Source organism: Mustela putorius, unplaced genomic scaffold (genome assembly GCF_011764305.1).
Source record: "Mustela putorius furo isolate JIRA1106 unplaced genomic scaffold, ASM1176430v1.1 tig00000867_pilon_pilon_pilon, whole genome shotgun sequence".
NCBI classification, from domain to species: Eukaryota; Metazoa; Chordata; class Mammalia; order Carnivora; family Mustelidae; genus Mustela; species Mustela putorius.
The window spans coordinates 3,580,367-3,642,087 of record NW_025421501.1 but is presented as its reverse complement, the minus strand read 5'-3'; the positions used below and the strand labels follow the sequence as shown (position 1 = coordinate 3,642,087).

The following is a 61,721-nucleotide window of genomic DNA, read 5'->3' as shown; positions in this document are numbered from 1 at the left end:
TACCCAGGGACAACCAGCTGACTCCACCATCGAAAGGGAGGCTGGATGAAGAGGCAGAGTGCTACTGGTATGCCAGGCACTTTACATATACGTATCTTATCTTATCCCAACCTGAGTAGAGGCTGTTATTATCCCTGACACCTCAAGAAGCTTGAAGAGTTAAGCAACTTGCCTACGGACATACAGTGACCCTTGGCAGAGCTGCAGTTGAAAACTCTTTTCCGTATATACTGGTCTGGCTGGAAAATCAGGAGAGGGTGGGTTCTAGGAGCTGTTGGAAGGAAATCTTTCAACAAAGGAGGGCTTGGTCAACAATGTCAGAGGCCGACAGGCCAAGCAGGATATGGGCTGAAGTGTCTGCTTGGATTTGGCAGCAAGGACACTGTTGGTAAACCTGACAAGGGCATTTAGGAGAACTGGCGGTGGGGGCTGGCAGCCAGCTGCAGAGGTTGGGATGCAGAGGGAAGTATAGAAGTGTAGGTCTTTCCGGAATGGGGACAGGAAGGTAGAGCAGGAAGAGCTGCAGAGGAACAAGGGCCAGGAGGAGGCAGAAGAGAGGAGCAAATGCAGGTATTGGAGAGGAGAGGCAGCCTCTGCTAGCTAGGAGGCTTCTGGGCCAGATAGAAGGGTTGGCTACAAAGGAGGAATCCTTTGATCATTCAGGAAGGAAGGGGGCAGGAGGTGCAAAAGCAGGTAGGACTGGAGAACAAAGGGAGGGAAAAAGGAGTTCCCTTCTTGTAAAATCTAAAGGGTGATTCTTAGCTGGGGAAGAAGGTAGAAAGTCAAGGGCCTGAAGGACAGGGAGAGGCCTGGCCTGTGCCGTCCAATATCATTTCTTACTGCCACTAGCCATGTGTGGTGATTTAAATTAATTAAAAGTAAATAAAATTAAAAATTCAGTTCCTTGGTTTCACTAGCCGCGTTTTCAACATTTAGTGGCCACCTGTGGCTAGTGACTACTATTTTGGAAAGCACAGATAGAGAATGTTTCCATCACTGCTGTTGGAGAGCACTGGTCTAAATGGAATTTGGTGATGGGGGGTGGGGGTCCCAGAGACCCTGACTGGGCACAGGTCCAGACTGCAGGTCTTGCCCACTGCAGGGCCCCTGGGGAATCCTTCCACATTATCTCCATTCAAGACCTTCCTCCCCTCTCTGGGATTCCCTCAAGTCTCTCTCCGGGAGCAGCCAGCCCCGTTCTTATTCCTGCTTTCCTGAGGCCACTCCAGAGAATATCTGCTTGTCTGAGTGCCAGGCCTCTCAAAGCTGTGTTAGGGGTACATGGAGGACCAGAAGGAGCTCCAGTGTTTGGGTACAGTGGCCCATGGACAGAGGTGAGCTGACCTCCAACACTGACCCTGCTGGGCTCAGGGCCTAAGTGTCGACTCACCACACTGTCTAACAAGAGATCCAGAGGACCTCACAGATCTCTCAGCTCAACCCTGCATTCCACAGATGGGGACGCCTAGTTTCAGACAGGGAAAAGTACAGAAGGCGTTAAGTCTGTCCTCATTCCTTTTATTGTACACCACCTCTCACTTTCCCCAGACCTTGTGTTCAGACAGAATTGGTCAGGCCTTGGGTGCTGAGGCTGGGCCATAAGCAGGGGGCGCACACCAGGGGGTGGCCAGGGCTCCACCCCAACCCGAGGTAGCTGAGTGAGGATTCATGGCTAGAAGGGACTGTCCCGGCTTGACACACTTAGGGAGAAGCCTAGCTCTGTGGAGGTGCTGTTGCGTGGACCATGTGTCTGTACTTGAGGGCATAGGTCTGTCCAGATGGCTGTGTTTGCAGGGCCCTAGCTGTTCAAAGCCAGAGTGTGGATGGGAGGGGGTTGTGCATGTAGATGAGAGTGTACATAGGGTGTGTACAGGAAACACCATGTGGCTTGGAAGTACACCACACACCTACTCAAAGCCTGCATCTGCCAGGTCAGGCAGGCCCAGGCAAAATCTGATACCCAATCGGGAGCAGTTCTTAAACTTTAGCCTTTACAATGGCCTGGGGAGTTTGCTATCCTTGCATCTCCGTGGCCAGCCCTAGAAATGCTGGTTCGGGAGATCTGAGGTCGGCCCAGGTGCCTGCAATGTTGACAAGCTCCCTAGGAAAATCTGGGACCAGTAAGAAACAGGGCTCAAGCAGAGCCATCCAATAGAACTTTCTGCAATATTCTATGTGGTCCAATATGGCAGCTATTAGGCACATGTATCTATTTAGCAGTTGTAATGTGGCTGGCTAGTTTTAGGAACTGAATTTTTAAATTTTATTCAGTTTAAATTAATATAAATTTAAATGGTCATCTCATCGTGACTAGTGTCTGCCATATGGGAAAGCATGAACCTAGAGACACGAGGCAGTGCAGTGCTTGAGGGCCCAGAGCGAGAAGCACACAGCTCTGATAGAGGAGTGTGAGAGGAGGCCTGCCCAACCCCAGGCTCTCTAGACCAGGAGTGGCTGAGGCTGGAGCAAAGCTCCCTTGTGGCTTGTGGAGTTGGGGCCAGAGCCCAGACTCGAACAGGTCCCTCCCAGTGTCCCCACTGAGCTGACAAGACCCTAGTGCCTGCCTGGCTAAGAGGGCAGAGAGCTCCTGCAGAGACCATTCTGTCCTGGTTGGGACCCCACCAGGGCCCCTGCCTGAAGCCTCATGCTGTGTCCAGTCAGGAGTCAGGGGGTAAGGGTCAGGATGTCTTCATGTTCTCCTGCAGGCTCAGGGTGGAGCTGGTGGCTGCGGGGTCGCGCTCGCCCTGTGTAAGCATTGGAAGGAACAAAAAGTCAGCCTCAGAGAAGCAGTTGGCCCCCCAACACGGACATGTGGACCTAAGGCCTCAGAAAGGCCCCAATCAGGGAAATCTCTTACCGCCCCTGACCCCATGTCCTCTGCATACTTGAACTTCTTCTGCTTGTAGTAGTGCCTTTTGGGCAGGATGTGGAGCAGCAACAGGTCACAGAGAACCGTGGCCTGAGGGCAAGGAAGGGGCAGATAGAGCATGGGAATCTTGGGGGCAGGGACAGAACCCTCCATGTCCCACTTCAATCCTTTCTGGCTGGGGGGCCTGGCTCGACCCTGCTCTATCTAGACCTCATATTCTAGAAGGGGGGATGAGGCATTGCATGTCCCTTGGGAGATCAAGACCACCCCCTCCCACTTCGGTCCTGCCCCAGCTCTGGGCCTCAGTTTCTTCAGACATACTGTGGGTCTGGGGTGGTGGGCTGGGCTCAGTAAGGATGTGGTAGCTGCCACTGAGATGTGGAAGGGGAGGGACTGACCTTAGTACAATGACCCTGTGACCCTAGCACTTACCACCCCAAAGATGCCAATGCCAGAGCCAATGGTTGTCATTGTGGGGATGATGTCAAACTTTCCAGCCTGGTGGCAGGGTCCAGGGAAAGAAGGATTAACAGTCAGAAGAAGCCAGGTAGAAAAGGCCTTCCTCAGAAACCCCAAGGCCAGACTTGGGTCAAGGAGCTCCCCCTTGCTACCCTCTACCCCCACCATTAGCCAGCTCCACAGCCTGCTCCGCACAGCTCTGGCTCTATGTGGGGTCTCAGCTGCTGGTTAGAAGTCCTTGGTTTTGACCTTGGCTCTGCTTCCCTGGACAGAGGGAGGTAGTGGAGGAGGTGAGGTCACTGGCTGGAAAGACCTGCCCTCAGTGGTTATCATGCCCATTGGTTATCAGCAGTAAAACTGCTGAATGAAGCCCAGTCAACTTCCTGTTGTCTATAACCATGGACACCCAACAAGCACTCACGGGAACTAAAAACGTGTCTCTGGCTGTCCTTCACACTGGACGCTCACCTTGCCATTCACGAGAATGTCAAAGCGAATCCCAAACACCTTGAAGAGGTGGCGGTGGTTAGTCCCATTCTCCACAAAGTGCCTGGCAAACCTTGGGGGAAAGGGTGAGGTTGTGGAAGAAGGTGTGGAGAACAGTTTGGGGTCCAGTGTTCTTGGAGTCCAGCAGGAGCCCTCAGAGGTCCGTGAGGACAGTCCCATGCCCCCAACACCCCAGGCCTCATTCCAGGAATGCTGTATTCAATCCTCACCCTAACTCTTGATGGCAGTGATTTCCCCTGCCAGTCCTGGCCAGGGGGGCCTCAAAGGGTGGGGGCTCAGGGTGCCAAGGTCTTCTTCCCTGCAGGCTCCCTGCAGTGGGAGTTGCCCACTTTCCTCTGCTTTCTTCCCGGGGACACTTACTGGGCCTCAAGGGGTTCTGGGAGTACAAGACTCACATAAAAACCCTCAACCTTCTGGGAGCCCAAGGAAGGGTGGACCGGTGGGGTCCTGGCAGGCACCTGAAATTGAAGCCTGGAGAGAGGTTTTTGTCCTCATACAGTCCATGGAACTCGTAGATGGGTTTGCAGTGGTGCACATGCCAGTCCAGGTCACAGTTCCAGTCAATGGTGATGCCGACCACCCCGCCCTGCAGGGAAACCGGTGTTTAAAACCCAGGCTTCAGGATCAAGAAACTCCTGTCTTATGCTGGTGCCAGCAATCTCTTGAAGTGGGGAGCATTTTTTTGTTTGAGAAGAGACACTGAGAGGTCCTGTTGCCCTCTCTAGCCCCACCTCCCACCCATCACACTCTGACTTTCTGGTGGTATCTAGAATATACCAGGTTCTTTCTACCTCAGGGCCTTTGCATATACAGCTCCACGAGGCTGACCCTTTCTTATCCTTTGGTCACTTTCCCCAAGAGGCCTTCCCTAATGACTGCCTCTAGTCTAAAAACGTGTGCCTGGGGGCGCCTGGGTGGCTCAGTGGGTTAAGCCGCTGCCTTCGGCTCAGGTCATGATCTCAGGGTCCTGGGATCGAGTCCCGCATTGGGCTCTCTGCTCAGCAGGGAGCCTGCTTCCCTTCCTCTCTCTCTCTGCCTGCCTCTTTGCCTACTTGTGATGTCTCTCTGTCAAATAAATAAATAAATAAATAAATCTTTAAAAACGTGTGCCTGTTAGACCCTCTGTTTTCTCCTGGAACATTTGTCACTTTGAAATCATATATTCATTTTGTGTGATTCTTAACCCATCTCTTCTAAGACTATAAACTCTGTGAGAGTGGGGCTGTCTGTCTCATTTGTTGCTAACTCCTGAAAGTTACAGTGTGGAAGGCAAGTAAATAATGTTGAATTAAAGAGTGAGTCTGTAAAGACCTGGGTTAGGAAGAGAAAACTTGAGAAAGTGAAGCTTCTCTGAGCAAGGTGAGGATCGGGGACAGGTGGGGGTAGGCTGAGCAACCGGAGAGCTGGGAAGTGGTCAGAGCAGGAGAGGAGCTGGGCAACTAGGCAGGAGGTAGATATACAAGGATCTGTGGATGATAGTGAGGGGTGAGAAGTTCCTAGTACAGGTGGCAGGGAGATTTTAGGAACGGGGAAGTCTAACATTCAGCTTTCTGGTTGTGGAAGTGTTGCTCCAGTATAAACCGCCTCCAGGGTTTGGGAAACTGAGGCCAGAGGGCCAAACTTGTTTACATATTTTCTGTGGCTGCTTTTGCTCTCTAACAGCTGACTTGAATAAGGTTGGAACAGAGTCCATATGGCCTGCAAAACGGAAACCTCTGGCCCTTTAAAGAAAAACTTTGCTGATCCCTGTTTTAGATAAATGTGTTGTGAGCAAGTTTTGTGTGTATGTGTGATATCACAGAAAAGAAGCTGATTTCCACCCCTAAATAGGCAACGATAAGAAAAGGCTGATGATGATCACGTGAGAACACGTACCCAGAGTCACCACATGCCGGGCAGTACTGAAGCGCCATCCTATGCATGAACCCACTTGATCTTTGAGACAACCCCACAAGCCTGGTGCTATTATTATCCCCACTATGTAGGTGCAAAAGCTCAGACACACTCAAGGTAAGAGACTAACTAGTCTGAGACCACATTGTTCATTAGGAGCAGAGCCAGGATCTGAACCCAGTCAGACAGGTCTGTGCTCCTTACAAGGTACTGCTTCTCTTGGAACCCCAGGTGACTGTACAGATCCCAGATTCTGGAATTTTCTTTTTTTTTTTTTAAATATTTATTTATTTATTTGACAGAGAGAGAGAGAGAGAGAGATCACAAGTAGCCAGAGAGGCAGGCAGATAGAGAGGAAGGGAAGCAGGCTCCCCTAGAGCAGAGAGCCCGATGTGGGACTCGATCCCAGGACCCTGAGATCATGACCTGAGCCGAAGGCAGCGGCTTAACCTACTGAGCCACCCAGGTGCCCCAGATTCTGGAATTTTCAAGATTCCTGAGCAGGGCACAGGCCTTCTCAGGGCCATAGAGCATGGAATTCAAGCTGCCTTCATCCCATATTTAAAAAACAGTGTGACCTCAGCAAACATCCGGGTGAAAATGTCTGCCCATAACCATTCATTCTGGGCCCCTCCTCTGTGTCAGATCCATACCAACCAGGCTCTGCTGAGGACTCAGGCCTGACCCTCAGGACTCCCCCATATTAGGGACTAAATCCATATAGATACTCAGCCCATACCTGAGAGGCTTGAGAGGGCATTACCTGGGATGGAAAAGCCTTCTTTGACCTGCTGATTCCAGGACCTAGCCCTCCTCATTAACCTGGCACCGTACCTTCTCAGCCAGGGTGCTAAAATTCTGTCCTGACTCCTGTACCACATAGCCGAGCTTGAACACGGGGCACAGTGGGTGCGAGATCTTGTGATAGAGGCAGGTCTTCATGTAGGCCGCATCCACCTCTTCCACCAGGTTGCGCCTACATAGGGGTGGAGAACATCGGTAGCGGCAGGATGCCTGCGGGGTGGCGGGGGGATGGGGACCGCCATGTCCCAAAGCTCTGGAGATTCCTCACATGCTCCACAAACCCCCCTTCCACAGCCCTTGAGACTAAAGGTGGCCCACCCCAGGAGCCCGGCTCAGGCTTCTTCCCCCAAAGTGAAATCAGTCAAAGTGGAAGGTGACAGAGACAGTTGAGACTAGCTGGAGCAGCCTTGGAGGGGGGAGGTGGGTGCCTGTGTTTCTGCCCCCTTTTCCCACAAACCTGTTGACCTTGAAGCGTGGAAAGCTGATGCTGTTCTTGATGAAGAGTGTGAAGTTCTCGGCCTCTTGGAGAAGGGCAGGGCTGGAGGACCCCGTCCTCACTTACTCTCCTCTCCTCGGGAGTCCCCCATGTGCCCAACAGTGTTTGTCATGGGTATGGGGGTATGAGAACCCATGGGATCTCCCTGGTGCCCTGGAGTGGTGGCGGGGGTGGGGGGCCATGGATGTGCTGTAATGATGGACTCTCAGGTCCCTTGACCAGGGGCCAGAGGGATCATTGGCTTGGGCCATACAGATGGGGTAAGTGTGGGGCTGGAAGAAGGGAGAACAGATCCTTTCCAGAACACGGATCCAGATGCCCCTTTGTCTGGGCCGGGGAACCTGCTCCCAGCTACCCGGATGGATAAGGCATTACCGTGGGACGTTGTCATCCACCTCCACAGGACACCAGCCAAAGATCTCACATGTCCGCACAGTGTCATTGAAAGCCACACACTTGCCTGTGCGTATGCCTGGAGCAAAGGAGGAACCCATGGGTGTCCACTCCAAGCTGGGGACAGAGAGGAGGCCCCTCATCCCTGAGAGCCCCCAGTGATGGGACAGCAAAAGCCAGAAGCCTGAGGACAGAAATGTGGCTGGGTCTGGCACAGGGCAGGCCAAGGTTAGAACGGCAGGAAGGGAGAGAGCAGGAGGGACTTCCTGGTGGTGGAAGCCTGGAGCTGAACAGGGCTTGTGCAGGGGGACAGGAGGAGGCCAACCTTACCTTGGGCCTTCCTTTCTGCCTTCCCTGGAGTGCAGCCACTGTCTTCTGTGCATGTACCCCCTTCTGGGTGCTAGGGGAAGGGAGAGTGGCTGATCCCAGGCCTCTCAGTAGTGTCCTAAGGAGAGCCCCTCCCACCACCAGAGCCCTAGGGAAATCATGAGGCAGTGTTAGCTTTGGGGTGAACTTTGCTTCCAGCTTCCTTCCCCAGTACCCTCCCAGGACCCCTCTGGGCTCATGCCAAGCTATGCCAGTGTCACCTGGCAGGGACCAGAGACGTTAGGGCTTGTGTGGACTGGGTGGGCACCGTGGCTCAGCATCTTGCTTGACACACAGCTGGGAGGGAAGCATCACTATCAATAGCAGACTGTTACTTTGTGTGAATCGATGCCTAAAATTCCACCATAGCTTTGCCCTGAGAAAGCCTGTCTTCAGTGCCCAAGGCAATTTCCTCTTCCATGATATTTTCCCCTGTAAGGAGCAGGGAGAGGGGATGGATGGCGGTCCTCACCTCTGCACAGTAGCCTTGAGCCTGGTGGGGGGTCGCAATGAAATTGGTCATGATCACGAAGGAGCTGTCCCCCTGGAAATGAGGAGTAGGGGAGGGAAGCACAGAGCTCGAGTTGGGAGAACAGCCCCGAGAACACAAACACTGGCCCAACAAGCCCCTGGAATCCACCTGGTACCCAGCAGCCTCCATACCCCGTGACATCAGAATGGGTTGCTACTACAATCTATTTTTGCCCCTCATTGACAGTCAGGGAAGCTGAGGCCCAGAGGGAGAGGGGAGCTGCACTAATCCACTATGGAGATTGGACAGAGTCCAACCCCCACTCTGAGCCAGGCCCTGTGGGTGGAATGTATACCCCTGAGTAAGCTTACCTGGGCGGGGAAGACGTAGTCAGCTACATCCCAGACCTGGGGGCCCAGACCTGGAAGCTGCGTCACAGCCAGACCCTTGAGTTTCACAGACACGCTGCTGATGAGGCCACTTGAGGTCTGATAGCCCTTCTCGTAGACAAACACCCACCTGTGGGGTGTTTTGGGGGTTAAAGGAGTCAGAGCTGGGCCAGGCCACTCAAAGATGGCATGAGGTTATATGGGCTGCTGTCCTTTCTGGCACCAGCTAGACATTTCAAATATTTTCCCTTCCCCTCTCCAGATGAGTCTCTGAGCCATTCTCTGCTTCTAAAGCTACATCTGGGCTGGGGGCAGGAAAGCCTCACCTGCTTCCCCGGGCTGGCCTGTACCTAATGTTCCCCCCGTCTTTTTACTAGGAAATTACTAATTCCTGGAGAGGAGATCCACTGAAGGACTCTTTCAGATCCTTTTCCAAGAACAGGATTTGCTGAGGCCTAGAGACCAAGCTTCTTGGACCATAATCCTCAAGCCCAGAGTGTTCCTTCCTTCTTGAGATTCTTCCATTGAGAACTAGCAGAGCATGATGGCTGAAAACCTGGCCTTTGTTGCCCGAGAGGATGGATTGGAATCCCAGCTACACTACTCATGGGCTGCATGATTTTGGATAAGCTATTCAATCCCTCTCTGCCTCAGTTTCCTCATCTGTAAAATGAGAATAACAATAATAGTACTATTTGTACTTGCTGTGACTTACTGCATGTAAATCACTTAGAACGGGGACTGGCATGCAGTAAGCACTCCATAGAGATTAGCTAGGATTATCTCAGCCACGCTGGGAGCTCCTGACAAGGGGGACAGGAAGGAAACAGAGGGGGTAAGTGGCCCTCTGCATTATGTGGCCCCAGCTGAGGCCCTTGTGGAGTGTCTCAGGATGGAGGCCTCCCAGCTTTCTTTCTTTCTTTCTTTTTTCTTTTTAAAGATTTTATTTATTTACTTGACAGACAGAGATCACAAGTAGGCAGAGAGGCAGGCAGAGAGAGAGGGGGAAGCAGGCTCCCTGCTGAGCAGAGAGCCCGATGTGGGGCTCCATCCCAGGACCCTGGGGTCATGACCTGAGCCGAAGGCAGAGGCTTTAACCCACTGAGCCACCCTGGCGCCCCGCCTCCCAGCTTTCCTAGAAAATTCTGGCCTTTCCTTCCTAGCATGAAGAACCCCTGTTCCTTTGGGTTCTCCATTTTCTGTCTGGGAGAGTCAATGAAATTAACCTCCCTCCTAGCTTTGGGTGTAGGGAGGGTGGGGCACATTACCAAGATTTGCCAACCACTGTTCTATTGCCCCTAGCAACAGGGATAGGTCCAAAGATGGACACACAACCTGGGGAGTTTCAGCAATGAGGCTAGGATTTTTCTGGGAGTTATTGGGAAAGAATCCTTTCTATTAGGTAACTAAGCAAAATAGGCATAAGACCAAAACTATGGTTCGTCATCTTGCTATCTCACAGAGAGATAAGTCTAAGAATGAAGCCAACTTCGAGGAAAGTTAGGCCAGGAGATGGAAGAGGGCAGTCTCCTGACAATGGTTGAGGACCCGGATCTAGCCAAGCCTGACTCATGTTAAAAAAACAAACAAACAAACAAACAAACAAAAAAAACTACTTCTGGACTTTCCTGTTACACAAGCTTAGAAATTCCCTTCTTTATTTAAGGCAGTTTGGGTTTGGTTTTTGTTGTTTACAACTGAGAGTTCTGGGTATTTCCTTCAGGAAAGACTGTATGATGTCCACAATAGCCAAACTATGGAAAGAGCCTAGATGTCCATCAACAGATGAATGGATAAAGGAGATGTGAGATACACACACGTTCACACACACACACACACACACACACACACGAATACTATGCAGCCATCAAAAACTCTGAAATCCTGGGGATGCCTGGGTGGCTCAGTTGGTTAAGCAGCTGCCTCCGGCTCAGGTCATGATCCCAGCATCCTGGGATCGAGTCCCACATCGGGCTCCTTGCTCAGCGGGGAGCCTGCTTCTCCCTCTGCCTCTGCCTGCCATTCTGTCTGCCTGTGCTCGCTCGCTCTCCCTCTCTCTCTCTCTGACAAATAAATAAAATCTTTAAAAACAACAACAACAACAACAACACCCTGAAATCCTGCCATTTGCAATGATGTGGATGGAACTAGAGGGTATTATGCTAGGGGAAATAAGTCAATCAGAGAAAGACAATTATCATATGATCTCTCTGATATATGAGGAATTTGAAAGGCAGGGCAGGGGGGTGGTGCAGGGTAGGGAGGGAAAAGATGAAGCAAGATGGGATGGGGAAGGAAGGCCAACCATAAGACACTCTTAATCTCAGGAAATCTCAGGGTAGCTAGGGCGGTAGGGGGAGGGATGGGGTGTCTGGGTTATGGCCATTGGGGAGAGTATGTGCTATGGTGAGTGCTGTGAATTGTGTAAGCCTGATGATTCACAGACCTGTAGCCCTGAAGCAAATAATACATTAAATGTTAATTAAAAAAAAAAAAAAAGACTGAATGGAGATGCAGTGTGATTGTGTTTGAGTGTGTGTGTGACCATTTGTGGTACCCATCAGAGTGTGTAGCTCTGTATCTCTGGGGGAAATCTGTGGCTCTGACTGCCCAAGCAGAGTTCAAAGACCCTCTCCTGTGTCCCAGAGCTCAGGTCTCATTGCAGTTCTCTGGACATATTAATCTCAGAGTCAGTGCTAGGTCTCTGAGGGTGGTCTCCCAGCCCCAGGCTCCAGGAAGTCAGCCCACCCAAATTTTCCTCTTCCCTCCCATGGTCTCCACTTTATCTTCTCCAGGCTTCTCCCCCAGCTTGGCGCAGGAGGGGCCCTTCCCAAGCCTGAACATGGTCACTGCTGCCCCCTGCAGGTCCCAGATGGCACCAGGCAAGGCAGGACAAAGGCTTCCAGTCCTAAGTGATTCCAGCCTTATCATCAGGGAGACTGGGCGCATCACCTACCCCTACCCTCCTCAGCCTCTTTCCTCCAAGGAGGATCCTGACTCCATGCCCAAGCTCAGAGGAGCTTTTGGGGATTCTGGGGAGCTTCACCATGTTCTGAACCTCTCTATATAGTGGAGTAACCAAGAGTGTGGCCCCCTGTCTATATAGTGGAGTAACCAAGAGTGTAACCAAGAGTGTGGCCCCTAACAGAAGCCATGATTCAGGTATCAGCACTGCCACTCACCACCTGTGTGACTTTAGCCTCACCAGGCTAAAGGCTAAACCTCTCTGAGTCCTGGCTTTCTCAGTAAAACAGATGTGGGCACTTACCTCAAAAATGCTGCTTTTCATTCAATAAATATGAGCAAGACCCTCCTATGTACTGAGCTATGGGTTGGGTCGCAGGAAGAAAGCAAGTCTAAATGACTGGGGGATTTCCCATGAGTTCTCCTTAAGGAAATTAGCATCCAGTAGGCACATAATAAATAATCCTCTTATTTTCACTGTCTTGAGTCTGCAATTCCCCTTAATATGTTCACCTGTCCCCCCATCCCCCTGGCTTCTCAGCCCCAGATTTTTATCTCCACTTCTGCACTCTCCCTGGAGATCCCATTCCACACATTCATTTGGTGATTCAACAAGTATTTATTGATTGAGTCCTTATTATGTGCCAAGCAGTGTTCTGGGCACTAAAAATACAGAAGTGAACAAAGCCAACCAAAATTCTGCACTCAACAGTCTTAAATACATTTCTGTATGACACAATGTTTTGTGATACCCATTCCTTCTCCCTCCCTGGTCCCTCACCGTAGACATCATCACCCTCACCGCAGGTACCTCAAACTCAGCTCAAACCCTTGCAAAACAACCTGGCAATTCCTCAAGAAGTTAAATATGGAATTACCACTTGACTCAGCAAAATACCCAACAGAACTGAAAATACTTTCTTATAAAAACTTGTACACAAGTGTTCACAGAAACATTATACATAAGAAGCAAAACTGGAAACAACCCTAATCACTATCAACCAATGAACAGATAAATCAAATGTGACATATCTATACAATGAAATAGTATTCAGCCATATAAAGGAAGGAACTCCTGACACATGTTATAACAAACATAGGACTTTACTAATATTATGCCAAATGAAAGAAGCCAGACACGAAAGGCCACATATGATTTTATTTCTATGAGATATCCAGAGCGGGCCAAGCAGGCTGTAGAGAGAAAGAATGAGGAGTTATTGCTAAGGAGTACAGAGTCTCTTTCTGGGAGTAGTGACGCGTTGTGGACTAGATAGTGGTGATGGTGACACAACTTTGTGATTATACATACAAACAAGCACTGAACTGAATATTCCTAAAGGGTGAATGTTACAGCATTTCACTAATAACAACCTGAGTGCCTCATGTCCCCTGCAGAACTTGCCCCTCTGGTGCCCTCGTCTTGGAGGACGGCACTATGCCTGCCCCATCCTCCCCAAAGCCTCACACCCTCATTTCCTATTATCCCCACATTCTTTGTGGCCCTCTCTTGGCTTTCATCTAAGGACCAAAAGGGGTTTTTCTGTGAGAGGCTGAGACACAGAGGAGCTGAGGCAGATGCCAGGGCAACTGGTGTGGGGATGCGACGGTATGTTATGGCCGGTGGGGACACAAGGTGCAACCATGGGCAGGCGCTAACCAGACCAGGCAGATGCTACGGGGTACAGCAGCCTTGGGAAGAGGCAAGACCAGACTCCAGGCCCGGGAGGGATTGAGTTTAGAGCTGGGCCCCACACTGAGTGTTTGGAGATTAGTCTACATGTTGTCTACAGATAAATTAGGCTGACAATTCATGTTTAAACATTTTTTTAATGACTCACCAACCTCTAAATACCAAAAGGCTCCTTTTGCTCATAAATTCCAATTTCTCACTGCTCTTAAGAAGTCAAAAACTCTGGCTGTGCTGGGCCGTGAACTGCTGCAGCAATATTGGGCAGAAACGAAGCAGTGGGCACCCCCTCCACACACACACACCTCCCTGGTGTGGGGCTCACCAGGATGACTACTTCTGTTTTCCATGCTCACTGCTTCTGCCTTGGCATGGCGTTCTCCTGCCCTCCTGCTCCCTCCCCATCCTCTGCTTGCCCTGGGCCTTCCCCTGCTAGACATCCTTCTATGGCTCCCCAAAATCTGTAGGAGAAAGCTCATGTTTTTCAGCCTGGCATTCAGAGGCCTGAATCAGTGGCTGTACTCACTCTTCCACCACCTTTCCCTTGGGTCCTTTCATGCTCCACAGCCTAACCTTAGTGAATCTTTTACTGCTCTTTTCCTGCCCCAGAGCCTTTGATCGCTCTCGGATTTCCAGCAGGAGTACCTGGACCACGTAGACACATGACGAGACTCTACCTACCAACAAGGGTTTTTCATTTCCTTGGCCATAACAATCGGTTTTGTAGTAGGCATTTGGTCTGATCCCTGCCAGTAAGAATTAGATCTGGGAGTTTTGCTGGAAGTCTGGAAAAAGAGATAGTCTTATGCCCTAGAGATGGCTAAGCTGGTGAGATGTCAGGTTGCAGATGCTGGTGGTCATTTTGTCACTATGAGGACAGAGAGACTGCCTAAGAATGAAGCCCAGAAGATAGTAGAGCTGGGAAGAAGAGAAAATCCTGGCTAGCTTCTTTGGAGAACCCAAATGGGACCCACCTGAATTCCCCATCTCCCTGCAGAACTTGCTCTTCCTGTGCCCTCAGCATGGAGGAGCTGGCCAGGCCTGAAGCCTTTACTGATTTTTTTTTTTTTTTTTTTTTTTTTTTCAGTTGCATAAACCACTCGATAGCCCCACTCTTCTCTAGGAACCAAAGGAATACTGGATAACTCACCCTCCACGCCTCACTTGTCCTTTGGTCACCCTGTACCGCACCTCTGTTGCATGGATCCCGGCACAGCAATAGGCACAGAGAAGATGCTGTAGAAATGTCCCTGGATGTCTTTTTCTGATCAATAATTTGTATCTATCCTTATTCCTGATTGGTATGCTGAGGGACCCATTTAAACATCTCAGAAGCATGCAAACTCGAGAGCTCTGTGTGGAGGTAGATGAGGGAGGAGGGGGCAGTGGCAAAGAGAAAGCCAAGAGCAGGCTTGCCTGGCTTATAGCCCCCAGGCTTTTTTGCTCAAGGCTGGTTCCACCACACTGTTTTCTCTTCCAGGAAGGTTTACAGGCTCCATTTACCACGTAGCATTCACAAATCCCATTGGGACCCCCTGTATACCACAGCCAGAACTCTGTCCTCCCCAAACCAGAGCTCTCCAGGCAGGGATATATCCCAGTACACTCCTTGTTTGGGCCTGTTAGGTCATGGATGACAGCCCATGTATACTGCCTCTATACTGAGTTACAGAGAGCTCATCACCTCCCAGGAGACGGTTCTGACTGCAAATTAACCAATCTGAGACAAAAAGAGTGTGATCTTAGCTCAGACCACCAGGGCCTCAAGGCCCACTTGCTCTCTCCATTTGCCATGGACTCCCCAGAAGAGTGTGACTGATAGAGAACACAGCTTCAGTTTGCCTTCTCAGTGTCTGCTTGGGTTCTCAACATCAACCTCTCTGCCTCTTAGTAATTGGCCATCTCTCAGTCTCAGGACCTCTCTCTTCACCTGAGTGGTTGTATGTCAGTGTCTGTCCCTCTGTCTGGTTCTGTCTTTGTGTCTGCCCACCCTCCATCTTGTTGGTGCCTCTGTCTCTGGAATGCGGGAGTCTGGCTCTCCTCCCATTCTCGCCTTTGTACCCTGCAGCACCCACAGGACCAGACATTCAGACGGACGGGGCCTTGGGAAGAGGGCTAATTAAGGAAAGGCATCCCTCCTCAGAAACAAGCCTGTGTACAGCATCTTTAGAGGGTTCCCCCCAAACCTTGGTCCATGGAACAGTTGGGAAACTAAAACTCAGGAGAGTGAGACCAAGTCCAGGCCGGTTTCTGTCTGCAACTGAGCAGTCAGCAAAGCAGCGGGCAGAGGCCCCACAAGGATGCTAGAGACAGCAAGAGTTATAGTCAGAACAGAAAGTCTGGGCTTGAGGGTGGGGTTGTGAGGGGGTGGGTGTTGTGGGGGACCCTGCCTTCCGCTCTCCACTGTATGACTTGGGCATGTCAATGCTCCACTCCCAGGATGTTTCCCTTCCAGGCTATGAAGGCCAAATTTGGAGCCATGCAGCTGGATTCAAATCTGGTTCAGCCTCTTTCTGGTTGTGAGATCCAGACTAAATCACCCAGTGTCTCTGAGCCTCACCAACCCTGAGGAGGCCACATCCATGTGGAAACCGAGTAGACTATCCTTGGAGGGAGGAAAGCAAGGAGGGAGGAAGGCAGGTCTCTGTTACTGGAGGTATGTGTTCAGGACCGGATGTTGGCTTGCGGGATATGAGGAGTGGGGTGGGGGGGCTGTCACTTTCCCTCTCACAGTCTGTCACCAATGCACAAGAGGGCCCTGGCCCTGCTCCCACTGCTGACTTAAAGCAGAAATAAGGGGCAATAGGGCCACAGTGAGGACAATATTCTCCAGCCTCTTCTGGTGAAGCATGGGCTAGGCCTGGGCTGGCCTAGAAGGTCAGGAATGCAGCTAATGCTGAGCGTTTAGGCCCATCCTGTGCTTGGTATCAGAGCATCAGTGTCCCATTTTAACGTTCTCAGAGCCCTAGTGAGGTGGGAAAGGAGAAGGCAGTGCTGAGGACTGGGGGTCAAGAGGCCTCAGTTCTAGCTGGGACTTGCTATGTGACCACTACTCCTTTCTGGTCCTCAGTTTTCCTCACAAGCTCAAATGGCATTACAGATGTCAAATTGGTCTGTGAACGGGAGGGAAGCAGAGGCTGAAAAGTGGCACAGGGTTAGGTCCTGGTTTGGACTCCACCTGAACAGCTCTGAGGCCTTGGGGGCCGGACAGGGTAGAGGGAGAGATGTTTTGGATATCACAGGCCTTGGAGGGACCAGAATGATATGGTCACTGTCTGGCCTCCTAGTCAGCTCACGCTGGGCTCTAGTCCCACAGCAAAAATGGGGACATGGACAGGAGAGGGACAGGGCCCTCAGAATCCCACAGCACAGTGATTCTGCCGGGTGCCCCCAAACCCCCTCAGCAGGAGCTGAAACTCCTTCATTGGCCCTGGGAGCTCCAAGAACCCTCTGCTGTATCACCCTGAGTAGACATGATGCCCCCCCCGCCCCGCCGGGGCACCCACATCAGGTGCCCAATCACCTTAGCCACAAGACATACACATGTGGGTACTCAGACATAGGGAAACACCCAGCAGCCACCCCGTAGGCATGTGCCCAGACACAGAACACGTGCATCCACACAGAGCTCCAGGTATGACACACATCCTTACACACACCACCATGCACATGTGTGCTCACGGAAGCGCACATATGTGTAAGCCATGGTCAGGCCTGTCCTGGCTCCCAGGTTGGCCAGACTGCAGGGGAGCACTACCTTACTTCTTCTGCTTCTGCTCTCCTGGGACAGTGGGACAGGTCTCAAGATGCTTAGAAAGGAGCAGTCATCCCTGGGACCAGAACTGACCTCCAATCCCTGCCTGACAGGCCACCATTAAGGTACCAGATGTTCTGAATTTGGAAGTTTCTTTACGCTGGGGGTTTCAAGTATCTGAGGATGCCTCTAATTTAGGCAGGGCAGGTGGGAACAGGGCCTGTCCTATAAAATGGGGTTTGGCTTTGAAAATGGGGTGTGTCTCTGCCTGGCATGGCATGGAGGGTCAGAAGTAGAAGGAGTCTGGTTGTGGTTTGCTAGGGCCCTGGCCTCCGGCACCACTCACCACTTGAGAGACCTTAATAGTGAGTCAGTTCCTCAGGGCCCAACGGCTTTGCCTCTTGTTCACCATATGACCCAGGGCAGGACTTCCCCTCTCTGCCAAACTGTCCCCATCTTGACAGTGAGTTAGCAGGCTTTCATTCCTTCTGAGTAACCCTACAGTCTGTTAGGGAGGATGACAGCCAAGGAAGAGGAAGAGGCGCTCCTTGGGGTCATGGGAGCCTCCCAGAGCCTGGAGGAGAGGCCCAGGTTGGAAGCTGGTACAAGAAGCGTGGCAGGTAGGGGGCCCAGACTCACCCAATGACGTAGACCAGAACCACAAGCTGGATCAGGCGGAAGACGACGCCCACCTTCTTGTTGCGCACGAGCACCATTCGGGGAGTGTCATACTCAAAGAAAAAAGCAGCCAGTTCATCCTGGAGTCGCTGTGCCATGGTGGGCCAGGCTGGGGCCCGAGAACTGAGTCCTTTGCACAGCCTTTGCTCTTGAGGTGAGCCGGGTGTCAATGCCCACGTCTACAGTGGAAGCCCGGGGGGCTTCCTGGCCCCTTAGGAAGGGTAGGGCAGGATAGGGCAGCTGGGGCCAGAGGTCAGGAGTCAGGGGTCAGTTGAAGGCACTTGGCTTGAAAAATAGAATCCTTGGGTGATCAGAGCAGCTCTTGGCCCCTGGCAGGCAATGGACTGCGGGCCAGCAGCTTCTGTGGACAAATAAATTCCCAAAGATAGATGGGGGCGGGGCTGCTGGGGCCACCCAAGTCCAACCCCACAGCTCCTTCTGGCTCCGCCTGGGCCCTGCTGAGCCTCCGGAAAGAGGAGCTGTTGGCAGGAAACCACGGGCCACCCGTCACAAGGCAAAGATAAAGCTGCCAGCCCCCCATGAACCTGGGGGAACAGAACAAGGCCAGGACTTGGGTGGAGTGGCCTCAGGCTGAAGCCTTCGCCAAACCAGGGACCCATTCCGAAATCCAAACATCCTCCCCGTTCTACCTGTGTCCCCAGGTGGGGAGCTCAGTCTCTGGGGGGTTTGTGGCCAGGAGAGCAGAAGAGGAAGCAGGGCCATTTCTGGAAGTATCAGCTGTCTGATACTTCCAGTGCCTGCAGCAAGACCCCCACCTCTGTCCTTATAGCCCAGCTTCCGTCCACCTGTCCCTCTGAGTCCAAGCCTGGCCTTTGCCCAGTCAACCTTAGCATTGGCTGGCATCTCTACAGCTCCTCTCTTCTCTCCCATCATTTGTTCTGTCCCAGCCACATCTCCACCTCCCAAAAAACAAGCAGAAGGAGGCAAGTGCCTAGAAGATTCAGGGGCCACTTACTGCCACTGGGCTCCTGGGACAAAAGTGGGAAAGCCTGACATTGACATCAGACAGCCTCAGTTAATATCATTGGCTCTGCTGCTAGCTGCCTTCGAGGTCTTGGGTAACTTGCCTCACCAGTCTGAGCTTGCATCCTCATCTATGAAATGGGGATGATAACGGGATTCCCCTCCTTGGTAGAGGCCCCAAGGGGATGGGTCCCAACAACACTGAGGACAAAATCCTGAGGCTATTATTGATCTTAAGGTATAGACCCTCTGCAGACCCTGTCTTCAACCACAGCCCAGGGCATGAATGCAAGGGCCCCAGGGGACTGGGGGCCGGACAGAGGTATTACATTTGCTTTTGGAGCCCTAGAGCTGGAGGTCTCCCCTGACCCAATGCCTTATTTTGCAGATGAAGAAATGAACTCAGAGAGGAGAAATGAATCGCCCAAGCTCACTCTAAGCAGTACTAGAGGCCTCAACTTGAAGCAGGAAGGCCTCCCTTGTTGGCCATCAACCCTGCCAGGTGTTCTTGGGGCTTCCTCTGGAGATGGGAGATGGAGGCTGGGTGTCCCCTGGGGGTGTGGGTAACTCCCCTGCAGTCCAAGGTGCCTCACTATGAAGGCTGATAGGAATCTTCTTCCTGGCAAGCCTTTAACTGGGAAATTGCTCTAGGCAAGGAGCCAGGCTTTGGGGCTGGAAATCCCAGCCGCCTGTCTGAGTAGAGCTGCTTTCCTGGCAGCAAGGGCCTCCACAGAGGGCAAGCCCATGGCCCCTTCAGCACCCTAGACCAATCTCCCCACTCAAACAGATCAGCCTCATCAATCAGGCCCAACTGTCTGTCCAACATTACCTTCAAGAGGGGCAGGTCAGAACCATATCCTGGGCTTTCTAAAGAAAAAATCCAGAGATGCTAGGAGCCAGGCCTGTGGGTGTCATGTCCTCTTGGCCTGGTCTTGATCCCAGAAAAAAACGGCCTATTCCCTTTCCAGGTTGATCCCATGGCTCTTGGGATAGCAGGTCCCAGGACGTGAATTGCTCGCAATCAAGCATGGGGGTGGGTGCTAACGCTGTACAGGAGCTGTCTCTGTGTCCCCCTCCACCCATGATTCCTGAACATTCAGGAGGGTAACAGGCACTAGATGAGGTGGGCAGAGGGGAGGAAGGAGAGGAAAGGAAGTCAGACAGTCATTCTCCAATCTGCACCTGCCCTTTTCACATCATCACCATGATCTCATCCACCTCCTCCATCACCCCCTCTCCCCACTTCCAAGGAGCCAGGCTTCTGACAGATGGACTAATGGAAAGATGGCTTCCTTTGCCTGGCTAAATTTAGCAACCACTGGACCACAGAGGGGCCTGTGCCCATCCCAAAGGCCAGCCCAGGTCTTCAAGCAGTTCAGCACAAGGCTCCGATGGGTCTCCTTAGATACTCAGACACCCTTGCTTGGAAACACACACCTGTGTGTGCTCCTGTGCTCCTGTTAGAGCCTCAGTTCTGACCCTGACAGTTAGCAAACAGACTATCATGGGGGACTATCTCATTTGGGATGGTCATATCCAAAGCATGCCCAAAATAAAAAGAAATAAGAGCAATTATATTCATCTTCCCAATTATAAATCTCTTTTTTTGCTAATAACTTTGCCAGAGTACAACAGGCAGCTGCTAGGACCAATACCTCTTTCACTGATTCTAAAATACACCTTTCCATCCAGGCCTATGCTTTCCCTCCTTGCCCCAACTCTTGGCATCCCCAAGAACAGACATCTGTGATTATTCTAGGCATCGTCAGGGGGTGGTACAAAGATGAGCAGGGCCAGGGTCAGAGTTTACAGAGGACACAGTACTTTCATACTGAGCAGATTTCTTTTTTAAAACAGTCCCCCTGAAGTAGGTACTGGAACCCCCATTTTACAGATAGGGAAACTGAGGCTCTAGAAATTGAGTGGCTTGCCCAAATAGCTCCCATGTCTGCTTGTGGCTGGAAAGGAGGCTCCCCAAAGTCTGAGAGTTTGGCCAAGAGCCCACCCCAAGACTCCAGCACTTGAGAGCTGCTAGACCTGCCTTATAAGCCCAAAGGCCGAGTGGCCAGCTCCGGTAGTGGGCCAGACCTTGTAGGGAGACAAGGCAATGCTGCCAAGCCCTCAGACCCAGGACAGCCTTCTCTGCCTGGCTAAATTTAGCAGTTCTGTGGAGTGTGGAGGGGGCCTGTGTCCACCCTGGAGGCCAACCCAGGCCCTCAAGGGGGTTGGCACAGATTCCAGTGGGTCTCCTTAGCCATTCGGCATCCCAAGGTTGTGGGGATGACACCTCTGCTTACAGACTTCAGTCCAATTCCCCACGCTGGGCATGTCAGTGTCCCAGGGCTCACTCAGTGCCACTCAGCCCCTTAGATGCTGGCTAGAGTAGGGCCCTGGGTCAGCCTAACAGAGACTGTCAAAGGGAGGTTGTGGGAATGGGGATCTATAGGGAAGCTGCAGCAGAGGTCCTCGTGCTTTGTTTCTCCTCTTGCCTAGACCTTGCACAGCTCCTCCGGCCTTTTCTAACCATCCCCACCCCCAACTATGAGCTCCTTCTCCCCAGCATCTGAGCCATCATAACCCTCTGGTTCTTCTCCATCCTTTTGGGACATTTCCTCTTGGTCCCCGTCCTCTTCCTGTCCCTGGAATGTGGGGACTCCTTGGGGCTCATCCAGCTCCCTGCCCCTCAAACACTGAACACCCCTTGGGAGACTTGCCTCCTTGCCTCCTGAGGTTGCTGAAACCTCTAACACCCATGGCAGCCACATGCCCACCCCCCTCCTCTGGCTCCTACCTCTTTCTTTTCTTCTAAATCAAGCTGTATTGAGGTATAATTGATGTACAGTAAAATGTACCCATTGTAGACACACACTTTAATGAGTTTTGACAAATGCATATAACCCCTGGCATCATCATCTGTCACCCTAGAATGTTCGCACCTGCTGTTTCGCTGCCAATCCCTCCCCGACCCAGGCAATCACTGGTCTGTTTTGTCACTACAGATTTGCTTTGCCTTTTCTAGACATTCACAGAGGTGGAATTGCACAGTACGAGCTTCTTTAACTCAGCACAAGGGGTTAAGCTTCATCCACGCTGCGGCATAGAGCTGTAGTCTGCTCCTTTTGATTGCTGAGCAGTATTCTGTTGTGTGGGCATACCACAGCTTGCCCGTCTCCTGTTGATGGTTATTTTGGTTGTTTCCGGTTTGGGGCTATGATGAGTAAAACTCCCAGGGTTCAGCTCTTTGTGTGCGGATTAGGTCTTCATTTCCTAATTTTGCCCTTCCATTCCTCCCAGTGAGCCCCCAACAGAGTCTCTCCTACCCCTCTGTGGGGTACAGTGTGGGAGGCATGGGGAATAGCACAACAGGGGCCGATGGAGGGGGCAGGGTGAGGCCTTGGGCATTTTGGCAGCTGCCTCCCTGAGCCAGTGAGAAGTGTGCCAGGGCTTGCCCTGGAATTCCCTCTTGGGTGAGTGGCTGTGAGGTAGGAAACCTCTGTTTACCTTGGCTGCTCAATCTTGACCTGCGAGGCTCCATGCTGTGGACTGGCAGGGCTGCACTTGTGCAGGCTGGTTATGAGCTCCAGCAGCTGATGGGAGTAGCAAAGTTGGTCTGTCTCCTAGCCAACCCTCCAAACCCATCTCCGCTCCATGCTCTGACCGCCATGATGGAACCAGCTAGACAGTCAGGCTTTTAGAGACCTTTGGGGTCTTCATCTGTAGATGGGGCCCTCACCCCTGCCTGGCCCACCTAAAGGAGTCAGTCGGGTGCCCAGGGAGATGAGGCGTATGGAATGGTTTTGGGATCTGGGGGGCCTCCCGGATGGACTGTGCAGAAGGAAGAAGCCTTCTGCCCATCCTTGGCTCCTACTGTGAACTATGCACCAAATGTTGCCCTTCCCAGAAATAAACCCCAGGAGCTCCTGAAGGTGTGTTTTGTCTCTTCCAGACATAGCACCTAGGCAGCTGCACAGAACCCCCGTGCCCAGAAAGGCCCTGCATTTCGTTTTCATACTCTGCTGTCCCTGCTAGGAAACTCTTAATTGCTAAACAAGGGATCCACATTTTCATTTTGCACTGAGCCCCACAAATCACATAGTCAGTCCTGCCTCTGGATCTTTGGGCAGGGCCTGATTTCCCTTTGCAGGGCAGCTGGGCAGAAGATTAGATACAGAAACTTCATGAGTGAATCTACCCTCCAGAGGAAGGAGAGGAAGGAGACAGGGATATATCGCTATTCGTGCCACAGAGTCCCTGCTCCTAGAGAGTAGGGCTGCCTGAGTGAGTCAGGAATGAACACCAAGCAACCTCTCCAAGGTCCCTGGACAATCTGAGTTGAGGGAAGCCTTGGGGAGGTGTTCTTGAGCTGGGCCTAGGAGGGCAAGAAGTCAATGGCATCCTGGGGTTCAAAGAGGGCAAGTAAACAGAGAGAGAAACCTCAGGGAGAGATGTAGGACCTAGGGAATGGCCAGGGCTGGAGGCTCCTGATACTTTGGCTCTAGGCCTAGCCCTGCCCCAGGCCATCATGAACCCCTCCCAGCCTGTTTCCCCAGTGACGACATTTGAATCTTAACATGTGCAAAGGGCTTTGAACACATACACAAACTATCAAGTGCTGTCTCTGTGAGCAGAGTCGTGCATCTGCCCTTTGAGTGTGGGTCAGGAAATCAGTGCATCTCCTGGGTCTTGTCTTAGAAGACAGCAATCCCTGGCTGGCCATGTGGGAACCCCAGACCCTGGCTCCAGTTTCCTGATGTGAGTGGGTGTGGGTTGTGGGAACCCAGGTGAACACACAGGCGGATGGTGGAACCACTCTCTAGGAAAACAGAAGGTGACGGTCCTCTGTTGCCCCAGGCACTCAACCTTTATTTCTCTACTGGCTGCATGTCAACAGATGGGTACAGAGCCCTGCCATCCTCCCCCACTTCAAAGACTGCCTTCCCTCCAGCAGGAAAGAAACAGAGAATCTCTGTGGGCTGGTTCCCAGGGGAGGCTTGCCTAACCCTGCATCTCTTATGGCCTCTCTGGAGACTTGGAGGGCACAGGGGAGGGAGGAGAAGAAGAGGCCACGGTACTTGGAGCCCATTTGCCTGATTTTTGCCAAAGGGGCAAAAGCTGAGTTAGAAGAACATTTGGGTCCATCAAACACTTTTCCCATCATTTGACATGATGTGACAGGCATTCCTCCACCAAGGAGGGAGGGAAAGGAAGTGCCCTTGGGTAACTAGCCATTCTCATTGACATCCTTTCAACACGTGGGGATGTAGGGTTGGGGGCAAAGAGTGAGGCCAAGAGTCTAGGGCACTCAGAACCACCCAGCCATGCAGACTGTGGGATGGTGCACACAGGGCTGGGCTGAAAGGGCACAGTGATTAGGTACCCAAGGATGTCTGGGTTCTTAGGCACCAGGGACATGAAGGGCAAATCCGTCCTCTGCTAGGCAGACTAGGCAGCACCGAGAGAGACTTGGCATGTCTCTCATTTGCTTAGGACAGGAACTCTGAGTCTGGGAGTGCCCAGAGCAAGGCAGACAAGCCAGCTGTCTCCCGGGAAGGGGATCCTTGCCCAGCCCCCTTCCCCTACTACCATGTCCCTCTCTCTGACCCTTTAATCCCCTGTACAGATAAACAGTAAGAGGCTCAAGCCCTCATGAGCCCTCTGTTTGTGGAAACAGAGTGGAGGGGGGTTGTCTGCCCTTGCTGTGCACAGCTGGGCCCAGATGTTTCCCCCACTTCACTCGCTTACTGACCAGGCCCCAGACCAATCACTAAGCAAGAGGTCAGAGCTGGCAAGAACTCTGGGAGTCCTCCATCAGTGTAGAGGCACCAGTCACCAAGTAAATGACCAGCCTCCAAGCAAGAGGGTGCCTGCTCCAGAGTGTGCTCATGGATTTGGGGGTAGAGGGCTCTGCATGTCTGGACTGACTGCCAGCTCTGGCTTCTGGGCAGATCCTCCCCAACCCCCCACCCAGGCTGTAGCTCCTGGGCTAGAGCTTCATAGGTGAACTTCCCAGGAGAGTCCCAAAGACATGAATTCTAGAGCCCCCATGTGTATGGAAGCAGGGGCAGAGACTCTTGGCAGGGCCCGGTGAGCAAGCGATGAACGTGATGGCAGTGTGGAGAGCAGAGGGGAAGGCCTGGGCATCATCAGTCTGAGGTACACACCGGAGATTCCACTGTTCCCAGAATTCACTTCTGGTCCTTTTCTTCTGGAAGAAAAACCCAAGAGTACACTGAGAGATGTATGTGTGACAGTGCGTACCCACACTGGTTCCTTCTAGCTCCTTCCATCCTCCATTTCTCCTGGGATAGCTGCATTCTCCCATAGCGTTGATCAGGGGATCCCCAGTTCCACTGTGTCTCCTGATGTGCCCCACATGTCCAGATGATGCCCAGACACATTTCTCTGAAGTCCACGGGGCCTCTTCCATTCCACATGTTCTATCAACAACCCCAGCCCAGCCCAGGGCATATTTTCCTCTTGATTTTTAGTTTGGGAGGTAACTACCCAGTAGGATGAGACCCAGAATCTGGTGATATCAATGCTTCATTCATCTCATACACTCAGGCCTGCTGATTCTACCTACGCCTCTTGAGTTCATCTTTCTCCTGCTGCCCCCAGGCTTCAGGTCCTCTCAGCCCTGCCCTTAGCCCCCTCTTACCTCACCGTCACACTCCCTGGCATCACACTACAAATCCAAGCTGTCAATCCCTTTGGTGGTTCTCTATTGCCTTCAGAATAAAATGCAAGCCCACCTTGTATCCTGGACTCTCCCAGATCTGTCCCCACTTAGTTTCTCCAGGCCTCCTCTCACTTCAGTCTGGCCCACTGGCTTCTGCTTGATAGCTGCTCAGCCACAACTGGGTACAGCCAAGAGACGGGGCAAGGGGACCCCCCCCACCCCTCACCTACCCCCTGGAGCTGACTGGGCGTATGCAATTCTCCCCAGGACACATCCCTCATAAATCAGAGGGAAGCTGCAAGCATCAAGCCTCAGCAAAACTTCCCTAAAAGGCCACCAGGCTGGCTTGGGAATGCAACAGGGTCCCGTCTCTCACCCCCGCGCCATCTGGCTTTAGGAGGCCCGAGGGACTGCAGCCACACAGGGCAAAGCTGTTTGGCTTACAGCAGGCACACAGCACTCCACCTCTCAGATGTGGCCACAGATGCCCAGCCCAAGTCTTTCCTGTGGGCCCACAGCCACTCCCTAGAACAGGACACCACCCTCTCAAGCCAAGCCTCACCAGACCATAGTCAACATCTCAGGTTCATGGTGGAGGTGGAGGTGTTGCCCAGAACCAGCTCACTCTGGGCTGGACTCAGTTGTCTGCCCTCAGATCAGCTCAACACAACCCATCAGCCTCCCTGCCTTGCCCCTCCCATGTGTCCTCCATGTTATCCCAGTCCCTTCCATGCTTCCACCCATCTGTGGCTCTCACTGCCTTGAAGATAATGTCCAGAGTCCTTAACCTGGCATTCAAGGCCCTTTTCACACTCTAGCCTTACTTCTCTACCTTGCACTCTGAGTCCCCAGCCCCACTAGAGACGCCAAACCATGCTGCTTAGCTCTTTCTCCACCAAGTTCCATCCTCCCCTTTCAAACCTCTGCTCGGACTTGTCTCTTCTAGAAATCACCTCCAACCCTTGGCCCAGCAGGGATTGCTCCTTCCAACCTGCCCCATCCTGTTAGGGGCCCCCTCCCAAATCCTCCACCATCCAGCAGCTGGGACTGAACAGTGCCCGAGACACAGGCTCTTCCCCATTGGCTAAGAAATTTTCTAAGTTTTCTTAAGAAAGTGTGCTGAACTCCTTGGCAGTTGTGGCTGCTACGGAAAGCTCTCAAGGAAGACAGAGAAGCTGCGTGAGCTGCCAATGAGGCTTGACTTCTCAAGTGAGTTAGTGTGATCAAGGTTGGTGGATGGATTTCCTGGTAGACCACCTCCGGGCTTCAGCCAGAAATGTGGAGGTCCTGGGCTCCTAAGGACAGAGTTTTAGGTGATCGACCCATTTCACTTTCTTCAGCTCCCGAGGAGTATCCGCAGTGAGTGGGTCAGAAGGAACCATACAGGGGGCAAAATGCCTTGCCTTGCTTCCTGCTTCCTCACCCATGTGCTCTAACAAGGTCTTGCATTGGCTGAGTACCTACTTTTACCCTCAGGTAAGCCCCTCTGTGTGTGTCTGCTATGGACAGACCTGCGGTGGGCCAGCTTCCCCAGAGAGAGGAGGCTGACTTGTTTTGTTTGGCCTCTTTAAGAAGATAAAATGTTTGCAGCACCCAGGAGCACTGGCCAGCGTGGGAGATAGGAGCCGATTGATTGCCCTGGCCCCTATGGAATGACAAGCACGTGATCTATTTATAGACCCTCCAACTCAGGCTCCCTCCCGAAGCTGCGACACATTCCTGCCAGAGATGGCCCTCAAGGACCCAGCTGCTCCAGGGCAGGCCTTGGCCATTGCTGGGCCTAATCCAGACCCTCCGCAGCAGCCTGGCCTGGGGGCTACTGCCTTGGCTCACACTCCCAGGAACAGGGAGGGTTTTTTTTTTTTGCCCCTGCTTCTCACTCTAAGCACCTCTGACAGTGAGAAGATCCTGGCTCCCTCACCCTCGGGAGGTTCAGAATCACCCACTCTCTGAGGCTCCTCTGCCAGCAGGGGTCCCCAGCTTCCCCCACGACCCTGCCCCCAACCCTGACTCTGCCATTTTCCCTCCAGTACCAGATTAAGGTAGACCCAGAGCTGTGAGCTCAGAAACAGAGAACCCCCTCATCTACCCTCCTATGAGGTGACACCAAAGAGGCCAATCCAGTGTGGTCTGGGGTCCCAGAGGTGGTCAGTAGCTGCCCACTCCATGCCCGGGAGACTGTCCTGAGAATGCCTGCCTAAAGACAGGCTGGGTTCAGAGGGGTTAGAGGCCAAGGCCCAAAGAAGGGTCCAGGGGGCCTGGCCATGCAGGGTTTGGTGGCAAGTGAGGAGAAGGAGGTAGCAGGGCTCTGAGCGGTGCTCTTGGCCCCTATAGCACAAGACCCTGCTGATACCACAGGCCCTAGTCACCAGAGCAGAGCCCCTCCTTGTCCCCCACTTACTGATCCAAGAATACTTCTTTTCCGGGACAGACAGGGAGGCTGCAGCCTGGGAGCGGAGGCAGGCAGGGAGCGGGGCAGGGAAGCAGGCTGGAGACAAGCAGGGTGGGGAGGGTCTGGAGCTTCCCACTCACCATCCATGTGGTTCCGGGACAGGTACTTGAGGGCTTCATCAAGCAGGATGACAGGCAGAGATATCTGGAGCACGACCACCCACTGGCGCCCGCTCAGTGGGGTCACCTGGAAAATCAGCTGCGGCGGGGGGAGGGGTGGTTAAAGGTATGCCCCCACAATCTATCTGCATCATACACTTGGGCTACAATGGACTCCTCATGAGCAATTTCAGGACGCTCCTTGAGGTCCCACCTCCAGGTCTTTGTCTACCCTGGTTCCTCTACCAGCAGTGCCTGCCCTCCCCCGCTCTCACCCAATTACCGAATCTTCCTGGTCCTATCGGATAAGTGGGCGGGATTCTGCACTGGGGAGGAACATAGTCTCCTCCCACCCTGGCTTCGGGAGAGTCCCCATAGCAAGAGGTCTTATCCCTGCCTCTTCAGTTCCCCAAATCTGAGGGTCCCCAAGGCACAAGCTGTCTGTACCAAGCACCTTAAGATGTCTCCACTCCCAGTCCTCCATGCAAAAGGGCCCAGAGAGGCCCAGTGACCAACCCAGGGCCAGGCTGTTGCAGGAGGGCTTGGACCCTGTCACAGAAGAGGATTGGGGCAGGGTGGAAACTCACGGGCAGGGGTGGCACCAGTAGGATGAGGAAGTGCAGGGCCATGGACATGGCCACAGCGGCCAGCAGCCAAGGGTTCAGCCAGGGTGGCATCCGCAGCAATGACTGGTTCTCTGAGACACTGCCGAGGGCACAGGGTGCTCACTGCAGGCCCGGACGTGAGCATGCCCTGCTGTGGGCAGCCATCCACCCATGGGGAGGCGTGGGGGCGGCCTGGGCTTCAGCATTTCCCTAATTGGGCCTGTAGGCTGGAGCACTTCTGGGAGGCCAGTGTAGCCAGAAGGGGTGGGTCACAGTTATTTGCTCAGCCCCCAGTGGCCTGTCCCAGGGCTTGGATGCCCTTTCTCTGTCCCTCAGACCCAATCTTGGCCCTTCTATTTATTCAGGCCCCGATCATGGTCTTCTTTGTTCCCTAAATCTCAATTCTGGCCCCACTTACTCTCAAAAGCCACTCTGGGACCCTCTGACACTTAGGCCCTAATCCCGACCCCCCTGATCCTCCTCCCAACTTAGGCCTCACTCCCCCTCTCTCAGCCCCAGCTCCAGGCCCTCTGCCTAGCCCACCTGTTGAGGGCGTTGCACATTTCAATGGTCACCAGCACAGACAAGGCCATGGTTGTGGGAAAGCGTGACTCGAAGACCTCGCAGTCAATGTCAGCAAAGAGCAGGTTGTCCTTGGAGCACTTCAGGAAGTTCCTCTGAGGGCACCAAGGTGGGGTGGGGTGGGGTTCGGGAAAACAGTGATCAGGGGAGGGGCCAGTGTGTGGGAAGAGGGAAGCCTGGCTCCATCTTCAACCCCCATCTGAGAACATAATACAACCACTGGGCAAAGTGCTGCTGTGCGGGTGTGGTGGGCCCAAGGAGGGGCATTGATCCAGGATGGGGCCCAAGGAGGGGCTACATGGTGCTGGAGAAAAAGGCAGGCCATTGTGGGGCAGGAGTATGGAGGGACAGAGGGAGATCAGCTAGCATTAGGATGGGGGGGACAGAAGAGGGCCCCGGGCTGAGAGGGAGGAGGATATGGGGGCTCTACCCGGAAGGTGCCTGGAATATCGGAGGTGCAGGAGTGGGGGTGGTGACTTACTGGGACCACGGAATAAGTAAATGTACATGAAATCCAATCAGCCAAATTGCTTGAATAGAATTCACCTTTGGTGCTATTAAGTAAGATTCCATTCATATCTCCCTCCATTTCTGCCACTGAAATTGAGCTCTACCAGACTCGCCTTTTGCTTACAATGTGGATTAATGAATTGCTAGGTGCAGGCTTACTACATGGCTTCTTCATAATTAACAACAAGATCTCAGGGCTCTATAGAGGATGTGGCCACTGCCGCTGCAGTCCTAGGGGACAGTGCTCTTCCTGTTCATAGACTTCGCTTACAGATTCTGCTGTGATAAGATGCTGAGCTGAGGACATGCGTGAGAACGACTCTGTTTTCTTCCACAATACTGGGATGAGTGTGAATGTAACAGTTAAACAGCTTCCTTCTTCCAGTAACATAAATTTGTTCTCTGGACTATCATCTGAACACAGAGATCTTTTCAGCTAAAGGTTTAAAACCTGGATCCACCCTCGTAGAGAAATCTATATACGATGACAGGCTGTCGGAGCTCCTGTCCAGTAACTAGATCCGTTTTCCCACACTCCATAAATATGGGTAAGGTGACTGTCAGCCAGAAGGGGCCGCTAGCACTTTCCTCTTCTCTCTCATGCAGGATGAAAATTTCTAAAAGACTACAGCTTGGTTAGATTTCTTACTTTAACAAAGAGATGGAGATCCTGGTCTCATTTAAATCAACAGGGAGAGTTTCTCCAAAATCAAGCTCCAGTATCTGGAACAAGTGCTTGTTTTTATTTGGCACTGATCATAGAGCAAAGAAAATGTCCTGGCATTTGATTCCACCCAGAGAACAGGAGGACCAAGGGCCACTTCGTATTGTACCACTCTGGTCAGGCCCCACTTTCCCAGATCTTAATGGCCTACGCAGACATGTGCATTCAAGTGCAGTGTACACACCTTCCACTTGAGCTTGTGCAAGCCTAGAGCCTGCCTCATGCATGTGCAGGGCAAAAAAAAGGACAAACAGGATCATAGCGAGATGTTGCTATAGAAAAACGCCCTGCCCTTTCAGACCTTCTGGGTTTGTGCCCCTGGTCATGAGTCATGGTGTGGCCTCTTGAATTGTTTATTAGAAGGTACTCAAGGCTGGAACTTTGGTCTCATAGGTTCATTGTGAGCCTTGTGGGGGTGGGGGCTTGATTTCTCTGGGTGACGCCACTGTTCTGCCTACTCCTTCCCTTTGCTTCCCTGGCTATTTCCTATTTACCTCATCCTACACGGCCTTCTTGTGTTTCATTAATATAATAAATACTTACACAACTCTTACTACGTGCCAAATGTTGGTCTAAGCACTTTACAAGAAATCACTCCGTTCATCGTCCTGACAGCCTTATGAGGCTGAGGCGGGGACCATTATTACCCATTTTATAGATGAGGAAACTAACTGAGACGTTAAATAGACTGTCCAAAGTTATACAGCTAGTGTGCGGCAGAACTAGGCTCCATGCTCTGTGCTCTTAACCACTCTGCTGCCTTTTGACAGCTTCCTTCAGGAACCAAGGGCGGTTCTAGGCAGCTCTGCTGAAACTCCAACAACCGTAGCTGAAAGTTCCACCTTAGGTCTAACCATTGACCACCTCCAAGTCCCACAGCCACCTGTATATTTTTGGCTAAAGATTTTCTTTTGTTTTCTTTTTAAAGATTTTATTTATTCATTCCATTTATTTATTTATTTGATACAGAGAGAGCGTGCACAAGATAGGGAATACTAGGCCGAAAGGAAAGGGAGAAGCAGGCTCCCCACAGAGCAGGGACAGCCCAATGTGGGACTCGATCCCAGGACCCCAGGATCATGACCTGAGCTGAAGGCAGTCGCTTAACCAGCTGAGCCACCCAGGTCCCCGGCTGAAGCTTTTCACCTTAAAATGTGACTGCTACTTCCATGCTCTTCCCAGGTCTTTGCAGAGCCTTGGTCTGCTTGGTGACTGGCATCCAGTTGATGCTTACTAGCCATTTCTTGGCCAGATGGATAAATGAGAAATGGAATAACCTGAAGACAGTTGGTAAGGTGGCACCAACGGGACTGGGGACTAATGAATAGTGGGTGTGGGGTATGACCTCCAGCTGTCTGGCATGGGTGGCCAGGTCAGCAGTAGAACAGAGATGGGGGTAAAGGAAAGGGATTATCTGGGGAAAGGTGATAGATTTGATTTTGGTAAGTGCAATGGGCCTGTAGGATATCCCAGAGGAGATACCCAGCTGGATACATGGGACTATGCTCAGAAGAAAGATCAGGGTGGGGGTGGGCTGTCCTGGGATGTTTGAGAGCTATTGATAAAGGAGGGTAATAGAGAGAGTGCTGGAAGAAGGCATAGACAGGGTGGTCAGCACACCATTGTTCTATACGTTGCTGCTCCCGTAGGAGCTAAATGAGCAAAGGGTGCCTGAGGCTGGCCTGAGTTGCCTTTCTGGCAAGGACTGGGGAGCATCAGCCTTTGGGATGAGAGTGCAGGCCTATGCTCTGCACTGCTGCCAGGACGGAGAGCCCACATGCTTGAGGGCTAGTGGGTACCAGGAAAGTGTCCCTGAGCTAACTGTACCTAGATGTGAATACTGCAATAATGTCCGAAATCACAGAGCCTCCCAGATGACAGCCGGTGACATGGCAAAGGGTCAGGTACCCCCTTTGAGCTCTTCTATCTACAAGAAGGTAACAAAGACAGGTACACTCAGAGGAAGAAGATCCTAAATCCCTGCAGCTCTCAGCTTTAAATGAAAAATTCACAACTGGCTTTGCTAGAGATCTGGTGCAAACATTCTTTGAGGTAAAGGAGATGTCCAGGCAGCGGTGCCCAGGTGGCGCAGTCAGTTAAGTGCCCAACTTGGTTTTGGCTCAGGTTGTGATCTCAGCATTGTGAGATCTACCCCCGCATTGGGCTCTGTACTCAGCATGGAGTCTGCTTGGATTCTTTTTCCTTTCCCTTCTTCCTCTCTACCCCATGTTTATTCTCTCTCTCTCTCAAATAAATAAATAAATCTTTAAAAATAAAAAAAGGAAATGCCCAGACAGAGGGACAGACTGACAGACAGCTGCTGAGGGGTCTCCTTGCTTGCTTCTAGAGCTATGCTGAGCTAAGCTAGCTCTGTTGTGGGCACCTGCTAACCGGGTGACTTTAAGAGGTCAGTGGATTCCTTTCTCGAGAAGCGTGTTGTTAAAGAGGTGGAGGAGGAGCCTGGCAGATTCCTTCCTTCCACTCTCAGTCCCCTTTCTTCGACCCTCTGCCTGAAGTTTTACCTTTCAGGGGTTCATATTTCTGAGCCCTCATTTACAGCCCTCAATTTATCAGGGGTTCCCTGATAAAGGTAAGATACTTCTGCACAGGTACGCCCCTTGCTAGTCCCCTAACCAAATGAATGGGAGAAGGAGTAACCACCTCTCTGGCTCAGGAGCTGGGTTGCTATCTCTAGTCGTTTCCAGTGGCTTCTGAGATTAGCTCTTTAGATGGTGGATGGCTATGTATGTGTATGGGGGTAGGGAGGGACAGCCATGGCCAACCATGGGGTTACAGATCCCTTTCCCCTGGAACTCCAACAACTACTTGGGCTGTGAGTTCTACCTCAGAAATAATCCCAACATGGTCCCTGGCCGTCCTTGCTTACCAGTTGGTAGAAGGTGACATGAGGTCCCTCGGCATCATAAAGGAACCACCAGGTGGCGGCAGCCACCGTGGCCAGGCCCACGTACACTGCCAGGAGGACAGGAGGAAACTGGCTTTAGTGGCTAGCTGTGGTTTTCTGGCAACCATTTCCCCTTCCTAATAATCACCTGAATTTCTGTCAGGGAACCACCTTCTCCCTCTCTGAGTCCTGTGGTTTGCAAGCATCTGTCCCTAGTAACAATGGTGGGCCCTGATTGGCAATCAGCATCTGCCACACCCCTAGCCATGGTGATTAGCTAGGAGATAAGCAGGTGACCCAATGTGGGCCAAGAACAGGCGTGAGACTTTTATCATATTACTGAGGGATAGCTCTCTCTTCTGTTGAATTTGGGGTTATAATGGAGTAAATATGAGGGCTACAGCTGCTGCAGCCATCCTTCCACTCCAAGGGGCACCTGCCTAAGCATGGAGTTGAGGCAGAGCCAAAATGTGCCAACAATACTGAGGCCTGGATCCAGCCATACCTGAGGCATGCACTAGTCTTTCCCATTGGATGAGTCCACAATTTCTTTTGGCATAAGCCAGGCTCAGTCATACTATCTGTACTTTGCAAGCCTAAATGATAGAAACTCTCAAGAAACTCCACTGAGGGCCCCACTCACCTCCAATAGCCAGATATCGAAAAAAGAGCCAGCCACTGATGAGGGCCTCACGAGGGTTTCTTGGCAGCTTCTCCATGATGTCCAGGTCTGGTGGATTGAAGCCCAGGGCTGTGGCAGGTAGACCATCTGTCACCAGGTTCACCCAGAGCAGCTGCACAGGGATCAGGGCTTCCGGGAGGCCCAGAATTGCCGTGAGGAAGATGCTGGAACCAGAGTCATAGGCTCTAGTCCCCAGCAACTGGAGGGTCCTGCTCCTACTCATACCCCAGGCTGGGAAGCTCACCTACTGTCTCCACAGGAGCCCCTTCCCACTTTGCTAGTTCTGATGTGTGTGCATGGTCCTGCCACGCACTCAGTCTCTCCTGCTCCCAATCTCAGCTCTGGAGCCTGGACATATCTGCTCTTTAGGCCTCTCCTCTTTAGGCCATAACTCCTTTAGGGCATGTATGCATGTGGACAACACATGCCTAAGTACATACACAGAGTTGTTTTTTTAGCACAGGCTACACAATCACACAAACACAAGTACCTAGATGCTTATCTGGATATGTAGAGATGGCAGAATTCACATGTGTCCAGGCAAACATGTGCTCACCATTCCCCATAGGCATCTCTCACATATGAACCCGAGAATGTACAAATTATATACTGGCACAAATCCTCTGTGCTTATATGTATGCCCAAAGATTCACAAAGGCACACATGCACACGTGTACACACACTTTTCACTTGGGTACACACACATCATGCTCACATTAGCTGTGTGCACACATTCATGTACACATGTAAACACATTACCGCCCTGAAGAGCAGCTAGTTCTCACATCTTGCCAACTCTGAATGTAGGATTTATGGCTAGAGGGATGATGGGGGACTTTTTAGGCACCTCCTTGGGGGCTGGAGTACGTACTCCAAGGCCTCTGGAGGAATGATGAGGAGCTCCTGCCCCTGCCCTCCTTGAGGTGAGATCCTAGAAGGCCCCAGCCAGAGCAGGATATGTGTCCCTCCATCCCTATAACCCCATCCCAGGATCAGGCATTTCCCTTGGTGACCTAGAGCTGGTCCAGAGGGCTGGGAAGAGGAAATACAGGGCCTCACCAGACAACCTCGCCTACATTGGAGGAGATGAGGTAGCGGATGAATTGCTTCATGTTGTTGTAGATGGCCCGGCCCTCCTCCACTGCAGCCACGATGGAGGCAAAGTTGTCATCTGATAGCACCATCTCGGCTGCCGACTTTGCCACAGCTGTGCCAGAGCCCATGGCAATACCAATCTCTGCTTTCTTCAGGGCTGGGGCGTCATTCACCCCATCTCCAGTCTAGGGGCCAAGTTAGGTAGGATCATGCCTAAGGAACTTCATTCTCCTTCCTTGACTCCCCTCAACTAAGCCTATCCCCAAACCCAGGAGATGTCCCCAAGGAAGCAGACAGCTGAATAGAAAAATGGTGAGGTTGAAAATGAACTTAGAGATTGGGCTGGGAATGAGGCTTAAGGGAAGGCAAGGGTTGCAGAGCAGCACAATTCTGAAGAGGAGATCAGTTTGAATGTTCTCATCTTCCTGGTGAGGTGGTCTTGGGAAAGAAGGTGGATCTCTGATGGTGGTGGAGATGAAATTCAGGTTGGATGTGGTATAGAAGATGAAATTGAGGTTAAGGACAAAATTAAGGTTAAGTCAAGGATGAGGTCTAGGCTGTGGGTCATGTAAAAGGACCAGGTAGGCGTGATAGCTAAGGTAAAGTTTGGAACCAAGGTGAAGGTCAAGGTCAACACTGGACTCAGGTTCAAAACTAAAAATTAGACTAAGGTAAAGGTCAAGTCAAAATCAGATGCCAAATCAAGGTTATGGTCCACATCAGGAGTGATATCACAGTCAAGGTTGGAGATGCAGTCAAGGTCAAGATTAGAGGCCATTTAAAGTTGAGGTCTACATAAATTATTGGGTTAGGGGTCAAAATCAATGTAAAGGATCTGGTCAGGGTGCAGGTCAAGATTGCAGCCCATAACAGGGTTGAGCTCAAAGTAAAAATCAGATTAAGATGGTCAAGTTCAAGGTCAGAAACCAAGTCAACATGAAGGTCAAAAATAAAGTCAAGAACCAGGTTACAACTGTAGTCAAGATTGATGACCAACTCAGTGTCAAGGTCAAGAATGGGTCACAGATTAATATTAAAGTCAAGATGAAGGAGTGGGGGTGAAGGCCAACAGAGGCTAAGTCAGGAGTGAGACTGGGATCAAGAATCAGATCAGTGTTGCGAATAGGTCTGTAATGAAGAATGAGACAAAAACTGGGCCCAAACAAAAGGTCCATCCAAAGGTGAATGGGTAAACTGTGGTTATATTTACATGGTGGAATGCTACTAATGATAAAAAAGCAGTCATCTACTGATACCCAAAAAACATGGATAAATTTCAGAAGAAAAAAGCCAGACACAAGAGTGCATACTATATGATCCCATTCATATGAAAATCTAGGACAGGCAATTTATGGTGAAAAAAACGCCCTGTTGTGAGAGGAGAGCCCATTGGGGAAGGTACATGAGGGAACTTCTTGTGTCTGTAGTAATGTTCCTCATCTTGATAAGGGTTTAGATGACATGCAAAGGTGTGTCTGCACTTATCAAAACACATCAAATGAATGATATGCTCAAGACTGTGCATTTTATTGCATGTAAGTTTTGCCTCAAAAAGGAAAAGAAATAGAACCACAAAAAAATGCTGCTCTCTAGAGCATGGATTCTAAATTATGTGAAGGTGAAGTGTACTGATGTCTGCAACTTACTTTGAAATTTATTTAAGAAAAGATGGACTAAGTTTGGATAGATAGATAGGTATTTGCAAAGCAAATAGAATGTTACTTGTAGAATCTAGATCATAGATATTACAGGTGTTTGCTATAAAACTATTTTCATCTCTTTCTGTGTTTGAGATTTTTTTTGTAATAAAATGTTTGAAAAAATAAGAATGAATCAGAGGCAGAGGTTGTATGTGTTGCTCTTGCTAATAAGCTCCATGGCCAGTGTTCCCTCCACACCTCCCCACCTCCACTAGGCTCCCATCTGGTGGCCTCACCATGGCAGTGATCTCGTTAAAGGACTGTAGGTTCTCTATGATCCGGGACTTGTGCACAGGTTCTACACGGGCAAAACAGCATGCTGTGCGACAGGCATGGCGCTGCTGCTCAGGACTGAGGTCATCGAACTCGCGACCTGTGTAGGCCTTCCCTACCACGTCCTCTGTGTCCCCGAAGATACCAAGCCGGCGGCAGATGGCCACAGCTGTGCCTTTGTTGTCCCCTGTGATCATGACCACACGGATGCCAGCTTGGTGGCAGCGTGCGATGCAAGCAGCCACCTCAGGCCTTGGGGGGTCCAGCATGCCCACGCAGCCCACAAAAGTCAGGTCCGTCTGTAGGGAGGGGGCAGATGCAAGTGGGGTCTGGGCCCATGCTCAACCTCCTACCTGCCCAGCCTTTGCAGGGAGACACACAGCTCCCAGCCCAGGGGCTCTGCCCTGCCACCCACCTCGTACTGCACAAACTTGCTGCAGTCGTCCAGCTGCATATCCTCCTTCCGTGGGGGTGCATCCCGAGTGGCCAGCGCCAGGCAGCGCAATGTGTCTGAGCCTGAGCCCCAGTCCCGAATCTTGGCCAGGATTTGCTCCCTGGAGGTGGCATTCAGGGGTACCGTGTGGCTTCCCACTCGGACTGAGCTGCAGCGCTCAATCACACTCTCAGGAGCCCCCTGCATCATGGGGGAGGGGAGAGGCAACTCTTGTCAGTCAGGACCCCTTCCTTCCCCTCTTGCCCAACTGAGGAAGTTAAGGCCCAGGCATGGGAAAAGGCCATCCAAGAGGACACAAAGTGAGATAAGGACCAGATTCCATTCTTTGAAAGTTCAGAGTGAGAATCAAGGGGACCTCGCTGTGAGGAAACCCAAAAGGAATGGGGGTTGTGGCTGACCATTGGAGGGTACCCTCCCCCTACCAACTCAAGGCTGAGAAGGTCTGCTGCAGCATTTGGGGAGGTGGGGATAGAACTGGCAGCCCTCCTACAGGCACTGCAACCCTGCCAATCCAGTACTGCTGGGATCCCAATTTTGTAGGGGTCTCAGCAACAGGAGGCAGGCTGAGCCCTGCCTGGGGACCAGAAATAGAGCCATGCTGAAGGTGTGGCTCTGGGAAGGTATTCTTGGGGGTGACAGGTTCCTCAGCAGCCTTGGAGTCTCACCTTGGGGTCTTGCTCCTATTCTCATCTTGGAAATAGCCTCTAAACTCTCCATCAATGCCTCCTCCCTCTCCTCCAAAGGGCACTCCAAATGCTAAATTTTCAAAGTGCCCTGAGATTCCCAATACAGAAGGCTTTTCATTTCAAAAGGGGTTAAAATCTCCATTTCAATGTGAAATTAGGGCTGTCATTCCTACTTCAGTTGAAAAGCAGTGAGAGGCCCTGCGATGGGCAAAAGTCTAGATGAGAAACTTCCCTCCCTAGGACTCAGTTTCCAGAACATGTAGCACCAAAGATGGGCACCAACTACCTCAATACACCGTTCAGAGGTGAAAGGCTTCTGAGACCTTCCAGCTTAACCTTGCCATTCAGAAGGGGAGACTGAGGCCCAGGGAGGAGCATAGGAGACCCCAAAGTCATGTGACAAGGCAGTGCCTCTCAGTCTAGAGCTGGGACCATGGTGAGTGGCAGGCCTTGGTGTCTGGCTCTAGCTTTATCTCCACCAAGACTGGATCCTGTCCCCAGTTCCCCATGGCGGGCTGACCACCCTCATTCCAGATTCACTGCTTTGATCATTCCAGATTCACTGCTTTGACAATGGGCCTCCCACTTCCCTCTGTCCCCCATAACTGTAGTCACTAGCTCTTCAGAGGACTGAAGATCAGATCTCCCAGGGACTCCTCATGCACAGAAGCCCCAGGCCAGTTAGGCAGGTCCCACCTTCACAAACATCTTGCTGCCCTGGGCCGCCAGGTCAGGGCTAGTAGGTATGCAGTATACGGACATGGACTTCCTGTCTCGGGAGAACTCCAAAGTAAACTCCTTCCGCATCAGCTGCTTGATGACCTATAGGGGTCAGAAGGGTCAGGATGTGAGGGGCAGAGCCAGGCAGAGCCTAACTGCTTTCTTCCCAGCTGCCTGGAAAAGAGCCTCTTGCTTCCTGTGGGATGGTGTCTACCCCTTCTCTCATCCTGACATTTGAGCCCCCAGCTCCCTCTTCAGCCTGAGAAACGCCACAAGGTTGTCACTTCCTGACCATGCTGTGCACTTCCCAACTCTGGGTCCTTGCCCACACTCAAGTCTTTTCCTTCCTCTTCTCTCTAGCCAAGTCTTATTAGGGTCTGAGGTCCGTCCTCCTCCCAGAGACCTCCCAAGACCTTGTCCTTTTCTCTTTCTTCTCTAGATGCCCAGAAGCCCAGCTACGAGGCCTGTGGCCGGAGCCCTCACTCTGCTCACCGCATTGCAGGCGCTGGCTCGCTCCACCAGCGATAGGGCCTGTAGGTTGGTGTCAAACACATTCATTTTCTCCACCAGGCAAGTCAGAGCCGTCTCCGTGGCCTCTCCCACCTTCTCATACACGCCCTTAGCCTGGTGGGGCCCAGAATACAGGGTGTGAATAGCAGGGTCTCCTCCAGGGGACCCCCAAGCCTTACCTCCCACTCACCCCCTGACCCCTGGAGCTCCCTTTACCACAGGTACCTCTAACCTCCTTTGCATCAAGCCAGTGCGGCCCTTCCCAGTCCAGCTGTCATGGGGTCTGGGTAGTGTCTGATACTGAGACTTTCCTTCCCTTCTGACCACGCCGCCCCCCTGCCCACCCAGGCACCAGTAAACATGGATCCTTCCCGCCATCCACCTCTCTCTCCGCAGGCTCCTTCTCAGCCTCCTTCCCCAGATTCCCCACATTCCTCTTTCTAGACTCTGCTGTCCAGGCCCTGCTCCTTCTCTCGCACCTTTTCTCCCTGAGGCCTCATATACCCCCCACTTCCCCACTTTTCATGTGCCTGACTTCCAGTGCCCAGCCTGGCAGTGACATTTCCCTTGAACTCCGAGCCCACAAATCTAACTGCTGCCTGTTGGACTTGGTTCCTTAATGACCCTCAAGTCACCTTCCCTTCTCCCTATATTTGCCGCTCCGGTGACTGTCCCAGCCAGGACAGCAACCAGGAGGTACCCTCTCTCTCTTTCACCTAACTAGTCACCAAGTCCCATCCTAAATCTCTAACCCAAGCTTTCTTCCCTTTCCCTGAAGCCCTAGCTAACAACTCTCTGACCTGGAGGACCACACAGGGGCTCCTGAATCCAGTCTTGCCCTGTTCCATTCTCCACACAGAAGCTCAGGTGATCTGTTAATGCAGTTCTGACCCTATCACTTCCCTGCTCAAAACTGCTTGGTGGTTGGGGCGCCTGGGTGGCTCAGTGGGTTAAAGCCTCTGTCTTCGGCTCAGGTCATGATCTCAGGGTCCTGGGATCAAGGGGCTCTCTGCTCAGCAGGGAGCCTGCTTCCTCCCTTCTCTCTCTCTGCCTCTCTCTCTGCCTACTTGTGATCTCTGTCTGTCAAATAAATAAATCTAAAAAAAAAAAAAAGAAAGTTATATTTAAAAAAAAAAACAAAACTGCTTGGTGGCTGCCTACTGCCTTCAGCTTATTATGGAACATGATTTGGTCTGGTCAAGTCCTTTCTCCAGGCAGGAGTATCTTCATGCATGTTCCATTTCACTGCTCGAGTAGCAGGTAAGGGTATTCACTGCCTGCATCACATCAGGTTATGACTTGTGGGACTTTCCTGGGCTGTGTCTTCTACTTTAAACACCCTCTCTAGTCCTATTTCCCAAATCTCTTCCTCTAGACACCCTGGCACTACAGTCCCTTACATTAGTCTTCCACAGCCCAAGAGCCCTAGGGCACAACTTCAAAGCCAGTGTGCAAAAGGAGGGGCAGTAGGGGTATTCAGGGGTGGCAGTGTTCCTGGGGTGTGGCACTCCAAAGGGGCAGGGACTGCCAATCCTGGGAGTTTTGAGACTCTGGGAGAACGGTCTGTCCTGGGCACCCGGACACTAGTGAGGTCACAGAAGAGAGCTGGGTCCCACCTCATTGTAGTCCAGCGCTGAGTCATTGCACAGGGCACAGATCGTCGCCAGCTCCACCAGCCCATCGAACTGCCCACAGCGCACGAGCCGCTCCGCCTGTCTCCTGTGGGGCTGGGTCTTGGTACAAGGGCATTTGGCCCCATCCCTGGGAGGCGCATGGCCTCTCGATCCCACCCCAGGAAGCCTTGCCCACTCACAGCTCTCTGAGCTCTCTGGTGTAGCCCAGGTCCCCGGGGAACCCTGCCCACCTGCAACCCCTTGCCCAGCACTCACACTTCACCCTCCGGGGCATAAGTGGTGCCTGAGATGGTGAACTCATGCAAACGGCAGGAGCCCGCTTCAGCCTCAGCTACCACGAACATCTGGGGAGCACAGAGGCATGCTTAGGCAAGCCCTCACTTCTCTCCTCTTTGGGCAGCCATTCTGAATAGAGCCTGACCCAAGGTGGGATCCTCTGGGCTCCTAAAGAAGCTGCTGGCCTTCCCTATTGCCAAGGTCTGGAAGAGTCGGGTTCAGGCCAAGGCAGGGCCTCTGCTCTGGACCCCTGAGGGGTATATGGCAGATTCTTCAGTGTCCCGGATGGAGCCCTGACACGGGGTAGGAAGCCTGGATCCTTGCCCATTTTGTTATGTGACTCCTGGCTGAGCACCAGAGCATTAGTTTCTCCACTGGTAACAGGAGAAGAGAGTGGGATCCGAGTACAGCTGCCTCTCTTTTCCTCCTTGAAAGGATGAGTTCCTGGCCTCTAAGGGTGGAAACCCACATACTCCTCTGAGACACAGACCCCTGCCCAAAGGTGTTCTCAGACAGCGAGCTCTTTCCTCCAGGGCCTGCTGGGTCACCCAGACCCTACCCGTGCATCTCAGTGTCAGGGCTTTATCCCTCCCAGGGTGGCCCATTTTCTTGCCTGGAAGCCAGCTTTACCAAGGAGATAATTCTTGTTTCCTAGAAATTGCCTTGGTGTACATTTCCAAGTCAATGGCCAGCTCAGCACACAGTAGGTGCTCAACAAATGTCCCTTTTTTTGTGCTCCCCTCCCTACTCCTGAGGGGACTAGGGAGAAGCCCTCCAGCCAGCAAACCTCCTGAGAAGTCAAGTTTCTTCGGCCCCCTCCCAGCAAGTAAGGCCTGTACAACTTCCCTGCAGTATGTTTTTCAAACCTTTATTTCAATGAAGGAACACTCTGTTCCAATGAAGTCCTCCTAGAGATTTTAACAGGTCAGGGGACGCAGAATAAAAAACTTGCTTGTGCCCCTTCCCCTGTGGCAGGGCTTCCTTCCCCTTCCCCAAGGTTTTGGGCTTCAAGGTTTTGGATACAGAGTCTGAGTTTCTCAGTGGGCAGATCATGGGAGCAGATGTGGGAGAAGAATGACTGGGGACTCTAAGAGGGGTGGGAAACCCACAGCACTCACCAGTACCCACCCACCCCTCTGCCCCATAGGCCTACTGGAGTTTCAGCCAGAATGCCTGGAACATACAGGCAACAAGCCCAGGATCTGGGATTGAAGGCCAGGAAATGAATAATTCCTTTCCCAGCCCTGCCCAGGTCACTGGAGCTGGCATATCTGGTGACTGGTGACGGGCATCGACTGTGGAGTGATGGAGGAGCGGGACAGAACTTGGTTGGGTCCAGGCCCAGCTTGGCTCAGATGCCAAGGCTGTAGTTGACCCCCTGCAGTATCCTTTATGGTTGTCTGTCCAAGCTTGCATACCCAAACTTCAGATGAAGAAACTGAGGTTCACAGACAGACAATGACCTGCCAGGGCTGTACAGTGATATTTGGGTCCTAGTGATACACATCTGGCCAGACCTTGCTGCTCTGCCCCATGGAAAAGGATCTGCTCCCCACCTTGCGGGCAGCCCACAGGTTCGCTCCTCCATTCCCTGCCAAAAAGGAGTCAGGGGCAGCCCCAAGAAGGAGTTCAGCCTGCTGAGCTTCACACAGCAACACCAGCGGGACCCCAAGCCGGCTGCAGCCACTCACCCGGCACACAGACATCTGGTTGGTGGTGAGGGTGCCCGTCTTGTCAGAGCAGATGACGGAGGTGCAGCCCAGGGTCTCCACAGACGGCAGGCTCCGCACAATGGCATTCTTGCGTGCCATACGCCGTGTGCCCAGAGCCAGGCATGTAGTGATAACAGCCGGGAGGCCCTCAGGGATGGCGGCCACCGCCAGGGCCACGGCAATCTTGAAGTAGTAGACGGCGCCACGGAGCCAGGAGCCACCATGGGCCGGGTCGGCAAAGTGGCCAATGTTGATGACCCACACAGCCACACAGATCACGGAGATGGCATGGGACAGCTGCCGCCCAAACTCATCCAACTTGCGCTGCAGAGGCGTCCGCTCTGGCTCCACTGCCACCATCTGGCTCCTGATCTTCCCCAGCTCTGTGTGCAGGCCTGTGGCCACTGCCACGCCCAGGGCCTTCCCCGATGCAATGTTGGTGCCCTGGCCAACGGAGAGACAAGAAGGGCTGCTTAGCATCCCGCAGGGGTCTGGGACCCCTTGACCTCTTCAGGCTACCATAGCATTCCTATCCCCCTACTTGGCTTGTTTTTTTCTCCATGTCACTTAATGCTCCCAGGCTTACGAAGCTATCTAGTGCTAAGCCGTGGCTGGCATCCCCATGACAGTGTTAGCTCCACGAAGGCAAGGACTTGGTTCAGCACTGTATCCCCAGTGCCTATCACGAGGCCTGGCACACGAAGCACTGGACCAATACAGACTATGTGACTGACTAGCACAGCACAATACCAACCTATAAAAATGTGATTTGTAAAAAGCCAACGTGGCCACATGGGAGTGCCAGGCTGACTGTGATCCTAGGTAAATGATCTGTAAATATTTGCTGAAGAATCCAGAAAATCTGAGCTTAAGTCCATCCAATCCCAAGGCCCACGTAAAATCCCTAAGTCCCGGTAAAAAGGCTAATTAGCCTTGAGCTTCTAGCTTGTATAAAATGGTTCAAGAAAGGAGCTGCTCAGAGGAGGCTAATGACGTGGTACCCTTCAGAAAGGTGCCCTGTGCTGAGGCTGGAGAAAAGGTAGGGACCTCTCGTAACCTCAGCTTCTCTTCTTTTGTCCTGCGCAACAAAACTTCCACTCCCCCATGCGTCCGCCCACTTGCAGGCTCCTCAGCTAAGGAAATAATCTGCAGTTAGCCAGAGCGTCTTCCTTAGAAAGCTGCCTAGTGATAGCTGCTGATGCTTGATCTTGCCTTGTAGAGTGCCCTCCTCACTTCAAAGCAGCCTGTCTAAGGCTTCCATACATCTAAGCAGGAGGCATCACCTTAAGAACTCTGGGTGAGTATTGCTTTCTCCATCTCTGTCCGCTTCTGGGGAGTTTTTCTAGCCTTATAACTCGGTGCCCTGGGCCACGGCCGAATGGCCTGACCCATCCTTGTGGCTTCCATGTTCAGCTTCAGGCTGTTTCTGGGCAGCTTGTAAGCATCAGTGCTCTCTCTGAGGCCTCAGAGGCCTATCATGCCCACCAGTGCTGAGCTGTTTTTCCCATCTGAGAAATGGACTCCACCACTTTGACAACGCTTATCACTAGAGGAATCTCCACTGGGTGATTATAGGCTAGCTCTGTCTCTCTCCAGTTTAAAGCAGGATAAGCCTAGCAGGTAAGAGGAAAAGCTCTGGGTTCAGAATGTCTGAGTTCACATCCCAGCTCTACCATTCACTGGCTTTGTGACCTGGAAAATGCAAATAATAAGAGTACTTATTTTAAAAGCACCGTGAGGACTAAATATACGTAAAGGGCTTAGAACAGTTGCAGGCACACAGGCTTGAGTAAACACAAGCTGTTACCAGTACTATAAATTTGTACATATTGTCAATAATTGATGAGGTTCATTCTTGTTGGGCTTTAACTGATTGAATGTTAAAGTTTTTATTATCAGTGTCCAGACAAAGGCCCCAGCCATCCCAGGAACTTACAGAGAATAGCATGTTCTTCTTGTCCTGGTTCACAGCTCTGGGATCTTGGATGGCATCTGTGTGCTTGGTGACAGACACGGATTCACCTGGTCACGGAATCAGAAATGGGAAACCCTACATGAAGACACCCCCATGCCTGGACCTGTTCAGCCCTGCTCAGCCCTGCTCAGCCCTGGCCTCTGGGCCTCACCTGTCAGGATGGACTGGTCCACTCTCAGGGTGGTGGACTTGATCTCGATGAGGCGGAGGTCAGCGGGTACTTTGTCTCCCACTGTGGAGAGAGAGTGGCCGAGTGTGGCTTTGGGCGCCACCCCTTGGCGGAGCCAGGAGGACTGCCAGGAACCAAGGGTGAGAGGTAGGGGCCTAGGCTGTGATCCCTGAGATAGATGCTGCTCCTTCGCTCACAGTGTCCTTATCTGTCCAACAAGGTTTTGGCCGAAGAGCTTTGGAAGGATCCCACAGCTCCCCACTCTGTGTGTATAGCCAGAAAGATGGGAGTACAGAGAGGGAAGGGCTCACCAGCATCACATAATGGAAAGACACCCCCAGTGTACCTGCCACCTCTACGATGTCTCCAGGGACGATGTCCCGGGCTCGGACCCTCTGCACACCTTTGCGGTCTGAGCGGATCACCTTGCCCATCTCAGGCTCATACTCCTTCAAGGCCTCAATGGCACTCTCAGCATTGCGTTCCTATAGAACAGGAGGCAGGTAGGTGGTCTGCCCTCACTGGCCCTTGCAGGCTGACCCCTTGGAATGACACCCCTGGCGCCCGGGATGGAGCTGCAGGACTCTTAACACCAAGTGGCGGTCACATGGAACAGCCGGGACACCTGAAGGCCCAGGCCCTCCTCTGGGCCTCCCACCTGCCATACGCCCACGATAGCATTGGCCACAAGGATCAGCATGATGACCAGGGGCTCCACGAAGGCTGTTGTGGTTTCTTCACCCTCTTCAAAGCAGGCCAGGACCTATGGAGTCAGAGCTGGTGAGCTGGGGCTCTTCTGTGGCCCAGGGGCTGCTCCCTATTTCCTTTATACTCTGGGTCTGCTGCCTCCTGCCTTGGAAGAGATAGCCCTGGGGAGGCCTGGGCTGGGAGAGGGCTGCACGGAGGCCTTGGCTTATCTGTAGGCAGTGACTGCCACCATTCACGCCCCACCCAGCCAACTTTCAGGATGTGGGGCAGTTGTACAGCTGGAGGTCTCACTCTCTGCCTAGTTGTGGTTTTCCAAGTTTGATGCCAGACTGGCAACCGCAGTATCCCGTGGAAACTTGCTAAAAACGCAATTCTCGGGGTCTATCCCAGTCTTCCTGTGTCAGAAACTTTGGGGTGAGGCCCTGCAGTCCGTGTGTTAGCAAACCCAGATGCTCCCGCTACAGGCTCATTTTGAAGTCCATTGGCCAGAGAGGCATAACTCCAGCCAGAGCCCTTTAACCTGGTTAAAGTCCTATTCCCACCTCTTGGCCCAAGGGGGGTACTTCTCACTCCCTTCCACAGGTCTCAGAGTGTCCATCGCACTGTGGAGGGGTGCTGACACCATTTTAGCTAAGCTGTTATAAGGCACCTGCCCCGACAGGCTTTTTTCTCTGTAAAAGTCATCAGTTTCTGTGTTTTGGTGAGTGCTGTGAAGTGTGTAAACCTGGTGATTCACAGACCTGTACCCCTGGGGATAAAAATATATGTTTATAAAAAATAAAAAATTATAGTAAAAAAAAAAAAGAGTCATCAGTTTCCACAAGAACAGTTGCCAGGAAGGCCAGACACAGCTGGCTGGGCCCCTGCTTCCCTGCACTCCATGTCACCAACATGAGGTCTCCTCCCCAGGCCCTGCTGGGCACAGGGCCAAGAGCAGGAACTGCATCCACTCTCAGGGTGGCCATTTCCCTGCATTACCTTCGGATTTCTGCTGCTCAGCCATCAGTGACAAGTAGTGTTCCACCTCCCCAGGGCCCAGCAAGGTCCAGGAGGGGTTCAGGCAGTAAGAATGGGGGAGGGGCAAAAGGAGAGCAGCCACAGACAAGCTGTAAGAGGTTAAGGCCCACATTCTTCTGTGGGGCACTGGAAGCCATGGAAAGGGCTCTCCACGAAGGATAATTTGGCAATATCTGGAGACTTTAGACTGTCACAACTGGGCAGTACCACTGGCATTGGTGAGTAGAGGTCGGGAATGCTTCCTAGTGCTTCTAAATATTCCCGAGCTCATAGGACAGCCTCCAGACAAAGAATTATCTGGTCCAAAATGTCAACAGTGCTGTGATTGAGTGCTTAGGTTGTGCCCTAAGACAGGGAGGGGTAGGGATCATACCTGTGCTTCTGAAAGCTCACTCTGACAGCCAGAGTGGAAGGGGACAGATGGGAGCAGTCCAGTGTGTAGGGGGCAGGCTTTGAGGGTTCAGGCAAGGGAAGCTGGAGTCTGAGCAAGGAAGGGGATGGGTAGAGGCCCAGGGATGTCCACGGCTGAGAGAACAGACCTCTAGTTCAGAGTCTGGGCCTCTGAGCACTGCCCCAACCTGGCTTTCCCTTCCAGGCTTTCTGATGCTGTGCGATGGGGCCTTACTTACGAAGGAGACCAGGGCAGCCAACAGCAGGATGCGCACCAGGAGGTCCTCAAACTGTTCCAGCACCAGCTCCCACAGGGACTTCCCTGAGAATTGGAGCACCATGTAAACCTTGGGTCCCTTACCAACTGACCTACCCTCATTCAGAGCTGGGACCACCTAGGAGACCACCTGGCCCACTCCCTCCCTACCATTCAAAGAGCAAGAGCCTGAGGCCTTAGAGGCATAGGTGGGTGATACTGGTGTGTGGGGGGGTGCATGTCCGCAAATCCTCACTCTGTTGGGGAGAGGGAGGGACACAACCCGAGAGTGAATGGCTCAAGGCCTTGCAGCCTGCCCTGGCCCAAGACTCACCTTCCTCAGTTGGGAGCTCTTCAGGATCCAGGCAAGCCACAGGAGCCATGAGGAGACAAGAGATAACCGAATTATGCAGTAGGACCATGGAGGAGCCTCAGCCGTTCTCCCAGCTGTGCCTACCCGGGCCTTCATAATGGTCTAGTCATGCTCCCACCGCTCTCTGAGGTCACAGAATGGCTGGTCTGAGCCCAGAGGCTTCCATTCCTCCACTCACTTCATCCCACCCTGGTTAAGGAAAATCTGGTATGGCCTGACAAGATCAGAGCCAGGAGGGCCCTTCTGGTCCCTCCCCCATGTACAGAGGAGTAATGGAGCAAACTGGAGGAGAGACGGGACCCCTGAGATCACAGTAAGTTGACAGCTCCCCTGTAGTGCTCTTTCTCAGATGGCTGCACAATCCTATTCGAGGCCCCACATGGCCACAGCAAGGGAGTCCCTCCCTCAAATTGAGAACATCAGCCCAGGCTACCTCTGACATACCTGCTCCTCCAGGAGCACTGAGGTAAGGCCTACAGCATGGCCAGGCCAGCCTGCTGAGCCCTGCCCTACGTGGGGGTTCCCTCCAACACGACCTCAGCAGCCAGCATCCCAGGCAGTGTCTAACCTGCCATGGTTCAGTTCCTGGAGGTTGAGTCTCAACTTGTCCTCTCCCAGCCCCTCTACTTGGGGGCAAGCCCCATCCCATATGTCCAGTCTGCAACCCACAGAACATTCTGAGGAATGATGTTCCCAAACACCACCAGGACCTGCTGTCACTTTACAAGCTCTATTTGTATCTCTTACATTTCCTGAAGCACTTTTTATTCCAGACAGAGTGGGCCACCTGGGTACCTGAAGTCTTTGAATCTTCCTTCCCAACAGCCCAAAGGTTGACAGGGCAGGTGTTCACCCTGTTTCACAGCTGCAAGAACCGAGATCCAGGGTGGGAACATGACTTGAACAAGATCACACAGCAAATAGGCAGGTCTATGGGAAGAGGCAGGAGCTGGGCCTCAAAGGGTGGATTCCAATGGGCCTCTCTCTCCATCGGCTGAGCTTAGGTCCTGCTGAGGCCTGTCTGGGGTGCCTCCCAGACTGAGCCTACCCGAACCCCGCTGTTGAGTAGAGTTTCCAGGCCAGCAGCATTGACATCACCTGGGAGCTTGTGAGCAATGCAGACTCTGAGCCTCTACCCTAGGCTGGCTCTCCCTTCTTCTTCCTCCTTCTTGACACAAGTCCATGTATCTGCCCACCTGTTTTTCACTCAGGTATCAGCAAAGACTTTTCCTGTGGGAGCCCTCTCCTGAGACCATCTGTGTGGAAGATCTGGGGCACCTGGCAGCTGAACCATGGAGAGTATCAAGCAGCCCACTGGACTGCAGGAACCCAGGAGGGAAACATATAACCTAAAAATACATTTTCTAGCTTTTTCTCCCTAGTCCTATTTTAGGCAACAGCTGACATTTTCCGTGGAAAATGTAATCTCCAGTGTCCTGCATTGAGATTAAAATCAAACAGACTTTTTCCTTCTGATCTATTTAGCTGAAGTGAACAGGAAAGGCAGGGGGAGGGCCAGGTCTGGTTTTCTGGGCCAGTTCTCCAATGGAGCAGGGTCCTGTAGAGGTCATCTCTGCCATGCACCAGCCTTGGCACAGAACTGTTCTAACCTCATGACACACATCAGTCTGCTTCTGCCACGCTCTACCCAGGAGAGACTTCTAAACCCCCTACCTCTGTGAATGCCTTCAAGGTTCCTGACCAGAGGAAGAGTTTATCCATAAGATTAACCTGAATCCCTCCTGCGGTCTCCCTCACCCCTACCCTCTGTCAGGCATGTAGCCCCTAGACCACCGTATAAAGGCATTTTTTCTGGGCAGGGTCAAGGCCTGGGGTTGGGAAGCAATGTCACAGGGCACACAGAGCAGCTCGAGTTCCCACAAGCTGCCCTCTGTCTGTCTGGGTGATCTCTCATGTTCTCCCCTTCCGCATTCTGACCCAAAATCTGACTCAGGAGCCACTCTTTGGTGGTCATTTGTTTCCCCAGATACTTCTGATTCTTTCCCCCTTGTGCACACATAGTAGGACTGCGGACGTCGTGCAAGTTACAAAAAGAAGGATGCAAGTTAGTTCTGGGCAGGGGCACTAACGTGGTGGCAGGAGACTCTGGAGTTAGAAAGGCAGTGTCCTAGAGAACTTTCTGTGCTGATGGAAGTGCCCTTTAGCTGCACTGTCTCATACGGTAGCTACTAACTGCACACACCTACCGAGCACTGGCAATGTGGTTAATGTGAGTGAGGAGCCAAATTTTAAATTCTACTTAATTCTCATTCCTTTAAATTTAAAGAACCACCCAAGGCTAGTGGCTGTGTATTGGACAGTGCAGATCTAGAGCTCTCTGGCCCTCTGTGGCCCGGTAACCAGCAACCTGTGAGATGGTGTCTGCTCTGTGAACCAGAATCACAGAGTATAGGAAACCTGAAGCCCCCAGATAACCTGCCACTGAGATATGTATATACATACAGTATGAGGAAGAAATGACCTGTATTGTTTTAAGTCATTGAGACATGGGGTTTGTTCCTGGATCCTGACTGGCACCCCTTTCTCCCCAGACCTACAAGGTTCCCCTTCTACCCTTACCCACTCCCTTGGGGAAGGCTCAGCCAGCCACGAGGTCACAGAAGATGCCCTGCCTACCTCTGCACAGACAATGTACACGTTTCTAGTCTTGCCTGAGCAGCTGGCTCCCCAGTGCAGTCCTGAACCTCATATGGAAGGTAGGGTACCCAGCCCAAACCTGAAGGGCTGCTGTGAGGATTATCATCATTATTAATAAAAACCACATTTACTGAGCACCTTCTATGTCCTAAGCAGCGTGCCAAATGCTCTACCTCCATTATTTCCGGAGATCGATGGGGAGATATCATACACAAAGCATACACGAGGGCCCTCCAGAGCTAGAATAACTATAGCTGAATTATTAGTGTTGAGTGTGCCAGGTCCCATGCATCATCTAGTGCTTTAACTCTCACGGGAGTCCCCAACAACCTGACAAGGAAGAGACAATTATTATTCCCATTTTATAGAGCAGACAACTGAGGCACAGAGAGGTTGAAGGACTAGTTTGTGGTCATACAGCTGGGAGGTGGCAGCCCTGAACTCAGGTGGTCTGGCTTTTGTCCCCCTGCTTGGCACCTCCTGATTAGCTCCTAAGCTGCTCTGCCTTCCTACAACATCCCACTGCCTTCCCTGGCCAAAGTTACTTGAGAGAGAGAACTTGGCATCCTATGTCCCGATTGTTAGGTTGGATGCCCTCACCCCATCGACTAACTCACCCCTCCATTGTGACCCCAGAACCACTAGCCAAATCAGCCCTGCCCCAAAAGGCTCTGCTATCCTCACAGGTGGTTTTAGTGAGCGTTTTTTGAGAGTTACTAGGCTCTGTCTCCTCAGGCCTGGTCTTCTTCAAATTCTAATCCTGCCAAGACCCCAGACAATCCAATTTTCCCTTCACATGACTGGCTCTCTGGGCCATGGAGGAACTAGGAGGGGCCAGGAGACTAGCAGCGATTAAATGGAGAGCACCCTCCCAGCCTCTCCCCAGGCATCCCCGTTAGATGTTATTTCCCTCTTGCTATCCTCCGGCTGTGTTGGGGAGGGAGTTGAGCCCTCAGCAGTGCCAGATATCCCACTTTTTCAATGGAGAGAATGGCCCAGCCCTGCCTGCCTCTTGATGTCATTCGCCAGGCTGTGCAGGAAAAGATGGCAGTAGGAAAAATTCCCCCCATCCTAGCTGGGCCTGCCTGGTGGGAAGTAACCCCTCATTATTCTTCTGAAATAGTGTAGCTCTGGCCCTCTCACCTGGTGGACTCTGCCAGACAACCCCTGCTCTGGGTCACTGATGCCAGATTGAGTTGGCCTACACCCCCATATGCCCAATGTGGGGCTGGCCTGGAGGGGTCTGAAGTTAGTCTGTGGGTCCTGGGGAGGCAAAAAGGAGTATATGATCAGAGAAGCTTCATGGTTTAGAGCGAGGAGTCTGGCCCAGAGGGCTAAGTTCATGTCGTGCTCTAACTCTTGATAAGTTCTCTGGCTATGGAAAAGTTACTTAACCCATTCTGTGCCTCAGTTTCCCATCTGCAAAATAAGTATAATAGTAACTCCTCTTAAAGTCACTGTGAAGATTAAACGACATGCTATTCATAAATTTCTTAGAACAGGCACAGCACATGGTAAGTACTCAATAAACATTAGCTATAATATTAGTTATTAAAATGAAGCTCCATGCCAGTAGGATTTTTGTTAAGTGCAGTGTTTCCAGTGTTTCCAACGCCTGAAGCAGTGCCTGGCATATAGTAGGTGCTCAAAAATATCTGTGAGCGAGTGAATGACCCTGCCTGTGCCCTACTCATGGACCCTCAATGGCTCTTCTTGGCCAGCAGAATTAAGACCAACCTTAGGATGACCTTCAGGGCCTTCCTGGATCTGCCTGAACCTGGCCATCCAGAATCCTCCTATGGCTTAGGCATATGTCCGTCTGCCAGCCAAGCGAAATGCCTCAGAATTGCTACCACCTTCCCTGGTTTTGCTAGAGCTTTTTCCCGCTCCAAGATTTTGCTCAAGCCATTCCTTCTGCACAGAGCACCCTTCCCTAACCCCCAGCCTCTCAGGAAGGCTTCCTGGAAAGCCCCTCTCCCTATCACCCTGCCCTTCTTGACCAGTCATCAGTATCAGGGCCACCCGCACCTGACTTGAGCACTTCCAGGGTGGGGAGGGGCTGAGTCATCCCTAGGTCCACAAAGAGCCTCACAGAATTGTTTAATTGTTTACTCAGTTGCCCCATGGTTCAGCTAAAGGCCCTGGGCCCAGTGCCTGGAGCCCAGGAGAAGTGGGGTGCAGGGCCAAGGCTGCCCTAGGCTCCATGCACCACCTGCTCTCCTAATCTACCCTCTCGACTCCTTTCTTCTCATCTCAAAACATTGGAAACTGGTATTTCAACTTCTAAATGTCGGTTCCAGCCTGGAGAGGCAAGAGCTCACCAAGGTCGTCCTCAAAGGTCAGGTTTACAGAGCAATTAAATCACCACTTGCAGAGTCAGGGAGACGCCTTCACTGAGCAGACCCCACCCAGCCCACCTGGTCCTGTCTGGGTCTCAAGGACCTACCTAGAGTGGACAACATGGTCCTGCTCTCAAGGGGGCCTTGGGAAGCAGCTGTCCCAGTGCAGGGATCTACAGCCAACCTGGCTGATCTGGCACTAGGAAACCCTGGCAACGGGGTTGCTTAGCATCTGTGTGCCAGCTGTGTGCCAGCTGTGTACTGTGGACAGACTCAGCCCTGCCTCAGGGAGCTCCTGGTACAAAGGGAGGGGTGGCTGCTCCTGGGAGGGGGCTCTAAGACTGTCCAAGAGGGCCAGTGGGCGTGAAGTCTACAAGGAAGCCTGAAAGACCAACACCTGCAAGCAAAACAAACCTCCCTCAGATCCCAGAGCCATTTCACATCCTGAAAGGTCTTCAGGAGATCTCTTTAGAGGTTCCATGTCTGTAACTGAGGAGGACACTGAGGTCAAGGAGGGACAAGTCTTCCTGAGGCCACCCAGCGATTTGGACCACTCAGACCTCACCCCGTCCTCCTGCTTGGCCCCATTCCCCTTGGCCAATTTTCCAAGGGCCACACATCTGTATTTTCTGAGTTCCAGAGGCCAGCTGGGGTCTGGGCTGAGGGCAGGAGATAAGGTCACAGCCCCAGGGACCACTGGCAGTAATCTAAATCTGGCCATTCCTTCCACCTGCAGCTCTGGTGCCAATGTATCCATGACACAGATGGGCAGTGTAAGGCCCAGGATAGCAGGCTCTGGTTCCTGTTAGGGACCCTCCCCCAGAAGGGGAACAACCCCAGACTTCTGGGATCTTGCATGACTCCTATATCACTGGGCTCTCCAGGACCACTGGGTGTTGGTGCACTTGGGAGGAGAAGCCCAACACAATTCAGCCTCTTGCTCTGGCTCATATCCAGCAAAGGTGATGGGCAGTCCGTTCAAGGACACGAGGAAATCAAATAGCTCCTAAATATATGGAAAAATGCCCAACCCCATTTGTAAACAGTGAAATGCAAAGTAAAACTATGAGAAGACCCTTTCTTTACCACCCGATGGGCACGGATCAAAATGTCCGGTAATGCACTGCCGTTGTGCAGGGGTGTGGAAACAGGCATGTCTATTTTAAGAAGAACAACTTAATAACAGCTGTCAAATTTACACTACACATGCCTTTTGACCCAAGGATTCCACTTCTAGGAATTTAACCTTTGGCAATATTGACAAGTGTGTGACAAGTGATGTGAGGACAAGAGTATGCCTTGTAACGAGTCATAGGAGAGGCTATGAACAATTCAAGTGCCCTCCAAAAGCCAGGCAAAGAAATACTACAACAGCCACATGAAACTCTGCAAAGAAGACTGCAGACCCCAAGAGTGATTATCACGGAAAAACAGGGGCAAAACAGCACTCACGATCATTACTGTTTGCGTAGAAAAGATCACAGATCTAGATGTGTATGTACACAGAATATCTTGGAAAGGAGACACAAAGTACTGGGAACACTGTGGTTGGGGACAGGTCTAGGGAGACTTTATAATGTCTTCTGTACCCTCTGAATGTTGTACTCTGTGCACAGTTTTATTAAAAAAAAAAAAAACTGAAAGGATGTAGAAAGCCTCTGGAAGAAGCTGAGTCCTGTGGGCACCTCTGGGACCTACAGAGCAGGGCATGCTCATAAGAGGTGCTGGGCCAGGAGCCTCCTACTCATTGCCCTGTTGGGGCTCCAGAGGACATTGTCTATTCACTGGTTGAGATAGGCTGTGTTCTGTGCATATGGGGGACTCCTGGGTGGCAAACTCACCCGCACTGCTGAGGAAGGAGGAAGAGAAGGTGGCAGGGCAGGACCTCCAGTCCCTGCTTTACAGCCTCCCTTCCTCCATCCACCAGCAGAATTTGCAAACCCTAGGACTTAAGCAAATGAGTTCTTTGTGGTTTCCAGCACTAACGACTTTGCAGGTGCATAGACTCCTGGGTGGGGGAGGACACTAGTCCCTGGGGTGTTTCCCTCCACCTGTAGGTTTGGCTCACCCCCACCAGCCAGCTGGCCTGGAGCCTGGCCCAGACTCTTCTGCTACAAGGAGGCATGGCTTGGTGTACGCACTTACAAGCAACCCTATGATGAGGAAATCAAGACAGAGAGAGGAGAAGTGGCTTATTTAGGATGACACAGCTATGAAGAGGGCAGAGCTAAGGTTCAAAACTCTGTCAGCCCTACCCAAGAGATGCGTATACCACTCCAGATCACCCAAGAGAGAAAGACCTCCCCGGTGCCTATAGAAAGGACCCCCATGCCTCCTCTTCAGCTGGGGCTGATCAGAGTAAGAGTGTGAGGCAGGAAGGGGCAACTGGCTCCCCTCTCCTCACCTGAGGACTTCCAGAGCCCTGAAATGCTTCCAAAGGAAGAAGCCAGTCAGTGATCCGAGGGATCTCTGGGGCCCTGTGAGGCTGGTGGCATTGCTGGCATAGCTACTGCGTAGCTAACCCACCTCCTAGCACAGCCACCAATACCACGGATCCAGGGCCTGTGGAACAAGTGACTCCCTTGTACAGACAGAAAAAGTGAGGCTAAAGAGGGTTAGGTACCCAGTACCAGTTCTACCAAGTATTGTGGGACCTTGGGCAAGCTAATATGCTGGTGACTCAGTTACCTCCTCCATAAAAGGGGAGTTACAACAGTTGTTTTCATGGAGTTGTTTGGGGGAATAAATAAGAGAGGCAAATGTTAAGAAGAGTGCCTGGCACATAGTAAGTGCTCAGTGATCACTAGCTTTTATTATTATTACCAAAACACAAGGGAACCAGGGGAACCCATCAACAGCCCCCAACCAATGGCTGCATACCTGCCATCCCCTGAATGCACATCCACCTCTTCGGGGACCTATACTCCAACATCCTTATCCATCACCTCACACAGATGCTCTGTGGCTTGCTCACCCCCAAATCCCCTTACCCACACAAGACAACATAGGAAAGAAGGAGAGGTTCCCCCCTTCTCAGGCAGCCCCCTGCTGGATCAATGAACACATGGGAGCCAGGAAGAAGAGGGATGTTTCCCAGGGCTACACAGGGCGTCTGGAGGCAGAACCAAAGGCTGGGTCTCCAGTTTTCCTTGGGATTCAGGACTCCCAAGATGGAGGCCACAGCAGCAAAAAAGAGGCTATGGAACCCCAGGTCTGCTGCTCTAACCCCCATCCCCACCCCAAGGTTCGGGGACAGGTCCTGCTGTCTTGCCCTCTAGCAGCAATGACACCCTCCCTGCCAAGTCACTAATGGAGGATATTAAATAATATTTATCTCTCTAGTTCCTCCCACAGCTCAACTAAATATAGCAACTAATTTTTTCAGAAAAGGATTTCTGCTCCAGAAAGATAATATTTATATAAGAGGTGGTTTTCATAAGCCAATACAAAACCCAAAGCTTCCTTTCTGACAGCTCTCAGTAATTTTAGCCATCCCTGAGCCATGAGACACTCAGGCCCGAGCACTCTCCCTTCTGGCTGGCTGGGATCCCTGAATGGGTGAGGCCCCAAGTCCTAACACAAAGTGGGTCCAGGCTGCACTTTGGGGATGGAGGGGACATTTTCATCTGGATCCCTAACATTGTGCCCAATGCCATGGGGGTGGATGAAGAGAGTGGCAAGTGACTTGACGAGGGGATCTCCACATTTTCCACCTTCACAGGGCCTCCAAATGTGCCTGGGGCCCCATCTGGATAGTACTTGGTATTTGTTATGCCTTCTGGCAGATGGAGAATCACAAACTCCTTTGAAGCTGAGGAAGAAATAATGCCATTTCCACCCAAACAGCTATAGCGGGAAGGCTCCCTCCCAGCCCAGAGATGGTCAGGTGTTGCTCCAGGTCACACAAGAGGGAAAGGCATTCCCTGGCAAATCCCTGAGTGAGGCCTTGAGTCGGCCCGCCCCCCGCCCCCGCCTCGCTCCAACCCCCGCAAAAGGTGGGTCTCCTGCCTCAGCAGTTCAAAGCCCCCACTGACTCCCGCCAGCCACATCCGCCTTGGGCTGCTGAAAGAGGAAGACCTGGGGGTGGGGGTGGGGGCACCAAGGCTGCCAGCTGACAAGCTGCACCTTCTGCAGGTTTTACTGAGCCCCCAGGGAGACCCTCAGGGCCAGCTGGGAGGCTGGGTCTCGGGGTCCCTGACTGGTCCCTGGCCAGCTGATCTCCGCGTGTGCATCTGCATGATGAGGGCAGGCTGCAGGGCGGACAGCGCATAGTCCTGGATTCACGCTTAAGGGAGTGGATAGGGTCGGGGGTGTATGTGGGAAGCTCGGAAGGACCGCACGGTTCCCTAGGTTTTGGGGATAGGGGAGCCAGGCGTCAGGTCTCTAAACCCGGAATCCGCCCAACCTCCCGCGAAGGTGGCCGCACAGCCCCTCCGAGCGCCCCAAAGGCATCTGCAGAAGTTTCCGGAGCTCTCGCTTCCTGCCAGCCTCCGGGGACCGAAGGCTGTAAGGGGGGGAGGACCGCTCCCCGGTTTCGGAGTAGGAGAGTAAACTGAGACCGCCGCGCGTGCGGCCCCTAGCTTCCCCGGCCAGGCCCGCGCTCTCACCGTTGGGGCCGTAGCGCTCCCGCGCGTCAGACACCTGCTCCGGCCTCAGGCCGCTCTCGACCGTCACCGAGAAGTGCCTCAGCACGTCGGCGGCCGTGAGCAGGTGCGCCGCCTCCATGCCGCCCGCCTGATTTTCTTCGCGGTCGGCACCGTCGAGTCCGCCTCTTCGCGGGGCTACTGCGCGGGGCGCCGGGAATTTGGGCCCGGGCGAGAGCCACGCGATGTCATGTCAGCGCCGGGACCTTCCCCGACGGCAGTGGCTGCAGCGGCTTCGGAGGCGGGCGCCAGGATGCGGCGCCCAGGGCTCCCTCCCTGGGGCGGGGCGGCGCGGAGCCCGCCCCCGCACTCACACCCCTTCCGGCAGCCCTCGGAGCCCGCCGCCGCCCCGCCCCCGCAGCGCCCCTGGACCCGGAGGCCAAGCGGTTCGCGGGTTCTGCGGAAGAGGGAACTGAGGCAGCCTGCGAGGAGTGCGCCGAGCGTGGTCTGCAGGGGTGTCAGTCCCCGTCGGGAGAGCCCCCAGGGGCGGAGAGCTGCGGCGGGCTGCGGACCCCCTTCCTGGGTCCAGAGAGGTGGCAAAATAGAGGTGTCCACGGAAGGGCTTTCTACCCCCCGAAAATTGGAATTATGCCAAGGGTGACCCTGGATCTAGAGAGAACCCAAAAGCCTGTGAATAAACGCATCTACGGAGATTACTTAATGTATTCTTCTTTTGAAGTTTGTGCTTTCTTTATCTGTAACACATTTTTTGCACTGCACGGTTATTCCTTATGCAACCGAACCTCAGACAATGAAGTGGTATATGTGAAAGGAAACCAGTCTTGTTATCTTGGACTCATACCCTCACCCCAGCAGGAAATGTAACTTCGTAGGTGGACACGGGGCTCCCTAAAGGCCTGAAGGGGTGAGGTGGAGGCCTCTGGCCAGGGCGCCCAGAGACAGTGATCCTGAGCGGCGAAGGGGGAGTGACTGAAGAACCCCCATTCCAGCGCTTTGCTTTCTGAGTGTCTGCTCTAGGGGTGACAAGAGAAAGGGCTGCGGGTCAGGAAAGCCATCTGTTGAAGGCAGAAACCACTGACCCCACCAAAAGGAGGAGCAAGGAGAGCAGTCTACTTCAGGCACCCCTTTTAGACCCAGCCAGTCTCATCCCATGGGCCATTTTACCCCCCAGCCAAGCTGGCCTCTGCTGTCTTGCCCCTCTGGGTTCCACCTTGGCCACACAAGGTCTTAGATTCCAGGATTGAGCCCACCCAGACAGCTGTTCAGACCGTGAACTCTATAGTGTGTATGTAGCCAGAAAGCTTTCCCAGATACTGCAGTTGCACACACGGGCCCCAGCTTCCAGCCTGGCCCCTGGTTGCTGACCTCTATGCAAACCTTCTGTACCCCTAACATTTGATCACTTCCTGTCAGAAGAGAACTGTAGTCCTCCTCCTCTATCTCATCTTCACTAGACCTCCTTGAGCATAGAGACTCTCAGTGAGTTTATGCTTTATCTGCACTTAGACAAACAGCTAGTGGCCAAAGTGGCATGGTCACAGGCATGCTGTCCAAAGGGCAGGTTTTTCCTCTCCACCTCCTAGCTGCCCTACTGAGAATGTCAGTACTGGCATCTGGTTCCAGCTCTTTCCTCAGAGCTTCCACCGTACTTCTGCCCTTGGCTCCCTAAGATTCCACAGGCTACAATTGTGTGCACTTTGCACAGACCTTTATTTGTCAAAGTTTGGGCAGGTTTTGTCTTTTGCAGCCAAGGGCTATGACTAGAGTCAGATAGGCCCAGCTTTGACTTTAATCCTCACAACAACACTAACATAAGTACTACACAATTATTACCCCCATGCAGGCCAGCTATGTGGGCATACAGACTGTATGGTCCTGCAGGGCCTGATGCTTGGTTAATGCTCTGCTATCATTGTCTTGAAATTCTTAATTTTATCTCTGAACTTGTGCTTTGTAAGTGAAGTCAGCGGGCTTGCGCGTGAGCAGACAGAGAAGTCGACTATGCTGTCCCATTCCAATCTAGTGTGTGATGCTCCACGAGCTTAGAATTCTGGTGGACTCATGGGAGTTCAGTGAGACTCAAATCAAATATTAAATAAGCAAGGGTGTGGGGCTCCTGGGTGGCTCAGTGGGTTAAGCCGCTGCCTTCGGCTCAGGTCATGATCTCAGGGTCCTGGGATCGAGTCCCGCATCGGGCTCTCTGCTCAGCAGGGAGCCTGCTTCCTCCTCTCTCTCTGCCTGCCTCTCTGCCTACTTGTGATCTCTCTCTGTCAAATAAATAAAATCTTTCAAAAAGAAATAAGCAAGGGTGTTGTATCTCCGACTGAGTAAGTAGGAGTGCTGACCACCTGACGAGGCCATACTTTCCCTTTGAAGCAGAATGTGCTTCAAAAGCAAAAAGAAGGCAGTAGTGTCCTAAGAAACACTTCCTTACTCATGTTACCTCCCAACATTCACCAACCACTTCTATTAGAAAGGATGCCCTTAGAAGAAAAGGGAAAGAAAGGGTAACCCAGAGTTCCCTTTTCTTTCAGTACATCCTTATTCATGAGTGAGTCCCAGGGCTAGGATGTGTTCATATCAACCAGGGAAATAAAAGCAGTAAGTGTTGTGCAGTATTCCCACTGCTCTGGTCCAAACTAAATATATATGCATGCACTACAGAGTTGCTCCCTGGAGGTGTGCTGGGCCCACATATGCACACACAAACTATGAAACGCAAGTGGTGTCATTGTAGTACATGCACGTGTGAGTGAAAAGCTCTTAATTTTGCATTTAAAACTGGCATTGCACAAAATAAAGATGAATGTTAGGATTCGGGCTGATAATTTAAGTTTTGCATTTTTCTTCACTTAGAAGACTAAAGAGCAAGTTTAAAAAAAAAAAAAAACCCATAATGACTGCAGAGACTGCAGAAGAAAGGAAAAGCTTTGCATTTTAGTACCTTCAATTGCACATTTTTCCCTCCTCTTTTTTTAGACGAGGGCTCCACATTTTCATGTTGCCCTGGGCACTAAAATTATGTTGCCAACTCTGTTCTCGTTTCATAGACAAAGAGAGTGTCTGAGAGCCCAGGTGACTTTCCCAGGAATACTCAGCTGGGATTCAAACTCAGGCTACTCTAACTCCGGAGCCCAGGCTCCTCAACACCCCACCAGCCTCTCCCAGAGCACAGGGTGAATGGGGCTTTGACCATTGGAGAAGGGTGTTCTCCTGCCTGTGCCATTCTCCCTGCCTCCTGCCTTATTATCACTGCCAGAGTTCAAGCCCCGCTTTCTCTCTGGAGCCTCCTCCCTGGGCTCCTCCTCCCCAGACTTACCTCTGCATATAAACATTGCCTGACTGAGCTCGTGGTTTCATAATTTCATCCCTCTGCTCATGAACATTTTTCAGCTCTGTATTACCTGAAGGGTAAGGTCCAAACTCTTCAACTCAGCAATCCCAGACCTTTACCATTTGGCATAACCAGGTAAACTGGTCTCCTCAAAATTCCCCAAACCGGCCTTGCACATTCTAGCTCCTTCTCTTTGTGCATGTTGTTCCCCTGGCCCAGACGGTTCTTCTAGCTCCTCTCCCTAAAATCTCTCTCTTCTTTGGGAACTCATTTTCTTGGCTGCCCTAGCCCTGTGTATTTACATCTCCCTGCGCAGTTTTGACTGGCTCTGAGTGAAGGAAGAGATCCGCTCTCCCTCCCTACCTCCCTTCTAAAATATTTATCAAGGAACCAGCATGTATCAGAGACAGTGCCAGGCCCTGAGCAGACGGTCCCCGTTCTCCCTGAGCTCACTCCCTCAGTCATTAATTCCAAATGACCACACACAGAAACAGACTGCGGAGTGGCCACTGGAGTCTTGAGAAATGGTCAGGGAGGGGGTTCTCGAAGACAGGAGCTCAGGGGAGATCTAGAGGAAGTGATCCTTCTGCTGAAATCTGAAGGAACAGGGGAGGGAAACAAACTGTGCCAAGTAGGTTTTGCTGTGAGGTCTTGGAGGTGCCTGCTGTCTCTGGGCCTCAGTCTCCCTGTCGATCACGTCAGTGCTGGCTCTGGGAGGAGGGCCCGAGATAGCACAGTCCTTAGAGGAGACAGCTAGTCTGGGGCTGTCGTCCCATTCCCCCACTTTGGTTTGTAAATGGATTTGACTGAAAATGCAAACAGCCCTATTGTCCTCCGAACCTCACTTCCTCTTCCCCAGGGTCATCCAGGTCCAGCAGGCAGG

The 61,721-nt window shown here is 52.2% G+C and overlaps 2 protein-coding genes across 9 annotated transcripts; both read right to left on the bottom strand.

The window, feature by feature from the left end:
• Positions 1-1,497: 1,497 nt before the first annotated feature.
• Positions 1,498-17,855, bottom strand: P2RX1 (purinergic receptor P2X 1). The gene is made up of 12 exons (XM_004781952.3): positions 17,696-17,855; positions 8,631-8,778; positions 8,260-8,331; positions 7,752-7,821; positions 7,404-7,500; positions 6,990-7,070; positions 6,563-6,704; positions 4,294-4,421; positions 3,797-3,887; positions 3,302-3,367; positions 2,858-2,959; positions 1,498-2,744 (listed from the first exon to the last, which is right to left on the bottom strand). Exons 1-12 carry the CDS (start codon positions 17,830-17,832, stop codon positions 2,679-2,681), a joined length of 1,200 nt encoding a protein of 399 aa, XP_004782009.1. The 5' UTR covers positions 17,833-17,855; the 3' UTR covers positions 1,498-2,678.
• Positions 17,856-17,977: 122 nt separating this feature from the next.
• On the bottom strand, positions 17,978-57,633 carry ATP2A3 (ATPase sarcoplasmic/endoplasmic reticulum Ca2+ transporting 3). 8 transcript variants are annotated; one of them, XM_045085448.1, is made up of 21 exons: positions 57,508-57,633; positions 47,865-47,882; positions 47,514-47,596; positions 45,818-45,922; positions 45,506-45,644; positions 45,142-45,222; positions 44,952-45,037; positions 42,995-43,459; positions 41,283-41,371; positions 41,010-41,112; positions 39,376-39,507; positions 38,860-38,985; positions 37,439-37,657; positions 36,987-37,322; positions 35,015-35,235; positions 33,917-34,119; positions 33,256-33,341; positions 29,096-29,229; positions 28,535-28,652; positions 27,930-28,047; positions 17,978-18,095 (listed from the first exon to the last, which is right to left on the bottom strand). In XM_045085448.1, the coding sequence occupies exons 1-21, from the start codon at positions 57,623-57,625 to the stop codon at positions 17,995-17,997; spliced, it is 3,081 nt and encodes a 1,026-aa protein (XP_044941383.1). In that variant the 5' UTR covers positions 57,626-57,633; the 3' UTR covers positions 17,978-17,994. The 8 variants fall into 8 exon arrangements, with proteins under 8 accessions (XP_044941383.1, XP_044941385.1, XP_044941386.1 ...); XM_045085450.1 differs by lacking the exon at positions 57,508-57,633 and adding an exon at positions 48,651-48,768; XM_013050708.2 differs by lacking the exon at positions 17,978-18,095 and adding an exon at positions 23,559-24,923.
• Between the last annotated feature and the right edge of the window lie 4,088 nt (positions 57,634-61,721).

What these genes read in the sequence shown, in the direction of transcription:
- ATP2A3 (XM_045085448.1), bottom strand. Translation starts at nt 57,625, where the DNA reads ATGGAGGCGGCGCACCTGCTCACGGCCGCCGACGTGCTGAGGCACTTC. An exon ending in TCGATATCTGGCTATTGGAG is followed by an intron (nt 33,342 to 33,916) that starts GTGAGTGGGGCC and finishes TCCTCCTGGCAG; the next exon opens with TGTACGTGGGCCTGGCCACG. An exon ending in TACTGGTGCCACCCCTGCCC is followed by an intron (nt 28,048 to 28,534) that starts GTGAGTTTCCAC and finishes CCCCCGCCGCAG; the next exon opens with CTGATTTTCCAGGTGACCCC.
- P2RX1 (XM_004781952.3), bottom strand. Translation starts at nt 17,832, where the DNA reads ATGGCACAGCGACTCCAGGATGAACTGGCTGCTTTTTTCTTTGAGTAT. An exon ending in CTCAAGGCTACTGTGCAGAG is followed by an intron (nt 7,822 to 8,259) that starts GTGAGGACCGCC and finishes CCCTTCCCCTAG; the next exon opens with CACCCAGAAGGGGGTACATG. An exon ending in GGCAGAAAGGAAGGCCCAAG is followed by an intron (nt 7,501 to 7,751) that starts GTAAGGTTGGCC and finishes CCTTTGCTCCAG; the next exon opens with GCATACGCACAGGCAAGTGT.